This window comes from Microcaecilia unicolor, chromosome 14 (genome assembly GCF_901765095.1).
Source record: "Microcaecilia unicolor chromosome 14, aMicUni1.1, whole genome shotgun sequence".
Classification (NCBI taxonomy): Eukaryota; Metazoa; Chordata; class Amphibia; order Gymnophiona; family Siphonopidae; genus Microcaecilia; species Microcaecilia unicolor.
Genome location: NC_044044.1, coordinates 16,686,485 through 16,752,062, shown reverse-complemented (window position 1 = coordinate 16,752,062; position 65,578 = coordinate 16,686,485). Strand labels below are relative to the sequence as shown.

Genomic DNA, 65,578 nt, shown 5'->3' with positions numbered 1-65,578 from the left:
TGGACTTTACCCCCACTGCGTCCATACAGCTGTCATTTCAAAATAACATCTCCATGACAAATCAGGACTGGCCCAACCCATTCCAAGTGCCATGAAGGTCTCTGCTAATCTGTTCAGCAATTGGCTCTTATTTACATTTCTGTCTCACCTGCCCCAAAACAATGGCACTTCAGGCATCTTATAGAAAGCATAACACAATATATAAAATAGTAAATAACATTCAAAAACAAAACATATGACACACAAACAGTAAATATACAATACAGATACAGAGCAATTCTATAGAGAAGCATCAACATTCAGGTACCAGCTGTGAAAGAAATGCCGATATTATGCCTAAACGCCATTCTATAACCGCCAAAAAACTTGAGCGCTGTTCTATAAAGGGAGCGCACCATTTCTAGAATAGCATTCGGCGCAGATCACGAGTCTAACCTCTGACGCCATACTTCCTTCAGCTAAAAGCAGGGGTAAATGTCGGCGCCCAACTTTGACTCGCTTCAGGCGAATGCTGTACATCGATGTGCAACTTTTTCGAATGCCACAACTCGCCCCCCCCCTTTCAGATACGTGCGATTGAAGTTGGGTGCAGCGATTTACAGAATTGCGAACAGCGAGATGCACGGGCACATTTTTTAAGACTGCCAATTAACGTCAATACTTGGTTGGTAGCACCTAATCCTTGATGTTGCCAAGCTCATTAGTCAATTGATTTACGTGAGAATCTATGATGTGCATACAAAGTTGGGTGTGGAAAAGTGGGTGGGTGTGATAAATAGAATCTTGGGGATACTGCATAGTTTCAAGGTAGACATACACATAGGCAGGGCAGACGTACATATGTGCCCTATATAATACTGTAAGTTACATGCACATCTTCCAAATCTAGGTGCAAACATTACATCAACTCTATGTTCATGCATATGTGAAGGATAGTAGGTCCATAGAATAGACATATATATACATTTATTTTAGTTTATTTATTGGGATGTATTAACTGCCTTTATGAAGAGATTCACAGGTACAGTTTAACATAAAAGTTACAATTTTGTTAATAGTATAGCAATAGTAAAATAACAGAGGTGACCATGGCCGGTTCAAATCCCGCTGCTGCTCCTTGTCATCTTGGGCAAGTCACTTAACCCTCCATTCCCTCAGGTACAAACTTAGATTGTGAGCCCTCCTGGGACAGAGAAATATCCAGAGTACCTGAATGTAACTCACCTTGAACTACTACTGACAAAGGTATGAGCAAAATCTAAATAAGATTCTGGAATCTCAAAGAGTAGCGACATTCCATGTAGAACCCCAAAGAATAGCAAGATTCCGGAGTGGAGGAGTGGCCTAGTGGTTAGAGCACTGGACTTGCAATCCAGAGGTGGCCGGTTCAAATCCCACTGCTGCTCCTTGTGATCTTGGGCAAGTCATCTAACCCTCCATTGCCTCAGGTACAAACTTAGATTGTGAGCCCTCCTGGGACAGAGAAATATCCAGAGTCCCTGAATGTAACTCACCTTGAGCTACTACTGAAAAAGGTGTGAGCAAAATCCAAATAAATAAATAAGATTCTGGAATCTTAAAGAGTGACAAGATTCCATGCAGAATCTCAAAGAATAGCAAGATTCTGGAGTGGCCTAGTGGTTAGAGCACCGGTCTTGCAATCCAGAGGTGGCTGGTTCAAATCTCACCACTGCTCCTTGTGATCTTGGGCATGTCACTTAACCCTCTATCCCTTCAGGTACAAACTTAGATTGTGAGCCCTCCTGGGACAGAGAAATATCCAGAGTACCTGAATGTAACACCTTCAGCTACTACTGAAAATGGTGTGAACAAAATATAAATAAATACCTTAAAAATGGCCAAGTATAAACAAATGAATGAGGTAAACTTGAAAACAGAACTACCGTTCAACAGGATCAAAAATATAATTTAATAGCACTGAAATTCAAATAACAGACATGTAATGTGAGGTCACTTCAACTCTCGGCGGCCATTTTGAATCGGCGCCGAGATCAGCAACAGGAGTGATGCATGCAGGGCAGCGCTCCGGGCAGGAAAGAGGGGGCTCTTTCCTGCCCCGAAGGCGGAAGAGGTCACTAGATCACCAGGGCAGTAGTAAGTAAAAGGAGGGGAGGCTAGCAATCTGCCCGTTTGTCCAGATTTCTGGACAAATGGCCAGTTTGGCGGGCAGGCCGTCCTATAGGACGGCCTGCCCACCAGCCTGCTCGTTTGTCCTGAAATCTGGACAAACGGGCAGATTGCCAAAAGCCGCCCGGTTGCCCGGACATGTCCTCAAAAAGAGCACATGTCCGGGTAAATCCGGACATATCGTAAACCTAGGCAGGGCTAAAAGTATGTACAAATAAGGTGCAAATTATGTGCATGAGCCTTGTTAATTAGCAGGACCTAAGCTTGCAGGCTGGTTTTTAGGAACAGGTGTTTTGCTATTTGTAGTTAGGCCTCTGTCCTCCTATGGAAGGGAAATTGTGGTGTCATATTACACACCTGATGCATCCTCCTATTGACAACTAGATCTTGTCCTGTTCCTACTTATCCTACTGCCTACATGATCCAAACTTAGGACCAAACTCCAAACCCCTGAGAGAGGGAAGTTTATTTATTTATTTGTTACATTTGTATCCCACATTTTCCCACGTTGCCGGAGAACGTGGTGAAGGCAGTTAGCTTGGCTGAGTTTAAAAAGGAGTTAGACAGTTTCCTAAAGGACAAGTCCATAAACCACTACTAAATGGACTTGGGAAAAATTCACAATTCCAGGAATAACATGTATAGAATGTTTGTACGTTTGGGAAGCTTGCCAGGTGCCCTTGGCCTGGATTGGCCGCTGTCGTGGACAGGATGCTGGGCTCGATGGACCCTTGGTCTTTTCCCAGTGTGGCATTACTTATGTACCTATTTGAAGGCTCAATGTGGCTTACATAGTACCGTGAAGGCGTTCGCCAACTCCAGTAGAGAAACAAATACAGAGTGATGTTGTGGTCGAATAAGGTTCAATGTGGTACCGACACATTGGGGAATCGTACAGAGGAAGAGTTTTGTAATGTTATTATGAGCTTTGGTTTCGTTGTGTCGCAGGGTTCAGGCACTTAAGTTGGGTCGGTGGGGTATGCCTTTTTGAACAGGTTGGTCTTTAGTGATTTCTGGAAGTTTAGGTTGTCGTACGTTGTTTTTGTGGCTTTCGGTAGTGTGTTCCACAGTTGCGTGCTTATGTAGGAGAAGATGGATGCATAAGTTGATTTGATTTGAGACCTTTGCAGCTTGAGTAATGAAGATTTAAGTATGTTCTTGTTGATCCGATTGTGTTTCTGGTTGGTAGGTCGATGAGGTCTGTCATGTATCCCTGGGCTTCGCCGTAGATAATTTTATGGACCAGGGTGCAGATTTTGAAAGCAATACGTTCTTTGATTGGGAGCCAGTGCAGTTTTTCACAGAGGGGTTTGGCGCTTTTGAATCGCGTTTTTCCAAATATAAGCCTGGCTGCTGTATTTTGAGCGGTCTGGAGTTTCTTTATGAGTTGTTCTTTGCATCCCGCATAGATTCCATTGCAGTAGTCTGCATGGCTTAGTACCATTGATGGTATCAGGTTGCGAAATGATTCCCTTGAGAAGAATGGTTTCACGCGTTTGAGTTTCCACATTGAGCGGAACATTTTTTTTGGTTGTGGAGTTCACTTGGCTCAGTGTGAGGTTACGGTCGATTGTAATGCTGAGGATTTTCAGGCTAGGGTGTAGTCTGGGGTGTTTATATTTGTGGGTTTGTTCGTGTTGTGTTGGGATGATAGGATGAGACTGTATTGTTCAAAAAGCTTCTGGGATTCAGTTCTGTAATGACCTTCTTAACAAAGCTAACCAAATAATACCTCTTTGCCAGTGAATGGCCATGACAGACCTTAATCTTGGCTCTGTGTTTTTATAAAGCTAGGCTCTTCATTCCATGGAAAGACTATTCTACCTTACTCTCTGCTCAACCCATCACGGAGACTCATCCAGATGGCTCAGGGAAGAAAGAGATATGAGAGCTGAAGAGGTACATAAAAGTTGGTCAGGTTACAAGGTAAGGACAGATTAGCTACTGGCATGAAACTCTCCAGTCTGGAATACGGTGTCATCTCTCCCGTCCCTTTGATTCCTACTGGAAGGGACAGACGCCTGGTGAGCGGTTTTCTCCTCCATCAGTTGCGATGTCTGGTCCTCCGCTCCAGTTCACGTCTCTTTATCTCCACTAGGTGATCCTGGTAAAAACGAGAGACCCGGTCATTCTGCCAGCAACCCTAAAAACCTTTAAGCATCTTTACCAAATTACACAAATGTCTCAATGTGTGTCAAATGCCTTTAATGTGAACATATATTAGTACTTTTTTTTTTTTTTTAAATAAAGCTTGTGTTGAAATATAAATAAACTAATTAATGCACTAATTGCTTCTCTAAATTTATTTTATTAGGATTTATTTACCACCTTTTTGAAAAAAAATTCACCAAAGGTGGTATACATCATATATTGAATGTAGGCAACCAACAATTACAGGCACATCCATGGGTGACCGAGGGTCCTTAAGGGGCTGTTCATGCCACACCTCTGGTCATATCCCAGTCTCTGCTCCCTGTAATACAGGCACATGCATGGGTGACCGAGGGTCCTTAAGGGGCTGTTGATGCCACACCTCTGACCATACACAACCCGGCAGTGAATGTTTTTAATGTTATTTAGGAAACTGGCCTACTTGCAACACATTTTCTGCAATTTTTTTTCTTTGAAAAGCATGGACACACTCTCCAGTCCATTTTAACCAGGCTCTTAGTGGCATAAAGGAGGAAGGGAAGGAAGCATTTGGACATGGGCAAAGGTAAAGGGCACCATTCCACATTTCTTCAAATATACAGACTGCTCGGCCTTTCCATTTGGAACCACAAAATCGGATGCTTTCCCCAGTCATCTACATGTGTGAACTGTTCACGTCATCCATTTGAGGTTAGATTTGTTTTCCTTTGCAGGAGGGGGGGGAGGGGTCCCCAAACTTAGTCACTGAGGACCACGAACCGGTCAAGTTTTCAGGATTTCCACCATGAATATGCACAAGGTCTATTTACAGGCACTACCTTCACTGTATGCAAGATAGACATCGTGTTCATTCATGGTGGAAAGCTGGAAAACCCAATTGGTTTATGGCACTTGAAGATCCTTGCCTTATGGTAAGGCCCTCACCGGTCGCCTAAGCATGGGCAAAACCTGGTCAAAACCTGGTCAACTGGAGCATTCCATAACTCCAAGATCCTGACAAATGCCTGAACCTCTTAGTTCTGAGACCATCCCAACAATTACCTGAGCCTGGACAATGCATCACTTCTGAATGTGAACAATTCCATCCATCCCCATTACCCTGGACCAGGAGTTCTCAACCTTATCCTGGACTACCTACTACTCAAGACTGGTTTTCAGAACATTTATTTCTAGCACTTGATATACTGCAAAATGTCCATCCGTGGTGAACAATAAAGTGTCTAGAGTAAGAGGGGAAAGGAGAAAGGGAGAGGTCAAGGGTAAAGACAAGGGCAAGGACACGAGGGGAGAAATATCAGCCCTGGGGAAGGTTGAAGGCTTCATGGAAGAGGAAAGCTTTGATGAGCAATTGAAACTGAGGAAAGGCAGGTTCCTGGCGGAGATGGGAGGGGAGAGAATTTGTTTGGGGACAAACAGGTGCAAACTGTTTCACAGTAAATTGTGAGGTGGACAGCAGAGAGTGAGGGAATAGATAAGATTATTTATGGATGAACAGAGAGCGAGAGTGTGAGGAATAAATACATTATCGATATAGGCAGGGGTAGAGGGGAGGTGGCCTCTAAAGACCATAAGAAGGCTCTTGAACTTAATGGGAAAGGAGATTGGGAGTCAGTTCGGCAAGCAGAAAAAAAGGGGGGGGGGGGTGACATGATCAAAGCAACTTGCCCGATGAAGAAGTTTGAAGACCGTGGACTGAATGAGTTGTGAGCATTTGATGGAATTCAGAGTGAGTTACAATAATCAACACACGCATGATTATTCATCCACCCCATCCCACAAAGTGCACCAACCAAAATTACGGCCCACCCCATTAGTCATCCATTCATAGTAGTGCCCAAACTTGCAATTAATTGTAAGACATCCATATTTCCAGCTTTGTCCTAGGGAAAGGAACCAGCCCTCGTATGCTGCGCTTGGACTTTATACGTAGAAAGGTCAGACAAACAGGATAACGTTTGCTTACCAAGTAGAGAGTGGCTCCCAACAGCACTACTTTGATGTTAACCTCCAGGTCTAAAGGGAACTGGATCGAAAACTGATCATTATCCCTGATGATCTGCCCTATAGTTTGTGTTTCATCTCTGCTCTTCACCTGTTAATAGATAGTAACAGTTACTACCAGTGCATTTTGTTTCTAGCAAAAAAGGTGCCGGTACTCAAATGCCAGGCCACCCTTCAGGGGTGGGGTGATCACTGAGGGACCCACCCCCACAATAGCCAGGCCCCCTACAACCAGTCAGAATCTATGACAAGGCAGAATTGGTGTGTAGAGCCTGAGCTCTTTCTTTAAAACTTGGGGTCCATGGGTCAATTTTAGCAATGGAAAAGGTACTCAAATGCCAGGTCACCCTCTTCAGGGGTGGGGTGATCACTGAGGGACCCACCCCACAATAGCCAGCCCCCCTGCAACCAGTCACAGAATCTATAACAAGGCAGAATTGGTGTGTAGAGTCTGAGCTCTTTCATTAAAACTTGGGGACCATGGGTCAATTTTAGCAGACAATGGAAAAGGTGCCGGAACTCAAATACCAGGTCACCCTCTTCAGGGGTGGGGTGATCACTGAGGGACCCACCCCACACTAGCCAGGCCCCCTACAACCAGTCAGAATCTATGACAAGGCAGAATTGGTGTGTAGAGCCTGAGCTCTTTCATTAAAACTTGGGGACCATGGGTCAATTTTAGCAGACAATGGAAAAGGTGCCGGTACTCAAATGCCAGGCCACCTTTCAGGGGTGGGGTGATCACTGAAGGACCCACCCTACAATAGGCAGGCCCCCTGCAACCAGTCACAGAATCTATGACAAGACAGAATTGGTGTGTAGAGCCTGAGCTCTTTCATTAAAACTTGGGGACCATGGGTCAATTTTAGCAGACAATGGAAAAGGTGCTGGAACTCAAATGCCAGGTCACCCTCTTCAGGGGTGGGGTGATCACTAAGGGACCCACCCAACACTAGCCAGGCCCCCTACAACCAGTCAGAATCTATGACAAGGCAGAATTGGTGTGTTGAGCCTGAGCCCAACGTGTTCTAAAATTGTGCCTTTCCATGCAACTTGAAATAAATAATCAAATTCCAATTTTAGAACACATTGGGATGTGAAGGTATTTATGAACACTGACATAGGGTGAATAATATAATGAAAGAAGATCTACAAAGTCATGGTGCTGTGGAAAGTGGACTGTTATGATTGCTTATTGAAGAGACTTATATAAGCACCGAGAACTGCCAGGAAATAAGATATATATGAGGCACTTTGATCAGCTTTAAGTAATATTATCTGTGAACTTATTGTGCTATCACCTTGCATGTCTAATAACGCTGGAATGAATGGAAGTATGAATGAAACCATACTGTTGATTGAAGTTGTCATTTGAATAACAAAGATTGACTAAAGTAAATTGACATAGTAAAACATTTTAAGTGATTACTTGGGATAGGTAATGAATATGCATCAGAGATAGATGTGCATGCCCACTACATCCACTGTATGCAGATCTCTCTCATGCATATTCATCAGGGATATCCTGAAAAAACTGGTCTGCTTTGCAGCCCCTCAAGGATGGAACTTGGCCAAGCCTGAACTCTACGGTCAGTGTGCATAGTTCGCGATGTGCAGATTGCCCAAAAGCGATGATGGAGTTGGGAATCTTTTACACTGGCAGATAAATAGAAGTTAGTACCTTGCTGTCTGATCCAGCGATATAGCCCTTTTCCCAGCATCCCCATGTTATGACTTTGAGTCCATCAAACGTGCCGACTAATTTGGACAAACTCCATTTTAGAGAGCTTGTATGAGTTCAGAAATACATACTTTGAAAACCACTGGAAGTAAAATAAGACTGAACACTACAGAATCTCTCCATATTTTTCCTTCTTTACTTCCTCATCCCTCTCTTACTCTCTTCTCTCCCTCTGCTGCAAATGGCCTCGTTCTTGCTCTTCCTTCTGAAGTCTTTGCCTTCTCTCTGCCCCTCCCCCCCAACTGCTTCCATTTTTCAACACGTTGTACTCGGTGTCATCTCTGAACACATTACTGTTTTGGATTTTCAGTTTCAACCGACCATCATTCCGTATTCATAATGGTTGAAAGTCGAAGCAAGACTGCAATCCATGGTTTATAATTTGTTGACGAGTCTCTAAGCACTTCGCCACTCTAGATGTGAACAACCATAAATACATGGCCACAAAACCCCAAAATCATACCTCAAAGTTGGTATCGCCAAAGATGTTTGTTCGGAAGCTGGGGCCTATAATCAGCAGGACGGTTTCCTTTGACGCATTTGAAATGGAGAGGCTGGTCACGTGGGTATACCAGTTCAGAGTAGCATAGCCAATGATGGTTCCCGGGGGAGAATGGACTTCAATCTAATAAAATAAATGGCAAAAAAATTTTTTAAGGTATTTATAGATTTTTTTTTTTTTACTAAAGATGTTGGTGTGTTTTGGTCTAGGGAGCAGCAGAAACCTTAGCAGGAATATTTATCTCTTACAGAAAGGACTTATGATCGTTAGTGAGGATAGGTAGGTAGAAAAAACAATTTTGATTAAGCAACTTATTTGTACTAGTTAAGTCAGAGATAGCAGGCCTAACTTTTGTGTATAAACAATGGCGTTCGCACTGCATTTTTACACATAATCCATTGTGCCATTTAAATGGATAGCACCCCTGAACATAGGGATAAGATGAGTGTCAATGCTTAACTTTATCCACAGCTTAAATGGTCAACTGGATCTAGTTAACGGGGCTCCTATAGCATGATAAGTTACAAATCTAACGACTTGAAGGCACAATGAAGTAAGCACAACTGTTTTTTGGTAGGGCGTCCAATTATGGAGGAATGTGTGACTCATATTTAATTCAATTCAGGTCTTATATACCGCTAATATCCACTGTTTAGGGTTCAGTACAGTTTACATCATCAGTGGATCAGAGGTTGCTACAATATTATGAGTAGGACATTGGGTGAATGTGAACTTATAATTTTGTGTGTTTGCAGAAGGGCCATACCATGAAGCAGCTTTTCGGCAAAACATGGCCTATGTTGGCAGTGGGTCCTATGATCAAGATTAATACGTACTTATTCATTAAATGAAGTTTTACATTAGTTGGAACTTAAGTACTTTTGTGAGTATGGTAGTGAAATTCAGCATTTAGGACCGATGATGAGCGAGGTGAGTCAAGGGGAAACAGCCCTATGCGAAACGAACCACCACTGAGGTCCATTAATTTCACATTGATTGTAGTGACAACGTTTTAGCCATACTTGATAGTTGCATGTGAATTCGAGACGGCGCTGAGTTTGTAATTTAATTTTTATCCGCTGGCCAGCCTCGCTGAAAATCTGGTCCTATGGATTTATCTCCCAGAACATAGTTTTGGTTTAGAATACTTTTATTTTGTTGGAAACCCAGCTGTGTGTGAAGACTGATCACTTGAGTGACTGTATTTGGATCCTCAAGGGCCCTGAAGCTTTCACACAAAACCATTGGAGCTGCATCAAGGTAGGTCAGGCCTCAGCAGCTCCAACGTAACCCTCTCTCCACGTGTGAACACGGAAGGGGTGGGGTTGGATTGGTAATGGATGAAGCCCAAAAAAGAGTAGGAAAAAGATGACATCTTTCGGACCGTTTGATCTGAGTGATGGAGGAAACTATTCAGAGCCAAAAAGGGGGCCTGTATTTGTTACGGGAGAAAACCTAATGGAAGGAACTGGGGTTTACATCCATTCTGTCCTTCAGAATATGTTCACACGCTTTCATCCTGTGGAGTAATGACACAATTAAATACCAAACTAGATCAAAAGATGGATCAAGTCTGAGATTTTCAGCAATTTCATCCCCGGTATCATCAGATAAGAGAAAGCATGGGTATATTGGAAAGACCTGTTCTCCCCAGCGATTTGCTGAAGCTGCCCAGTGACCTGGTGAAACTGCATATGAAGAGGTGGTGAATTAAATGAGAGGTCTAGGGTGAGCAGGAGACCTAAAGAGTCAGAGGACATAGCAGAAGACAATGGCTCATAACAGACCGTGGGTATCTTGTATTAGGTGAGCCTCTGACAAGCTGTGGGTTACCAAATTAAGCCTCAAGTATGCATTTTCCTTGTACAACACCCACCTGATGGGTACAGGTACACTTGCAAATCTCCAGTAGATGGATGACATCCATGTTGGAGTTGTCCCTTATCATCACGTCATAGAGCGGCCCACAGCATTTCTGGTCAGAATGGGCGATAAATATTTGCTGGCCAATATTGTTCTTGATCTCGTAGGTTTTGCCAGATTGAGTAGTGAAATCTGAAAGAGAGGATGTCCTATGTACTGGATAGTATTACTAGCAGTATCCTAATAACTGACCCATGGGTGTCAAACTCATCTCAATGTTGGGCCACAATTGTTTTTTGGGGGGGGGAAGGGGAGGTATGTTAATGACCGGAACTGGGTAGGGAGGAGGAGAAAGGAATGAAATTTGCTTACATTTTGGATGAATTAAGATCTGGTTAATCTGAAAGCAAAAGAAGAAAGAAAACATTACAAACGAAATTTCTTTCTTTAAAAAAAACCCAAAAACAACCCCCCCCCCCCCCACATAATTTATACTTGGCACTTTGAATAATTCGTACAGAAACCTTGTTAGCATAATTAAAATCCTATTTACTTGGAGCTAGCACAACATTCTCGTGCCTGTGCCCCACCTCCAATCCCAAAATGGCTGCTGCAACCTGTAGTAGTAATCTCGAGATCTACCGTCCCACCACCACCTTCTACCCCTCCAACCCCAACAATAGGTGATTTCTACTACACCAAGGAATCCTAATTCACACTGTTAAAATGTCCAGGGGTATAAAATACAACCCGTTCTGTATGCCCTAGAGGGGGAAAATATGCCCTATGAAGCACTGTTACAATTTTTAAATCTCTGGATGAATAAGAAATCATCAACAATCTCAGGATTCAGTCTTGCTCTCCTGTCTTCCGTAGTCCTTCCTGGAATAGAAGTTGTCTTCTTAGAAGATGTGCTGGTAGCAGGATGTACAGGATCCCCCGTGCAAATTTTGCTAGTTGTGGCCAGTATGTTTGCTTGTTTTACACAAAAATCAGTGGAGGAGTGGCCTAGTGGTTAGGGTGGTGGTTGGTGCTGAGGAACTGAGTTCCATTCCCACTTCAGGCACAGGCAGCTCCTTGTGACTGTGGGCAAGTCACTTAACCCTCCATTGCCCCATGTAAGCCGCATTGAGCTTGCCATGAGTGGGAAAGCGCAGGGTACAAATGTAACAAAAAAACAAAACAAAAAAAAAATATCTTTGTAGGCATCACTTAAACATAAATAACAGTCCAGTTCATTAACAGGTTTTAAAGCAGAAAATCACAAAATGGCTGCCACGACCTCGAGCGGCACTCTCATGAGACTGCCACTGGAAGTCACGGGATACATGGAATGGGGAGGAGCAACAGAAGATCCTTCTTGCCCAACTCACCACTAGACCACCAGGGCAATAAGGAAGGCTTAGGAGCAGTGGCAGCGGCCTACAAGTGGGCTGCATCCTACGGTGGGGGGGGGGGGGGGGGGGGGGGGGGGGGGGGGGAGGCCCGGAGGGACTTGTTATATTTGAGGAAGAGGGCAGAAGTGGTAAAAGTGAGAGCTCCCGTGGTTTGTGGGGAGTGGCCGCAGTGGTAGCAAAGGAGTCGGGGAAGGAAAAAGTGAGGGCCGCTCCGAGTTGGAGGGCTGGGCTGGTTTCAGCTGAAACCGAGCGGCAAATTTCGGCTGCAGATCCGGTTTCATCTAGAACCGGAAAAAACCTGTTCTGGTCACCCTTTAATTCACTACCGGTACCTAGGACAGCTCTTTATGCGATCCTAGTTGCCCGGTTAGGAATTGGGGTATCGGCACTAAATACTGGTGGTAGTCCGAGAACTCCCAGGTCCCTTCAGATTCCATCCCGGAACTAACTGGGCAGTGTCATGACAGTCTGTCCAGATATTCAGCAGCACTCTCCTGGTTAAAACCATATCAACCCGAGGGATTTTTATTTTATATTTCATCCTGTATTCCCCCCCCCCCCCCCAATTCATTAAAGAAAAACTATTTGTCTAAACCATCAGATCAGATTAACAGGCAGATAAAATGTATTGACATGCTCCAAACCTGCGTGAGGTATTCCAGCCCAGGCGGTACCCCTGGGATTTTGTCCATATATGGCACTGCACCCTTGAGATCAGGACCAGAGGAGGTCTGGGGCTGCTGCTGCTCCAGGTTTGTAAGCGGACTGAATTCCACAGGTGGGTAACTGGGTGGCTGCTCGTCAAATGCCTTGGGACATGCGAGTGGATCATCTGGAATTTAAAAGAAACCCACAGTCCTGGTTAAAGGCGATGCTCAGGTTCTGATAAGGTTGGCCAAGAAGCGCGGTATCATAAGGTGCAGGCGGGTGTGTGTACAACAGGATTTTCGGAGAGCAACACTCAAATAGTTCACACGGATGCAAAGCAGAAAAGTGCTTTTAATGCACGCACAGCGTGCTATGAAAATATGTTCAAAGAGGGAAAGGGGGAAATGGGACTTGATATACCGGCTTTCTGAGGTTTTTGCAACTACATTCAAAGCGGTTTACATATATTCAGGTACTTATTTTGTACCAGGGGCAATGGAGGGTTAAGTGACTTGCCCAGAGTCACAAGGAACTGCAGTGGGAATCGAACTCAGTTCCCCAAGATTAAAGTCCACTGCAATAACCACTAGGCTACTCCTCCACTAGCAACATTCCATGTAGAAGCCTGCCCTTGCAGATCAGTAATGCGGCCACGCAGGCTTCTGTTTCTGTAATTCTGATATGTGCAGGACGTGAGACTTACAGAAACAGAAGCTTGCGTGGCCGCATTGCTGATCTGCAAGGGCAGGTTTCTACATGGAATGTTGCTAGTGGAATAGCAACATTCCATGTAGAATCCCAAATAGTAGCAACAGAATCTCCAATAGTAGCAACATTCCATGTAGAATCTCAACTAGGGAAAGGGAAATGGGACTTGATATACTGCCTTTCTGAGGTTTTTGCAACTACATTCAAAGCGGTTTACATATATTCAGGTACTTATTTTGTACCAGGGGCAATGGAGGGTTAAGTGACTTGCCCAGAGTCACAAGGAGCTGCAGTGGGAATCAAACCCAGTTCCCCAGGATCAAAGTCCACTACACTAACCACTAGGCTACTCCTCCACTCCGCTACTAAATTTAGTCAGGGGAAGTTACGCCAATTAAAACCTGGTGTGAATGATGACGCCTAGATTAGGCGAGAAGCGGCTGTATCTTTTTTTTTTTTTAATTTTTATTTATAGCTTTTGAAAATAATACATTCATATCACTATAAATGCAAGGTTTAAGATTAAATTAAACAATATTGTCATATCAATGAAAAAGGAAATTAAATCATATACATAATGACCACCATATTTGGGAGAGCAAGATATCAGAAAATTAGAAAGGAAATAAATCAATCAGCCAAGGTGGAGAGCTTTGTCCACACACAAGCAGGCATTAACAGTATCATTTCCTATGTTGTCATTCAGGGTTGAACCTTCCCCTCTTCCTTGGCTTTTATAAATACAGCCATTTTTTGAGGATCTAAGAAAACATAACTCACATTTTCAAGTGTAACCAGGCATCTGCAGGGAAACTTCAGCATATACAATCCGCCTAAGGCAGTAATCCTTGGCTTTAAAATTAAAAAATCACGACATCTTTTCTGAGTATCCCTGTTGAGGTCTGGATAAATCTGAATTTTATCCCCCCAAAATTTGGCTTGCATATGCTTAAAATACAAACGAAAAATATTATTTCTATCTACTTCAAAAGCAAAAGAAACTATAAGAGTCAATCTTTGTGTCACTATCTCTAGAGAGTTCTCCAAAAAAGCAGTTATATTTAAGTCAGGTGGAGGTTCTGGTGAACCGGATTTAACTCCAAAAATATACTGCGCCTTGGCAACTGGTGGTAAAGCTTCCTTAGGAATATTTAAGACTTCTTCCAAATATCTTTTAAACATGTCAACTGGCGGAATTAACGGTATTTTAGGAAAATTAAGAAGTCTAAGGTTATTCCTTCTTGCTTGGTTGTCAAGGTATTCAACTTTTTTAACCAGTATCTCCTTATCCTTAAGCATTGTAGTTGTTAAATTATGGAGAAATTTAATTTCACCGTTCATTGTCCCAATTTGTTCTTCGTTTTTCTGTGCTTGAGAAGCTGTAAGATTCTGAGAAATTTTAAGGGAATTTATATCGTCTTTCATAACATCAGTTACCTGGAGTAGGTTGTTGTTCATAGCCTGAATGGCGTCCCATAGGCTCTCAAGAGTAATCACTGCAGGTTTTACTGGTCCACGAATACCTCCGGAGGCACTTCCCGATTCGCTGGTGTAGAGAGGGTTTACTACCCCTTCTTTCCAGGTAGTAGTCACAACTGGGGTCACCATTGTAGAGGGCTCTCCTCTCACAGTCTGTCGGCCTGCCTCTTCGGACGGCTCAACAGGTTGGAATCCCGCTGCAAGCAAACTGCTTCCGGGTCGTGGAGGGGCAGAGAGTAATGGCGGGCTTAACGATGCCCCCTCGATACTGCAGTCCGGCGATCCAACGTCGGAGCTGGCCTTCGTGTGTGTCTGCAGCTCGATTCTCTGTACTCCGCAACTCTCAAGTGTCAGCTGCCGGGGAGTAGAGCTTATGGGAGCTGAGGAGGTTAGCGTCGCCGTCTTCCCTTTCCTCTTACCCATGATGTCCGTCGGGTAGGGAAATCTCAACCTAGAGCTTAACGAGAGTCAGGAGCTCAGAGACCAACATCCTCCTCGGACGCCATCTTGTTCTCCTCTCGAGAAGCGGCTGTATCTTATAACCATGTGCACAGATTTTAGAAAGGCTCGTGACCCACCCATTCCACTCCCATAGCCACTTAGGATTTACAAACATCGTGTTGTAGAATTTGCTTAGATAGTTCTGCGCGTAAATTCTAATCAATGCCAATAATTGCGTGTTTGTTAAGTGGCAATCATCGGCACTGATCAGCTTGTTAACTAATTAAGTTGCGAGCGCAAGTCCACAATACGACTGGATTTGCACGCATAACTTAAGTCTCCTACACCTTGGTCTGATCTTTCCTTATCATCCTTCCTACTCCTCACCCTTCCCTATCTCTTTTCCTTTGTTATCCCATCTTTGCTTGCATCTATATTCAACTCACATTTTCTCAAACCTCACAACTTCCACGTTTATGACAATTTGTAATATTCTCCTCTAGACTTTGTAATTGTATTTACTATGTAAGCCGCATTGAGCCTGCAATATGTGGGAAAGCGCGGGGTAAATAATAAAGTCACGCTATACAGAATCCCAGGGATAATTGTCAAAGTTAGGAGCACAAATCATTTGAGTATCAGGCCCTCTTTTTTTTTCCTACCTCAGGAATGACCGATCTGTTTTGGGGTGAGTGTGGTATCACAAGCCTGACAAATAGCTCTCTCCTCCCCACAGTACTCAGCAAAATGACACACCTCCGTAGAAATTAGAGCTGCTGTCACATGAGGGGCTCCTGGATGGAGCTTCTTGTTTTTGCGAGTTGTGGATGTGGGATTTTTTTTTTGTAATTTCCCATTCTGGTTTCTCTCCACCCATCTCTTTCTCCAAGATGATTTTGTCTTTGTGTGGTAGGGGAGAATTTTGCACCATTGGCGTAGCCAAGGGTGGGCCCAGGCCCACCCAGTAGCACCACACTTATGATGTGGCTGGCAGGGATCCCCAAGCCCCACCAGCCGAAAACTCCCAACAACTGTCCCTCCTGCGTACCATGTAAATAGCAGATCTTTGCCTGTAGCGAGCAGCGACTGATACACACTGCTCACACCAGCCTCACAGCCTTCCCTCTGATGTATTTCCACCTATGCGGAAACAGGAAGTTGCATCAGAGGGAAGGCTGTGGGGCCAACATGAGCACTGTGTATTAGTTGCTGCTCGTTGCTGGTGAAAATCTGCTATTTAAAAGGTAGGCGGGGGGAGGGAGGATGTTTCAGAGACCAGAGAGGAGAGACTAAACCACCAGTGGGATGGGGCGAGGTTCTTCTGCCCACCCATCTTGGGCCCAGGCCCACCCAAAATTGGGTGTCTGGCCACGCCCCTGTTTTGCACCTCCATAATGTACCCCCCCCCCCCCCCCCCCACATACACTTACACACTTCTACTCTCACCCCGGTCAACTCAGAGGCTGACTCAATCCTAACTTTTCCCACATCGAATGCAGGGAGAAATACTTCTGATTTCCAGGGGGCAAAATCAAAACTGGATCAAGGTCTTCAGGCTGATCCAGGCTGGTGGGCAACCCCAGGGACAATGCCAGGGTATAAGCAAGAGAGAGAACAAGGTTCACTGAACGTTATCACAAAGTGTTACGGTATATAACAGAGCTTTCCCTCTCTCTGATTCTACATTACCTGGTTCAGACATTTCCAGGCTTATCACACAGTCTCTGTCCGAGTCTCAGCTGTTCACACACACCGAGCCCTGAGATGGAAAATGGGCAAAATGTAAAGAAAACAAGACTGTTGTTACTTCAGACCAAGGCCCAGATGCATCAACCATACGTAAAAAAATCTAAAACGTTAAAGTCCTTAACGAATTTGAAAAAACGAAGCATGCAGCAAAAAAACAAGTCGCACATGTTCGGTGCGGTATTGAAAAGTACAATGTATCAAAGATTCGTAATCCCCGTCGGTAATCGGCCCCTAAAGCATGCGCAGAGCAGCCAAGCGTTATGCGCATGCCACAAACGTCAAAACCAAAAAACCCCAAAACAACACAAACACGTGGCTCCCCGCTTTCCCCTGCATAAAATATCTCAACAAACATCAAAAAAGGATCGGGAGGGGGCAAAGGCGCTCATCAGGAGTGTCCTGTATGGACGCCCTTGCCCCCCCCACCCCCGCCCCCCGCCCGAGGTCGCCGCTGCTCCCCGCTTCTCCCTGTATGAAATAAAAACTCATAAAAATCAAAACTTTTGCAGCGACGGGCCCCCCTCCCTTCCTGTCTCTCTCTTCTCCTTCTCCCACCACTGCTCCGCCTCCCGCCATCCTCCGCCTCCATGCCACGCCCCCTGAGTTTATCGCCGCACTCCCCCCCCTCCACCTTAATGGCCAGTGCAGCGCCTCTCACCTGCGTGTGAAGGCGCTGCACGGGATGGAACAGCCGATCGTCGATCGCTTCTGCCCTCACCGACGTCTCTCTTCTTCTTCCTGTGCCTGCCCTCCTCTGACGTAAGTTACCTACGTAGATAACCTACGTCAGAGGAGGGCGGGCACAGGAAGAAGGAGAGAGACGTAGGTGAAGGCAGAAGCGATCGACGATCGGCTGTTCCATCCCGTGCAGCGCCTTCACACACAGGTGAGAGGCGCTGCACCGGCCATTAAGGCGGAAGGGGGTGTCCGGTTGAGGGGGGGAGCTGCGGCGACAAACTCAGGGGGGCGTGGCACGGGGGCGGAGGATGGCGGGAGGCGGAGCAGTGGTGGGAGGAGGAGAAGAGAGAGACAGGAAGGGAGGGGGGCCCGGCGCTGCAAAAGTTTTGATTTTTATGAGTTTTTATTTCATACAGGGAGAAGTGGGGAGCAGCGGCGACCTCGGGCGGGGGTTGGGGAGGGCAAGGCCATACATACAGGATTTTTACGGTGCAGGGGGCAGCGGGGAGATGACAGCTCAGGCCTTAACGACAGGTCTGAGCTCACGTTAAATTTCTGACGGTAAATGATTCGTTGCAAGCGTCGGTATGGTTAGTGCATTCCGAATTGTCCACATTTCAATGGTAGTTTCTCGTTTGCATTCCGTTTTCATTACCTACATAGTAGATGACGGCAGAAAAAGACCTGCACGGTCCATCCAGTCTGCCCAACAAGACAAACATATGTGTAAACCTTACCTTGATTTGTACCTGCCTTGTTCAGGAGTCCCACCTCCCACCACTGACCCCTGCACAGACCGTACAAGTCTGCCCTCCACCATCCTCGCCTCCCAACCACCAACCCCTCTTCCCCCCACCTGCTCCGCCACCCAATTTTGGCTAAGCTACTAGCGTTGTCGGAAAATGGCCTTTGATGCATGCTCTGGTTGAAAATTTCTTCGTTAAGGGCCAGTAAAGGGTCGTTAAAAGGGTCGTTAAGGTTTAGTGCATCTGGGCCCTAGAGTTTAACCCCCCCCCCATCTATTTATCCCAACTGACTCTGTACCACCCATCTTGTCCCCATCTATATATCTGCACTTGGCCCCTCAGTTATATGGTAAGCTGTATTGCAGAAAAGCATTAGGTATCGTAGTAGTGTATTTGAATGTTTTCATCGTGTGCTTATTAGATATTTCATTAGTATTATGCTGACGTCGTATTATATCTGTGTTATTGGAATTCCGGCGCTGTTAAATGTGGAGAGGGTGGTGGATGCGTGGAATGCCCTCCCGCGGGAGGTGGTGGAGATGAAAACGGTAACGGAATTCAAACATGCGTGGGATAAACACAAAGGAATCCTGTTTAGAAGGAACGGTTCCGTGGAATCTTAGCGGACATTGGGTGGCGACGCCGGTATTTGGAGAATAAAACCGGTGCAGGGCGGACTTCTACGGTCTGTGCCCTGAGAAAGGCAGGGACAAATCAAACTCGGATATACCTATAAAGTATTACATAGCATGTAAAATGAGTTTATCTTGTTGGGCAGACTGGATGGGACCGTTCAGGTCTTTATCTGCCGTCATTTACTATGTTACTCTTTGGGGTTCTACATGGAATGTTGCTACTAATTGGGATTCCGGAATCTTGTAACTCTTTAGGATTCCAGAATCTTCAGAACTTTTAGTACAAAAAAAGTGCTGGGCAGACTTCTACGGTCTGTGCCCTGAGAATCAAACTCGAGTATAAAGTATCACATACCATGTAAAATGAGTTTATCTTGTTGGGCAGACTGGATGGACCGTTTAGGTCTTTATCTGTCGTCATTTACTATGTTACTAGGTTTCAATTTGCTGTTTTCAGGTTTACCTCTTTTTTTTTTTTTTGTTACATTTGTACCCCGCGCTTTCCCACTCATGGCAGGCTCAATGTACTTATGTTTATATTTGGTCAATTTTTACTATTGTTATGCTGTTAACAAAATCGTCTTATGTACACTGCCTTGGGTGAATCTCTTCATAAAGGTGGTTAAGAAATCCCAGTCATTAATTAATTAAGCAGGCAAGCATCCAGACTTTGCCTGCAGTGCAATACCGGAGCAACAAAAATATTTTTCCTCTGTACTGGCAAAACTCGAACACAGAAATGCACATTTCCAAAAGAGCAGAGTAAATTAACCCTCCCTGGATACAATGAAGAAGCTGCCTCACTGCACCCGCTCAGTTGGCACCTATGCCAAAGAGAGAGAAAAAAAATCAGAGACTTCCCACAAAAGGTGCATAAAAGGCCTCTTTCTAATCTGGGAAGGAAAGATAAGAGAGTGTAGCAAAAAATAAGTAATGCCACACTGGGAAAAGACCAAGGGTCCATCGAGCCCAGCATCCTGTCCACGACAGCAGCCAATCCAGGCCAAGGGCACCTGGCGAGCTTCCCAAACGTACAAACATTCTATACATGTTATTCCTGGAATTGTGGATTTTTCCCAAGTCCATTTAGTAGCGGTTTATGGACTTGTCCTTTAGGAAACCGTCCAACCCCTTTTTAAACTCTGCCAAGCTAACCGCCTTCACCACGTTCTCCGGCAACGAGTTCCAGAGTTTAATTATGCATTGGGTGAAGAAACATTTTCTCCGATTTGTTTTAAATTTACTACACTGTAGTTTCATCGCATGCCCCCTAGTCCTAGTATTTTTGGAAAGCGTCAACAGACGCTTCACATCCACCTGTTCCACTCTGCTCATTATTTTATATACCTCTATCATGTCTCCCCTGCCTCTTGCCAGAAAAAGGCACAAACCCGGAGAAAACCCGCAGCAGCATCCTTGCCAACTTTTCAAAATGACCCGAGTGCTAAACCCGATGGAAATCACCTCTCCCAGGACACAGTCAAGGGGTTTGTTCAATTCGGGAGGAGAGATATTCAAAACACCGGCTCCTTTGCACTGCAGAACCCAGGAATGGCTCTCTCTGTAGCCTAAACTGTTATTTTCCTATTGTTATCACGGTTACAAAATTATTTTTCTCTTCTGTTATTTTAAATGCTTTATATATTACTTTGGGCAACAGGTATGCAAACTGCTGGGCCAATAAGGTTTCCTTAATTAACTTGAGAGAGAAACAGGGAAAGGTGTGGACAGAAGGAGAGAACAAGAGAGCTGGGAATTTGATCAGGGAAAGTGAGATAGACAGGGAGGGAGAGCTATAAAGGGGGCCAGGTGAGACATGAGAGAGACAGACACAGACACTTGGATCTGATGGGGGGAAAGAGAGAGTGAGCGCTAATCAGGGGGGCTAATGGGGCATGAGAGAGACAGAGACCTGGATCTGATGAGGGGGGGGGGGGGGGGGGAGAGAGCAAGAGAGTGCTAATTAGGGGGGGTGGATGGGACATGAGAGAGACAGACACAGAGACCTGGATCTCCGAAAGAGAGAGCAAGAGTGCTAATTAGGGCGGCGGATGGTACATGAGAGAGACAGACACAGAGACTTGGATCTGATGGGGGGAAAGAGAGAGTGAGCGCTAATCAGGGGGGCTAATGGGGCATGAGAGAGACAGAGACCTGGATCTGATGAGGGGGGGGGGGGAGAGAGCAAGAGAGTGCTAATTAGGGGGGGTGGATGGGACATGAGAGAGACAGACACAGAGACCTGGATCTCCGAAAGAGAGAGCAAGAGTGCTAATTAGGGCGGCGGATGGTACATGAGAGAGACAGACACAGAGACTTGGATCTGATGGGGGGAAAGAGAGAGAGAGCGCTAATCAGGGGGGGCAGATGGGGCATGAGAGCGACAGAGACCTGGATCTGATGGGGGGGGGGGAGACAGAGAGCGAGAGAGTGCTTATTAGGGGGGGGGGGGTGGACCGTGGATGGGATATGAGAGAGACAGACACAGAGACCTGGATCTGATGGGGGAAAGAGAGAGCAAGAGAGTGCTAATTAGGGCGGCGGATGGTACATGAGAGAGACAGACACAGAGACCTGGATCTGATGGAGGGAGAGAGCGAGAGAGAGAGAGAGAGAGAGAGAGAGAGAGCTTTACAGGGTGGCAGGTGGGGCGTGACAGCATAGGAGCCAACTTTTCAAAATTATTGGGGGTGCTAAGCACAGTGGAAATAACCCCTCCCTGGACACATACAAGGAATTTTGTAAATATTGGGGGTGCACAAGCACCCACAGAGCCGGATCCTGTGCGTGAGAGAGAGAGACACAGACACAGAGACCTGGCTCTGATGGAGCTGGAGAGAGAGAGCCTGAATTCAATCAGGGGCAGGGCGACCGCACCCTTCTCTCTGTTTATCAGGGGCTTGTGTTTCATCTGTTGATTTCAGCCCAAGTTTTTTCCTCTGCACAGATGCAGAAATCGGAGCCAAGAAGAGACAGTAAATAGACCGCGTCCTACCTGGCAGTGAGATGCTGCTGTTACAGGCAGAGATGGCAGAGCGCAGTGGTGAATCACAACAGCTCGGGGCTCTGATTTCTTCTCACTTTTTGCTCCAGAAATGAAAAGGGAGGGGGAGGGGGGCTGGGAATGATGTGGGTCTGTTGTAGAAGGCGTGGCTTGATTAGCTGCTTATTTGTGGGAGCGTGAAGAAAGGCATTTCCCCCTTCTTTGTACTTTAAAGGCTACCGTCTGGATCCAGATTCTCCCCGAGGCGTGCTGGGACTTGTAGTCTTTGCTTTCCTTAGGGAATGCAATGGGGAAGACAGAACTACAAGTCCCTGCATGCAATGGGGGTAAACCCAGGACTGGATCAACTCTGTCTGCAAATCTGGACCCAGTTGGCAACCTTAACCTACTTCCAACTAAATAGAAGTCAAAACATAACCAGTGGTGAAGAGATCAGTCATGCTTCACGTGTTTTGTACACAGTAGAGGGTACATATCCCCCAAATTTGGCTTCCACCTTTCTTGTTGCCCCTCCCCCCACCAGCCTGCTACCTCTGAAAAGGCAGTCATAGATCAGACCATGTATTTCTCTGCTTATTTTGGAGGGGCAATGGGTAAGGAAGTCATTCAGTATTAGTACCTGCAACATTTTGGGAAGGGGCAGGTGATTGCCTGGGAGTGGCGCCCCCTATGTCCAACCTAAACTATGCCTAGGACCACAGCTGGCAGAATCTCTGAAAACGTATTTTTAAGTAAATTGACCAATCTAGCCAGAAAGGCCATAAGCAATGGTGATGTTTCCAAAATAAATGGGTTCAGTATTCTCTCTGTTTCTATCAGCTGTTGTGTGACCTGGTAGAAAACCTTCAGGGATCTCAGTCCTTTTACAACCCTTAGCTTTCCCGCTATCTCCCAAACCCAAAATCTGTACAAAATGGTCCCCCCCTCCCTCACCATTTTGGAGGAACATGCATAATTCTGCACAATGTAATCCATAACCAATCTGTAACCAATTGTACTTCCATCATTCATTTCGTATTGTAAGCCACACTGAACCCGCAAAAAGGTGGGAAAATGTGGGATACAAATGCAATAAATAAATAAATAAAGTAGACGCTATCATGGAGGAGTGGCCTAGTGGTTAGAGCACTGGTCTTGCAATCCAGAGGTGGCTGGTTCAAATCCCGCTGCTGCTCCTTGTGATCTTGGGCAAGTCACTTAACCCTCCATTGCCTCAGGTACAAACTTAGATTGTGAGCCCTCCTGGGACAGACAAATATCCAGAGTACCTGAATGTAACTCACCTTGAGCTACTACTGAAAAAGGTGTGAGCAAAATCTAAATAAAGAAATAAGATTCTGGAATCTTAAAGAGTGACAAGATTCCATGCAGAATCTCAAAGAGTAGCGACATTCCATGTAGAACCCCAACGAATAGCAAGATTCCAGAGTGGAGGAAGTGGAGGCGTGGCCTAGTGGTTAGAGCACCAGTCTTGATGTCCAGAGGTGGCCGGTTCAAATCCCACTGCTGCTCCTTGTGATCTTGGGCCTCCGTTGCCTCAGGTACAAACTTAGATTATGAGCCCTCCTGGGACAGAGAAATATCCAGAGTACCTGAATGTAATTCACCTTGAGCTACTACTGAAAAAGGTGTGAGCAAAATGTAAATAAATAAGATTCTGGAATCTTAAAGAGTGACAAGATTCCATGCAGAATCTCAAAGCGTAGCGACATTCCATGTAGAACCCCAAAGAATAGCAAGATTCTGGAGTGGAGGAGTGGCCTAGTGGTTAGAGCACCGGTCTTGTAATCCAGAGGTGGCCGGTTCAAATCCCACCGCTGCTTCTTGTGATCTTGGGCAAGTCACTTAACCCTCCATTGCCTCAGGTACAAACTTAGATTGTCAGCCCTCCTGGGACAGAGAAATATCCAGAGTACCTGAATGTAACTCACCTTGAGCTACTACTGAAAAAGGTGTGAGCAAGGGTCCACACATTTATTTATTTTATTTATTGAGATGTATTAACCACCGTTATGAAAAGATTCACCCAAAGGTAGTGTACAGCAGCTAGAGATCAACATAAAAATTTTGTTAACAGCATAACAACAGTTAAATGACACAGTACCATGTTTCGGCACATACGTGCCTACCTCAGGAGTCTATGGCATTTTACATGCTATTCATCATTTGTCTTTTTAAAGACCAGTTCATGTTTATTTTACAAGACACATTGCCGAGGACAAATGTGATCGTCAAGTAAATGTATCAAGACTCCTGAGGCAGCCACGTATGTGCCGAAACATGGTTCTGTGTCGAGTCGAGTCAACTTAAACAAACACCTATAATTTCACTTTAGCATCCTGAGTCTGTTTCTGAAGAGCCTGATCATAAGTACATAAGTTCATAAGCATCGCCATGCTGGGACAGACCAAGGGTCCATCGAGCCCAGCACCCTGTCACGAACAGCGGCCAAAAGAACAAGGAAGTTTACACTCCTTATTATGCATCATGTACAAGCTTGCAGGTGGGCAAAGCTTAGATTCTGGGTGGAACATGGAAAGGGCACAAAGTTACGCACATAACCCCGAATTCTATATATGGCGCCTTAAGTTGTGTGTACTAATTCGGCCACATGGCCAAATTGCGCGTACAACTTGACAAGTCAATCAGTGCCAATAATTGGTACTTAACCAATTAGTGGCACTAATTGGCTTTAATTAGAATGTACATGCACAACTTTTTAGGCATATTCTATAACATGGTGTCACGTTTTCAAAGCTGGAAACTGGGTTGTGAGCCCTTGGGCCACTGCCGAGGAGCGGCAGTGGCAGGCAAAACCACTCCACACCGGAGACTAGGCAGAACAGGACTGGAACTCCGGACTGGAGTTGCAGCAGAGGCAAATAGGCAGGACTAAGCAGAGCAGGTACCCTAAAACTTCACCTGCACTTGGCCACTTTTCACCCAGAGTTGAGCTCCAGACTGCAGGTGGCCGGCAGGACTTACTGGGCAAGGCAGGACTGGATACCCATGAGGCTGAACCAAGACTGAGGGTCAGAGGGGACAGGAACAAACAGGGGCAGCAGGGCAAGCAAAGGAAAGCTAAAGGGCAGAACTGAAAGCTGCAGAACAGCCACTAAACAGGGAACAAACACTGACTAACAAGACACAGAATTAAAAGCTGCAAGCAGCCACAAAGCCAGAACACAGACAAACAGAAACCAAACACAGAAAGGCAAACAAGAAACCAGGCAAGGAAAACAAGCAAAACCTAGACTAAACTAAACACAGACTAACTAGAAACAGGCAAGACTTCAGGCAAGAACTAGAGCAAGGAAACAAACTCAGGCTGAAGTGCAAAAGCACCAACATACCAGGGCCTTAGACGCAATGCAAAGGCAAGGGCAGAGCGGTTCCAAATGGCTAATAAGCCTAGCAGCAGCTGGGCTTCAAGCTGCAGCAATCACCCGGCAGCTACGGGTGCTGATCAGGGACAAACAAGAAGAGTAAGTCTGGCAGTCTGGAAGATCCGGACCGGACTGACCTGAAGTCTGGAACGGGTAGGACCAGCAAGACAGTCTATGGCAGTTCATAGCAGCCACCGGTTCTGGCCCCTAGAGGGCGAGGTGAGCACAGACGTAACACATGGTGTGTGTAAATTCTAATGCATGCAGTCGAAAAGGGGGGTGTGGTCATGGGTGTGGCATGGGTGGGTTGTTGGCGTTTCATAAAACTATGCGCACTGTTATGGAATGCACCTGATCTGTGCCTAACTTAGGCGCAAGCTATTTAGGCCTGATTTTAGGTGGCCGAAATGGGGGCACCTACATTTTAGTCACAAAAGTGGTGCATGCATATTCTATAAACTACGCCTAACTGTAGGCGTACTTTATTGAATCATGCTAACTGCGTGGTTTTACGGCGCCAATTTTTAAGGCGACATATATAGAATTTCCCCCATCATTTATAGATTATAAGTTACGTGCATTATCTTTGCACTCCAGGCAGGAGCATTTACACCTCCTATATGGCTGGTATAAGTGCTTGAGCCTAAGAACCTTAGATTAGAGACTGACTGAATTTTGGTTTTGATTTCGAGTTTGGGTTTCAGCTGAAACCGAAACTCTCCCCACCCGACCACCTGTAGGTCCTCCCTGGGCCTACCTTAGAAAGCTCTGGTGGTCTAGTGAACTCTTTGGGGGCAGGAATGAACACTACTTGCTCCTGCCCAGGGCTGCTGCTCCGATTGCCGCCAGAGGTCGTGGCAGCCATTTTGCGATTGGAACTAGCACAGGTAGGTTGAAAAATTATCCCTGTCGTCGACTTCTAAGTAGCTTGTACATGCAAGGAAAAAAACTTTATGCTAGAAGCCTAAAACATAAGATAGGAGAGTTAGAGTACATACCACTACATGATGAGGTAGATATAATAGGTATCTCAGAGATACATTGCCTCCTATCCCATGACTCTACTTTTTTCAAGAGTCTCTCATGAGGGACTTTGTCAAATGCTTTCTGAAAATCTAGATACACTACATCAACCGGCTCACCTTTATCCACATGTTCATTCGCGTCTTCAAAGAAATGAAGCAAATTGGTGAGGCAAGACTTCCCTTGGTTGAATCCATGTTGACTGTGTCCCATTAAACCATGTTTGTCTATGTGGTCCGTAAAAAGAGCTGAAGCGGGATCGGAACCCATGTCCCTTGGTTCTCAGGCCGTTGCATTAACCATTGGGCTGTTCCTCAGATGCAACATATGTACCCATTAATCTTTCCTGCTGTAAACTTTCCCTCCCTATGCCCATGAAGCCAGGTGTCCTATCTCTGGCAATGGCAAGTAGCCAGTGTAATATGTAATATGTACAAAACAAGTTGCCCATTTGCTTCCAGACCTCTCCTGCCTCTAGCAGCCCTGGAGTAGGAACCCAGGTTGAGACCCTAGATACAGTGCTCTGTAACCTAACATAGTAACATAGTAGATGATGGCAGAAAAAGACCTGCACGGTCCATCCAGTCTGCCCAACAAGACAACTCATATGTGCGACTTTTTGTGTATACCCTACTTTGATTTGTACCTGTGCTCTTCAGGGCACAGACCGTATAAGTCTGCCCAGCACTATCCCCGCCTCCCAACCACCAGCCCCGCCTCCCACCACCGGCTCTGGCACAGACCGTGTAAGTCTGCCTAGCACTATCCCTGCCTCCCACCACCGGCTCTGGCACAGACCGTATAAGCCTGCCCAGCACTATCCCTGCCTCCCAACCACCCGCCTCCCACCACCGGCTCTGGCACAGTCAGTATAAGTCTGCCCAGCACTATTCCCCGCCTCCCAACCACCAGCCCCGCCTCCCGATCTCGACTAAGCTCCTGAGGATCCATTCCTTCTGCACAGGATTCCTTTATTCTTATCCCACGCATGTTTGAATTCCGTTACCGTTTTCATTTCCACCACCTCCCGCGGGAGGGCATTCCAAGTATCCACCACCCTCTCCGTGAAAAAATACTTCCGGTGGCTAACCTATCTTTCCTCTATTTATCAAATCTCTTTTTGCCTCCATAGGATCCTGTGGCAGTGAGTCCACTCAAGGTCACATGAAGATGTGCTCACCTTTTTTTGTATACTTGCATCCCTAATGATGACACACAGTAAATAAGAGTCCCCTATTTAATGTTCTGCCACTTTCACGTCTAGCTTCTTTCCATCATCTCTGTTTTTTTTAGCTAAAGAGTCCTAATTGATGATAATCATATGGCCAGGAGCCAGACAGTTCATTAACTTGTCAACTGCGCAACAGCAGTGTCTGAACTCAAAGGAGATTGAAAGTCTTTGTACTGGTGCAAACCAGGGGCGGAAGATCTGTCTCTGCTGCGGCAGGCTGTGGCCTAGAAAGAGCTGCTCCCTCTGCCCCAAGGGAAGGGAAGAGAGAGCTGGCAGGGAGAGAAACAAGCAAACAAAATAAAGCGAGGAAAAGTACCCCTCTCCCCCCTCAAAAAAAGGGGTCAATATTCAAAGGCAATATTCTTTTTGACATACCCATTGTCCTGGTCCCATCCTTCCATTAGCTTGAGTTGGGGTCTGGTTTGATTCACTAAGCATATCTTGGAAGTCATTCGACTCGTTTTTTTTCTACTCTCTGCCCTGTCCAGTGGTGTAGCCAGACTGCCAATTTTGGGTGGGCCTGAAGCCAAAGTGGGTGGGCACAAAATTCTCTCTCTACCCCCCCCCCCCCCCCCCCCCCCCCCCCACAGCAAAATTTAGTCACACTCTGATGCATTTGACACACAAGGTAAAGTGCTGCTTTTCAGTGCATCCGATTTCAGACAATTTATTTAATAGCCTAATCCTTTTCAGTGAGCTTTCAGAGGCCAAAACCTCCTGCCTCAGGTCAGTATAATGCTGTTACAGTATCCTCTCCTGACCTAAGGAAGGAAGTATTGGTCTCTGAAACTTTATAAACACCATATTACTTTATCCTAAATTACAAATAAAATTATTTTCTTTACCTTTGTTGTATGGCCATTTACTTTTTCTCATTGTGTTGCTCCCAGTCTCTAGATTCTGCTTTCCTTCGTTTTCGCTTAACTCTTCTGCCAGGTTTCCTGGCCATTTGTCATTTTTCTCTCCTTTTTCTTTGCTTTCTTCAATATTTTTCTGCCTCTCTCTGTGTCCAGATTTAATTCATTCTATCTTTTGCTTCAGCAGTGATTCGGATGCTTCTGTGCATCCTGTGTTAGCTACACGTTAGCATCTAAGGCAGGTTAGTTAAAGGGCCCCAACGTTTGAAGCGTTAAATCCTTTGACTATCAGGCCCTATGGTTTTTCCTTTTCTCCTCTGGATTTGCCTCCCTTTTAAAGATGCTTTTTTTGTCTCTTAATAGCCTCCTTCACCTCCCCTTTTAACCCCATTAGCCACTGTTTGGCCTTCTAGATCTCACTCTGTCTCTTTCCTGGTCTCTGTCCTGAAATTTTCATTTATTGACCCAGGCCCAACTGCTAGGCCTGAACATCAAAAATAGTCCACGCATTTTAATTGTCTTGGTTTTCTTAAATTCGTAAATTATAGTGCATGTTTATTGTTGTTAACTGACATTATTTACAAGATAAAAAATATAACTAGTATAAAACATATGAAGTACACAAACAGTAAATTAGGGTTACCATATGTCCAGATTTACCCGGACATGTCCTCTTTTTGAGGTCATGTCCGGGCAACCGGGCGGGTTTTGCCAATCTGCCCGTTTGTCCAGAAATCCGGACAAACGGGCAGATTGCTAGCCTCCCCTCCCCTTACTTACTACTGCCCTGGTCGTCTAGTGACCTCTTCCGCCTTCGGGGCAGGAAAGAGCCCCCTCTTTCCTGCCCGGAGCGCTGCCCTGCATGCATCCTTTCTGTTGCTGATCTCGGCGCCGATTCAAAATGGCCACCGAGAGTTGAAGTGACCTCGCGAGACTTCAACTCGGCACAGAGATCACCAACAGGAAGGATGCATGCAGGGCAGCGCTCCGGGCAGGAAAGAGGGGGGCTCTTTCCTGCCCCAAAGAGGTCACTAGACCACCAGGGCAGTAGTAAGGGGAGGGGGATGACGGGGTGTGTGACAGGGGGGGAGGGGAAAATGTGACAAGGGCGGAGCGAGGGCATGAAAGGAGGCGGGGCATGGTGACAGGGGTAGGGTGGGATGTGTGGTGGGGGTGGGGCATGTGTCCTCCTTTTTGGGGGACAAAATATGGTAACCCTACAGTAAATCACCAAGCTAAGGAGGTCAACATCACAGGCCCAACTGCTAGGTCTGAACATCAAAAACAGTCCACACATTTTATGTGTCTTGGTTTTCTTAAATTTGTACATTACAGCTCACATTTATTGTTATGTTCATTGACATTATTTACAAGATAAAAAATAACGAAATAACTCTAGTATAAAATATGCAAAGTACACAAACAATAAATACAGTGCATCACCAAGCTAGGGAAGTCAACATCACTTCTAAATTCACTTGATTTCAGTAAGGACCATCAGTATTTCAAACGCTAAGATATTAATGCATATTTAATTCAACAAATACGGCTTTGCTTGCAGGTATGTAGGGTCCCTCCTGTGAAGTTCCCAACTCAGTCCTGGGGCCACATCAAGCCAGCTGAGTTTTCAGGAAATCTGCAGGCACCCTCCCTTTTCTGCAAATTAACTTCACTTTGATGTATTATATTTTTTTTATTCAGTCTTCAACAAAACAAAATAGTATCTTGGTAAATTACAGTAACTGGGCACCCACAATTAGGTGCCACTTATTCGTGTACATTTAATTTTAAAATTTATAACCCCCCACTAATCTAAAATTCTAGGTGGGATACAAAAAACGTAAAACTTACAGAATACCAACACCTTAGTGGTTAAGTGGTCTCTTTTCCTTCAGGCTAAGAGATCATTATTCCTTAATATTTCCATCTTTCAGGTCAGTGTGCTGCAAGAGAATTCTAGAACAATCTTTTCCCTATAAAGAGATTCAGATTTGGAATGATCTTCCTATACTGATTAAAGAGCAATCCTCTTAGCTTTTTGTAAACATTTGAAAACTTACATCAAAGTTTTTTGGCTGAGTCAATCATTGGCATTCAAATACTGTTTTTATTTTTAAATTTGTAAATCGCTCTGGGCTCATTTTTGGGAAAAAGTGGTCTATGAGTGCTGATATTAAATCAGATTAGAGGTTGTATTTTAACGATGTAATCCTTTCCAAGGGACGAGTCTCATTTTCTACAAATGCCCTTATGCCAATTCAATGTGTGTCAAGATCTGTGTCTAGGTGGACCCAGCCATTGCACAGAACTTAGGGGTCCTTTCACTAAGGTGCGCTGAAAAATGGCCTGCGCAAGCGCGCGTTTTGGACGCACGCAGATCCATTTTTCAGCGCACCTGTAAAAATGCCTTACATTTTGACCGAAAATGGACATACAGCTAAATGAAAACTGACGCGCATCTATTTTGGATCCGAGACCTTACCGCCAGCCATTGACTTAGCAGTAAAGTCTTGCGCGTTAACCAGGCAGTAATGACCTAAGCGCGTCAAATGCCGCTTGACGCGTGTAGCTGACACACGCCAGAAAATAAAAATTATTTTCTGAAATTACTGCAAAGGTCACGCGGTAGCTTCACAGTAAATCCAAATTGGAATGTGTGGGCACCTACGTGGCTTAGTAAAAGCACCCCAAAGTTAGAAGGGGGCTTGTGCCCTCCCCTAGCAATTGTCAAGAAAGGTTTATGGCAGGTGTGGGCAAACCTTTAGCCCTGAGGGGGCACACTGAGGGTCATAAATAGGAAAAAGGGGTCATGTGGAGGGGGCATAATCGAACGTGGATGACCATCTCTAAGGACGTCCCGGGAAAGGGGTGGGGAAACCCGTATTATCGAAATAAGATGGGCGTCCATCTTTCATTTCAATAATACGGTCGGGGACGCCCAAAATCTCAACATTTAGGTCGACCTTAGAGATGGTCGTCCCCGTTCGATTATGCCCCTCTTGGTCGTGAAAAGAAATGGACCAAGTCGAACAAATGCTCATCAGGTACGCCCTTCTTTTTTCCATTATCGGCCAAGGACACCCATCTCTTAAGCACGACCCAGTCCCGCCTTCCCTACGCCTCCAACACGCCCCCGTGAACTTTGGTCATCCCCGCGACGGACTGCAGTTGAGGACGCCCAAAATTGGCTTTCAATTATGCCGATTTGGGCAACCCTGAGAGAAGGATGCCCATCTCCCGATTTGTGTCGGAAGATGGGTGCCCTTCTCTTTCGAAAATGCCCCTGTAAGTGTCTGAGCACCTCTAGGGGAGTCTCAGGAGTGGCAGAAAGGGGAATCCAAGGTGTGCAGCATGGAGAGAACGAAATGCAAGTTGCCCACATTGGAAGATCAGCTCCCATGCAAGGTCAGGAAATTCCCAGCCAATGTTGGAGACTCAGGAGTTGGGTGGCAGCAGCTATGGGGCTGCACTGTTGGCAACACTGAACTTGTGGCTAGAGGTGTATCAGTTGTGGAGGTGAAGCGATGGGGCTTGGTACACAGCAGCCTCCCTCCCCCCCCCCAACCCCAGTTTCTTTTCTGCTTGCATCCCAACCATAAGCAACTTCAGACTCACAGCCAGCACTTCCTTCTGGTGACCTCACATAACCAACAGGAAGGAAGTGTGAGCCGCGGGGCTGAAGCTGCTTAAAGTTACAGTCACGGGCTGGTTTTGCGATGGGTTACCCGAGACCAGTGCAGGTGAGGAGTGAGAAAGGGATGGAGTTAGGGGTGTGGCGTTTGGTCAAAGTCAGCCACTTAAAAACTATTCTCCCTTCACAGCTCTGGAAAGGGGAGATATAACTCAAACATGCAACACATCTAGCAAGTATCAATGAAGTGCCAGAAGGAATCATTTTTCAAAGGAAAAAGAGTAATGGAACAAAGCTAAAGGAAGGGAAGATGAAAAGACATGTGAGAAAATACCATCTTCACAGGGAGAGGAACAGCAGGTGCTGGGGTTACCTTCCATCATTTTGTTTCTTTCTTTCTTTTGGCTTGGCACTTTCCTCCTACTCCTTGGAGTTAAAAGTTTGGCCAGAATGAGCCCCTGCTAGACTTTACCTGATAACTACCAAGAGATGTTTACCAGTTTTTACAACCCCATCCACTCCAGTCGTCTCAATAACAGCCTATGGCAGGGGGAAACAGACAGAAGCTCTTTCTGGAATACAATACTCCAGCACTCTTGAGTCTGGCCACAAGATGTCACTGTTGTGCAATAGACAAGCCTGCAAGGAAGGCTGCCTTCTGCCACATTTCCAGCCCCTACTGGCCTTGGGGAATAGAGTCATTGGGCCAGTCTTGGTGATACTGTTTAGTTCCAGTCTGTGGTGATTAACAGCAGAAACGCTTCCTGAAAAGTTGGCAAGGCACTAAAATCCACAATATACCAGTTCGGTCATCATTTGCAGACATGCAAAAATGAAACTTATTGGTTGTTGCGTCGTCTCTGATCATAATACAAATAATCCTGGAAAAGAAACAAAAACAAACATATTGGTTTTCCACTCAATACCATCACATTTCTTAAAACTTTGGAGCTGGGCCCCCCTTAGAGGCTGGGGAGGAACAGACACAGGGCTTCGGGGCATCTGGTTTGGCTGGTGGGAATCACCAAGCCCCGCCAGCAGAAGCCTTCCTCCGGTGCTGTTCTCCGCCGCATTGCGTGACGCGAGAGGAGAAGCAGCCACAGGGCAGGCAATGCGGCGGAGAGCAGCGCTAAAGGAATGCTTCTTCTGAAATTGCTTGGGGACCCCCGCCAGCCAAGGTATGTGGAGTTGCAGTGGGGGGCAGGGAGGTGGGGCAAAATGTGCCCCCCCCCCCCCCTTTGGGCTCCATCCCCAATTTTTGTGGTCTGGCTACACGGCGGTCTGGTGGGGTGGGTGGCAGCGGCGGTGATCCTGGGGGGAGGGCCTGGGAGCAGTGGCCCTGCCCCAGCTCAATCTCTCAGTGACCCTGTAAGGGACCAAGGTCATTCAGTTGGTGCCATTTCCTGCTACCTGATTTCTTTTGGCCATTCTTCTAAACCCATGGCTGCTGTCTTGCAACATGATGCACTCTGGCCACACCCCCCTCACAGTGAGCCAGTTTACCGTCACTCATTCTCTCACCCCGCGCTAGAATATAGGCAAAACCAAGACATTCAGTTTGGGGCTACCTACCCAGTCAACTGTGATGGCAAAGTCTGGCAATTATCCATAAGCTTAGAAACAGAAGAGTGGGGAACATAACCCCTGAAAAGAGAATGTTTGTCAATTTCCTTAATTTCTCTTTCATCACCCCCAAAACTCTCTATTTAAAATTTAGTGTGTGTGTGGTACAGAAAGCCGAGAGGCTGTGGAATTATTTACCTTTAGAGGGGAGGGCTTTGAAGAATTTGAATGGATTTTAAAAAAAGGTTCTAAAGACTTTGCTCTTCCAGCAAGCATTTAATATTTCCACAGGATAATTGTCGTAAATTTGGACCGTTATTCTTTGATAATATCTGTAGTGTTTTTATGTGTTTCTGTGGAAGGGAATTTTCAGTACAACATCTAAGTCAGACTGGACATTTTGCGCTATACGTCCCAAATCCGAATAGAATACATAGCCATCTTCGAAACCGTAAAACATCTAACTTTCTTTTTTCTGAAAATACCATTTGTAACAAGGTTTTGTGCTCTGTGCGTTTATCTTTTCAGGCCACTTTCGGAAAAAAAAAACGTAGACGTGAAAAAAGTACAAAATCAAGCCATTGGGATGTAGGAGAGACCAGCATTTGTAGCAGACTGGTCACCCAGACATCCCTGGAGAGTAATGGGCCACCCTAGGGAGATCTGCAGTGGACTTCATATAAATGCTCCCAGATACACATCTCACCATTGCTCCCTTATCTTGTCTGCTGAGCCCTCCAAAACCCACTACCCCCAACTGTACACCACAATAGCCCTTATGGGTGAAGGGGGCACCTATATGTGGGTACAATGAGTTTCTGGTGAGTTTTGGAGGGCTCCCAATTTCCACCACAAGTGTAACAGGTAGGGGGAGGAATGGGCCTGGGTCCACCTGTCTACAGTACACTGCACCCACCACTACATTGCTCTGGGGACCTGAATGCTGCTCTAATGGACCTGGCTACAGCATCTGAGGCTGTCAGAGAGGCTGGTGAGTACTATTTTTATTCACATTTTTGGGGGGGGGGGGGGGGGGAAGTCAGTGACCACTGTAAGGGGGGTCATCCCTGATTCCCTCCAGCGGTCATCTGGTCATTTAGGACATCTTTTTGTGCGTTATTCTAGACCGCGTTTAGATTTTCGCAATGGATTTTCATTTTGTTCCATTATAGCTGTAAAATGTGTTCGGCCCGCCCTAATCCCGCCTTTGAAATGCCCCCCGACACGTCACCTTGTTATTTGGACCCACTGCAGACGAACTGCACGGACAGATGTTTGCAAAACAGGTTTCAAAAATACGGATTTGGACGTTTTGAAAAGAAATTCGTCCAAATGGAGCTTTATGACACTTTTTGGCCGTTTTTTGAAAAATCAGCTCCTTTATTGTCTTTTGTTGTTCTATGTATATGATTATGTTGTGCTCTGTGTACTCTGCTCAGAATTGTACATGATGCAAACCAAGAATTTCATAAACAAATAAATATGATAGAGGACTGTGGAAAAGGTAAATGCAAATCAAAAAGTACAAAGACTAGGGCATACGCTATGAAGTTTCTAAGTAGTACATTTTAAACAACTCAGGAAAACATTGTTCACTTAACGCATAGTTAAGCTCTGGAGCTTTCTACCAGAGGGTGTGGTAAAAGCAGTTACAGTAGATGGTTTAAAAAAAGGTTTCAGCAAGAAGAGAGAGGGGGGGGGGGGAGTAGATCTACAGCTTGCTGATGGATGGTTAGGTTTTGAGATGGTGAGTTGCACAGGTTTTCCTCAATTTTCCTTTTTCTTTGCAATATATCTCTCACGGAGAAGGCTCAGTTTCTCCTTATGTCAATTTTGAATAGAATTGTGCTCTAGTTTATATAAAGAGGAACCCAAGAAGGGGGGGAGGGGGGAATGAAGGATATAAAAGGAATTCATTGACGATTACAAGGATGCGGGCACGATTTGATGACAGCTGTATTCTGCTTGGTGTTGATGTTTCACATAAGTTGTACTAAATTTGCGTCAATGAATATGATTAAATATAAAAAACAGTGTGGGGGGGGGGGGGGGTAAAAATGTTAAAAGTTTGATGACTGTAAGTAGAGGTGTTTATTGGTTGTGTTACTACCGTGCATGTTGCAATATTGTATTGAAATCGCTGTACTGAGGTGGATTTGTCTTTCTTGACTTGTCATCAATAAAAACCGTTGAAACATAAAAAAAGATTTGAGCAAATTCCTGGATGAAAATTCCATAAAACGTCTTGAAGATAAGTAGTATGGAATCTTGCTACTTTTCGGAAGCCTGACAGATACCTGTAACCTGGATTGGCCACTTAGAAACAGAATGGTCTGACCCAGTATGGCAAATATGTACGTTGTGTTGGTAGTGATGACAAAAGTAGGAAGATAAGGTAGAGGGAGGAACCATGAGCCAGGGGCAGACTAACCATTTGGGCAACTGGGCCAATGCCTGAGGGCCCAGAGGCTCTGCCCTGCTTGCCCCCCACTGCCACTGCACATTACAGCCCTCCCCAGTCCTATCTTGAAGGGCTCTGGTGGTCTAGTGGCATCTGAGGAGGCAGCAAAAAATCCCACTCTTGTCTGCCTGGCAGTGCCGGCGCTGCCAAGTTTTCAAAATGGCTGCCGAGACCCATGAAACTACCACGGTAAGTCTCGGCAGCCATTTTGAAAACATGGCGGCGCCAGGCATATTAGCAATAAAAAGAGTGGGGTTCTTTCCTGCCCCCCAAGAAGACACTAGATCATCAAGGGCCCTTCAAGGTAGGACTGGGGGGGGGGGGGGGGCCTTAATGACCTTTACTACCCGGGGGCCCCGACCACTGTTAGTCCGTCCCAGCCATGAGTAGTTTAGTTGGTTTTAACTACACCTCCTGCTCTATTTTGATCACTTGACTTAATAAAGATGACCATTCCGTCTGTCTCACTTAAACACCAGATAAACATAACCCAACTGCACCAGTAAGACTGCCATCCTAGGACTCGGAGCTGCTGTATCACGGAGAAGGTGTCCACAGGAGATGTATACTCACTATGAAGAGACAGGCCGCCATCAGCACTGCTTTGACCTTCACATCCAGGTCTAGGGGGAACTGGATTGAGAAATGGTCGTTGCTGCTGGTCATCTCCTTACATAGTCCTCTCCATGTCCTTGTGATCTGACCCACCAGCAAGGACTCATCCGCCGTCGTCACCTACAAACAGATGAACCGAGGGTTACATTTTTTTCCTTCCGTTCTCCTCAGCTATATCCTCTTCTACTATTACGCAGTCTATGTATTCCTTTATGCGTAGATCTCTTTGGACGCCACATAAGTTACATGTTATTTCTCCCTCTAATCCTAGTGTATGCTGGTCTTGCCACTCTCAAGTGGGTAGTATAAAGCATCTTATATCTGACTGTCTGTGCCTTCGCAAATACTGGCTAGAAATATGGTCACAACTGGTAGACATCCTCCACTTTCCTGGCTCAATCACTTATAAATTTGTGATTCTTCGGGATCAGTGCTATAGAAGTTTGCTGACTCCTAGTGAAGGGTCTCTTGTTAGCACCATGGTACCTTTAGCATTGAAGGTAATTTCCTCGCATTGGAAATCCCTGCACCAAGTCACCTACCAGGAATGGTGGAACTTAGTGCTTCAAATCTACAACTATGAATCACACCTTGCAGAGACATCTTCTCGCTTTGCTGCATATCGGGAGAAATGGCCATCACTTGTATCATATTTCGGCATTGTACAGCGATAAGCACTTACTTAGATGTATTTTATGGCCTATGCGTGTTTTATACTTTGATCTGTACTCTCCAGCCCCCCCCCCCCTACTTTCTCTCTTTTCTGCCTATCTCTTTTCTTCGCTTAATTTTCAGCCTAGATATGGATAGCTACTTCTTACATGTGAGCTCCGGTATTGCAATACTTTGTAAAATGTTACTTGTTGTTATGTTGTGAGCTCTTGATTGTACCTTTATCATCAAAGTCAATAAAAGAAATTAAACTTGAAAAAAAAAGAAAGGAAAGGGTGAATTTTGCTGATATTATAAAGAAAGAAATGACATCACATATCATATAAAATTTAAAGTATAGTTGTCAGATCTTTGATAAAAAGTAACATATACAAGCGTATTCAGTAGACTGGGTGAGTCTTGCCATGGTTACGCTATGCTCCATAAGCTGTGTGTTGCATGCATCGTACCTCAAACTTCACATCACTGAAACCCCTTATATTCCAACCAGGGCCCACGATCTTCAGAACAACTTCCTTTGCAGGATTCATTATATAGAAGGTTGATTTAAAGGCTTCCCAGTTCTTGGCTACATAACCGATTAGGGTGCCCAGTGGAGGAGAGTAGACTTCCAGCTGAAAAGGAAGAAAAGGCTTGACATTACAGTAATTGCTTTTTAGGAACTGGATGGTGCAAGGCTGAATTTCTTTAGGAATACTTCTTCATTGAAACAGGTGTAGTAACCTATTTGGCCAGGAGAGCGGGGCTCAAGGGGACAGCAGAAGTCAAAAGCCTTCTGGCAGAACAGGATGGGGAGGCCTTGAGGCAACAGGTCTCCAAAGCGGTGACATCTGAGGCTACAGTGCCTGAGGTATGTACCGAGAAGACAAGTAGCCAGAGCCCAGTAGCTTCCCACCTTAAATAATTCCCTTCACTGTTTCATTCTCAGCCTCCAGCTGTTGATTACACATGGATAGAACATTCACTGGGATTATATTATGAGAGAGAGAGAGAGACATGGAGGGGCATAATCGAATGCAAACGCCCATCTCCGTGGGCGGCCATACGAAAAGGCGGGACAAACCGTATTTTCGAAAAAAGATGGCCAGCCATCTTTTTTTCGATAATACGGGTTTTGCGGGGCAAATGCCTAGGATTTGGGCGTTTTTGAGCTGGGCGCTATCAGTTTTCAGCAATAACGGAAACCGAAAGCGCCTAGCTCAAAAATGAACAAATCCAAGGCATTGGGTCATGGGAGGGACCAGGATTTGTAGTGCACTGTTCCCTCTGATATGCCAGGTCACCAACCGGGCACCCTAGGCGGCACTTCTAAAAAGTAAAAAAAAAAAAAAAAAACTTTAAATAGCTCCCAGGTCTGAGCCCCCCCCCCCCCCCCAAAAAGAAAACCACTCCCCACAACTATACACCACTACCATATTCCTAAGGGGTGAAGGGGGTACCTACATGTGGGTACAGTGGGTTTTGGGGATTTTTGGAGGGCTTAACATTTACCACCACAAGTGTAACAGGTAGGGGAGTGATGGGCCTGGGTCTGCCTGCCTGAAGTCCACTGCACCCACTAAAACTGCTCCAGTGACCTGTATACTGCTGTCATGGACCTGAGTTTGACATTTGAGGCTGGCATAGAAGCTGGCAAAAAAAGTTTTTAAAGTTTTGTTTTTGGTGGGAGGGGGTTAGTGACCACTGGGGGAGTCAGGGGAGGTGATCCCCGATTCCCTCCGGTGGTCATCTGGTCAGCTGGGGCACTTTTTTGGGACTTGAGTCATGAAAAAAAAGGGTCCAGCAAAAGCGACCCAAATTCTCGCTTTTGCCGGCCTTTTTTTTCCGATTATCGGCCAAAGGCGCCCATCTCTGCTCAGCTGATAAACACGCCCCAGTTCCGCCTGCACCACGCCTCCGACACGCCCCCGTCAACTTTGCCCGTTTCCGCGGCTGAATGCAGTTGGAGGCGCCCAAAATCGGCTTTTGATTATACCAATTTGGGCGCCTTTGCGAGATGGACGCCCATCCCTCGATTTGGGTCAAAATATGGGCGCCCATCACTTTCAAAAATAAGGCCGCTAGACATAATACTGCTGGATTAAAATCTGTGAAGTAACAGGTGAGCAAATGCTGAATTAGAGCTATACAATATTTCGTTTTGCTTACTAATCCTGTGTGTACGACTGTATTTGTGACAGCTTCAAGCCACACTCTTGGTCACGTTACCACAGACCCCCATGCAGGTGAGTTGCCAAAATGTGGCCATGTTGTGTCTTATGCGCTTTGTATGTTTACTTAATAAGTTATTACTTTTTTGTTTTCATCATTTCATATTTATTTATCTATCACCTTTGTATTTTGTCTCTGCCGCATTCTGGCCCTTCGCTCTACTGATTCACCCTGGTGACTTACAATCTCCCTTTTATTGGTGTTAATTATGTATCACAGGAAGAGACCAGCTGGAATGACCCAAGACTCGTAATCCCTTACTCTAAGCAAGAGATTGTGGTATAATTCATCTGAAAACTCAGCCTCCTAACAGTTGGAAGAACAACGGTAATGTCGTATGGGTATTGAGAAGAGCAAGGTTGACCTTTCTTCCTTGACTTATCCAAGGACGTTAACTTGCTGTGCACAAGAAAATATTTGGTAACATATTTTCACTTCATTATCGCTACTATCATCCTTTACAATTTAATATTCAAGGAACAAAATGCAGCCAGGCTGCATGGTAACTTCTAAAGTGTCTCCCTAAGCTCAGACTTAATGCGCAAGAAGGTTAAGCCATTTCTTCAAAACTCAACATAAAAAAAAAAAAAGAGTGAGATTATGGAATGGGGCTTTGAACCTGAATCTCAGGAGTTCTCTAGATGTTGCCCTCACCTCTTCCCAAGAGTGGAGGAGTGGCCTAGTGGTTAGGGTGGTGGACTTTGGTCCTGGGGAACTGAGGAACTGAGTTTGATTCCCGGCACAGGCAGCTCCTTGTGACTTTGGGCAAGTCACTTAACCCTCCATTACCTGCCGCATTGAGCCTGCCATGAGTGGGAAAGCGCGGGGTACAAATGTAACAAAAAAAACCAAAAACATAAAGGCATTAAAAGGAGTGAGCCAGTTTGAAATATGTGGGTTTTGGAGTCTCTTCCCCAAGTTCTGGAAACAGAATGCATCTTCCATGAGCCACTTTGGAACGTCATGGCCTGATACAATAAGAACTGAAAAACAGCCAATCCCAATCCCAAAGCATTGTATCAAGTAGACATACAACAATAACAAGAGCTACCACCAAGGTCTGACCAACAGGACTCTGATATCTATATAAGATTTTTGTGTCCGTGGTCTGATCTATTTCATAGGGTAAAACTTTCCCACTTACTCACAACCGAAACTGCTCTTATCTCAGCAATAAGTTTCAAACATTACCGAGTACAAAAAGATTCCAAGTTACAGCTTAGCATAAATTGACTTAGCTTTTTCTTAGCTGACTTGGTAACCCCTCTCATTCCAACTGCTGATATTCATTCAACGGGGCCCAAACCGTTTCACCCACTTCTGGACTTCATCAGGAACCACCCAGTTTGAACATGAATTACAGGGGTATTGATTTGGCTGGCTAGACTTCTCGAGGAACCCTTTGGGATTGGCTATTTTTCAGTTCTTATTGTATTAGATTACGAATTCCAGATTAACAGCCCATACTGTTTTTTTGTACATTAGTCAACTTCATGGCCTACACTGAAATAAATTTTATAGGTCTTGCCCTTCAGGAACAAGCAAACATCCTTTGGCCTTCATCATTCTCGGCATTCCCAGCATGTTCAACCGCAGACCATCCTACCTGACCACATACGTTTCTCATGGCCTACTTCCTAAACCTAATCTAAAGTGGTTTTGCTTGATAATATCGTGCGACTTGGCTCATGAAATACTTTCTAAATAATATTGTGAATTAAGTATTTTTTTCTTCTTCTTTCAAACTTGACTTTTATGCCAATTATTTTAAAGATTTTAAAGAGATGAGATTTTTTAAGCGGGAAAATGCCTCTGTAGGTCAGTGGTCTGAATGTTTTGTCGTAACAGATCCGCTGAACCCACTCTTCATTGGCAAAAAAACCCGTTTGTTTATATATCTCTCTCTCTTTATAATTACTTTTTTTCCTATTACTTTCTGTGCTATTGAAAGCGAGTATAGCTGAATATAAATATTTCAACCTAAACCTTTCACTTATCTTTAGGTCCTTGCCTAACGGGTCCCGTTTCGCCCTTCTATTTATACAGGCTTCATCAAGGAGATCTTTGTTGTAATTCACAGTCGTTCAGACGTGTGTCGTTCAGGCTATACTTCCAATGCTATTTGTTCATAGGCACTTTTCCTCAGTCCGCTATTGCTTTTTTTTCTTTCTTCAGTCAACAGACTGAAAAGTATTTAGAAAGTATTTCATGAGCAGAGTCACACAATATTATCAAGCAAAACCACTTTAGGTTAGGATTAACGTTCATTTTGAAGTGGTAAAAGTTCTACTATTTTGGAAAGTAATCTACTTCCTAAACCTACAGATCTTCTGGAGGCCCCAAGAAGCACATGGAGCCTAGAACTGACCAATGAGTTTGTAGATAAATACTGACGGTCCCAGGTGGTTTGGGGCTATACAGCCTTCCTGATAGCCTACCTCCATGTCAAAGCTACAGCATTCAGTGGGTAGCAGAAGGTGGACAGCTTTCACTCCAGAGTTGTCTGTAATCCCAACATCCAGCCTCGGTCCGCACCATTCTCTTTGCTCTTCAGCAAAGTACACCATCTGGCCCATGGTGTTGACAATCTCATACTGACTGTTGTACTGGAGCCAACTGTAACCTGAAAAATCAAGATTTGTATTATCAGCCTTAAAATACATTAAAGTACCCCAACGACCTAATGTAACCTCTTCACCCAACACAGCATGATTATAATCGTACTGGAGAACACACAATCTTCATCCCTTCCGACCCTCCACTTATACCTCATACGATCACTATACAACTTTGTATTTGTTATCAACCGGCTGGGCAAACGCCTTTGACGGTACTATGTAAGCCACATTGAGCCTGCAAATGTGGGGTACAAATGCGACAAATAAATAAATAATAATGTCCAGCCTTGCTGTGGTGATTTAGACGCTGGTTGCAACGTTTAGAAAAATATATTTAATGCCACTCTCGAGGAAGACAACAGGGTTGAAATTATACGTGGAGAGCACATGTAAAAGGTCAGGTCTATAACCGGGAACTTAACACGCATAAATGGAGAGAAAACTCATGCGCAGAAAATTGATCACTGTTCTCTAAGGGTACATGTAAGTGGGTTAGGGAATAAATTCAAAGAGAGCAGTTCTCATGGGTGGGGCTGCCACTTGTATGCACACCTGGCAGAATACTGTCAGTTACGCGTACTTGGGCCTGCAGTTACAGCAGGTGTATGGCTGCTGTAACTCGACACTGTTCCCCGTCCGCACCCTGTCCCCATGGGTTCCGTCTCCGTCCGCACCCTGTCCCCATAGGTTCCAACTTCGTCCGCACCCTGTCCCCATGGGTTCCAACTCCGTCCGCACCCCATCCCCGTGGGTTCCATCTCCGTCCGCACCGTCCCCGTGGGTTCTGTCTCCGTACACACCCTGTCCCCGTGGGTTCTGTCTCCGTCCCCATGTGTTTTGTTCCCATCCCCGTCCTGTTCCCACAGGCTCCGTCTCCATCCTTGCCCCATCCCCGCAGATTCTGACCCCCGTCCCCACGGGTTCTGTCTCCGTCTCCATCCCCACGGGCTCTGTCCTCATCTGAGGAAGCCTCGAACACTTATGCTATATTTAAATCTTTTTATTAAAGTATAAAAAGGAATATGTTGTGTAACTGTTATTTATAAATCACAGATACAAAACAATAACAATGAGCAGCTATAAAACCCTCCCCCCCTCCCCACCACCCTAGACCCTTCCAACCCCAACAATAGCTGATTTCTACTACCTCACTCAAGAAATCCTAATCCACCCTGTTAAAATGTCCAGGTGTACAAAATACAACCCGTTCTGTATGCCCTAGTGGGGGAGAAATATGACCTATGAAGCACCGTTACAACTTTTTAATCTGTGGCTGAATAAGAAGTCATCAATAATCTCAGTTTAGCTCTCCTGTCTTTCACAGCAGTGTAGCCAGACTTTGGCGGGAGGGGGGTCCAAGCCCGAGGTGAGGGTGCACATTTTAGTCGTCCCCCTCCCCCACCAACTTTGACCCCCACCCCCACCCTGCCGACGACCCTCTAGACCCCCCTCCCGCCGCCAACCCTCCGCCGCCATCGCCTACCTTTGCTGGCGGGGACCCCAATCCCCACCAGCCGAGGTCCTCTTCTTCCCGCGCAAGGCTTCGTTCTGTTTCTGAGTCTGATGTCCTGCACGTACAACAGAACTGTGCCTAACTTGAAGCGTGGCTTATAGAATAGCGTTCGGGGCTTTTATTTGTGGGCCGTATATAGAAGTCACCCCCTATACTTGTAGCTGAGCGGTTTTACTTAGGTCAGTTTTTTTCTTCCCTAAGCAATACGGAGAGCAGCTGAAAATTGTCACTATTAGAGAATGACACAGGGCTGGGGACCCGCAGTAACCGCGGGGATGGGGACAGAACCCGTGAGGACGGGGACAAACTTTGTTTCCGTGTCACTTTCTACTTTGAAGCCCCTTAATGAACTGGACTGTTATTTACGTTTGATTGATGCTGGCCACAGCTAGCAAAATTTGCATGGGGGATCCTGTACATCCTGTTACCAGCACATCTTCTAAGAAGACATCTTCTATCGCAGGAGGGACTGTGGAAGACAGGAGAGCTACACTCAGTCCTGAGATTGTTGATGACTTATTCATCCACAGATTAAAAAATCATACCCTATGAAGCACTGTTAAATTTCTCCCTTCTAGGGCATACAGAACAGGTTGTATTTTCTACCCCTGGACATTTTAACAGTGTGGATTAGGATTCCTTGGGGTAGTAGAAATCACCTATTGTTGGGGTTGGAAGGGTAGAGGGTGGTGGTGGTGGGAGGGTTTATTATAGCTGCTCGTTGTTATTATTGTTTTCTATTTGTAATTTATACACAACAGTTGCACAGAGGAGACAGAACCCACAGAGATGGGGCGGGGGCGCGGACAAATTTTGTCCCCGTGTCATTCTCTAGTCAGTATCCCCCTGATTCTATAAAGGTCACCAAAACTTGCATGTGCAATTCTAGGCGTGGCCCCAATGTATACCTGCAATTTAATAGCAAAATGAGCCAGCTCCAATTGATTCAGAATGCTGCAGCAAGACTCATAGAAGGTTAGAAGTCACGTGACCACATCACACCATTTTTTTTCAAAAACTTCATTGGCTACCAGCACAATACAGGGCTAAATTTCTGTCTGATCTTCAAGGCCCTGAAAGGAAATGGCCCTGAGTATCTGAAGAACAGGATGATCCTCCACACACCGTCAAGGATAATAAGGTCCTCTTAAGGACTTTCACTAACTACACCCTCTCCAAAAGACATTACACGATGTGATACCCGCAAGCGAGCCTTCTCTGGAGTAGCTCCCACACTCTGGAATGATTTGCCTGAAAGGCTCCACTTAAACACAAGACTACCTCTACTTCAGGAAGAAGGTGAAAGCTTGGCTCTTCAACCAAGCCTTTAATGGAAGAAGTAACTAACTTGTTAGTCTCACTCACACAAGGATTGACTCGGGCTGCACATACTGCAGTGGGACATGTTTATCCACTCCTACCCTAGCTGAGATAATATTTAACCATCTCTCTGACCTCATATGCAAAGTCACCTTATTTTCTAACTCTTCTTACTCTGTTACCTATTATGCTCCTTCTTTGCTTATACCCTATGCTGTCTATTAAAATGTTCTATTACGTACTGTGTTGACATTGTAAGTAGTATACTATGCCAACACCTACAGATGGTGACCTCTCCACAAGAGAAACGAAAGCCAAACAAAATGAACAGTGGATCCAAAAAATTCTTCTCTCAGACGGTGTTTCCTGAACAAAGTCTTTATTCAAATGTGTAAAAATCGAGCCGACATGAGTCGTGTTTCGGCCTTAAAGGCCTGCATTAGGGGTCTATGGGTAAATATGGCATGATAAGCAAAATATATATATATATATCATAAATAAATATAAAAAATTATAAAAACAAAACATAATATAATCAACATAATGTCATATTCTTTTTTTCTTGTATTATAATTTTTTATATATGTTTTATATATTTCATGATCACCAGAGTACTTTTATTTCTCTTTGGGCATCAATATTGTTTATACATTATCATTGTTGTGTTTTATTTTTATATTCTAACGTATTTTGGCGTCAAAAAGATGATGTCATTTCCAGCTCCGCTACAATGCATCTGTTTGGGATATAGTCAAACGAGCATTACATCTTTCAACATGTTTCTATTTTTCACTTTTCCAATTATATTTTAAGCAATGAGGTATTACATCTTTTGGATTCATCGGGGGACTTTTAAATTGAAAGGACTTTACATTACATCTAACCTTTTTTTCTTGTATTATAATTGTTTATATATTTTTTTATATATTTCACGATCACCAGAGTACTTTTATTTCTCTTTGGGCATCAATATTGTTTATACATTTTCATTGTTGTGTTTTATTTTTATATTCTAACATTTTTTGTCGCCAAAAAGATGATGTCATTTCCAGCTCCGCTACAAAACTCTTCACGTCAGCGTCCTTCTTTTTTCAGTTAATCATTTGGCGAAACACGGTCGACAGGAAGGCTGTGAGTTGCAGCACATCGGATGCGGTATGTGTTTTTCGTTGCGTTACCGTTTTTCTTCCATAACCATTTACTAGTGCCTTTTTAAAGAAATATATATCTATATAGTATTGGCATATATACATTAATTGTCAGTTTTTAGTTTCCTAAGTTTTCACACCATGAGTCCATGTCATACAATCACTGTTTTCTCTACCCACATCGCATCGTTTTGCGACACAGCCCTTGTTTTATTATGAATTTCTGGTTTTAACATATTTGAATATCAAGATAATGTGTTGTGTAACCATTGTTGATACATTCCCCAACTGTACTCATTCAATGGGCGTTACCTTTCCAGTTTTATATTTATTACTATGTTTTATACACCTCTTTTTATATATACTTTTTATCATCATCCTCTTTTTACTATTATGGCATCTTCTGTTTTTTTATAAGTATAATGTTCTTTTGGTAGTATTTTTATAGTATTTTTATGATATACTGTTCTTTGGGCAGTTTATTTTCTTGTTCTGATCATTTTTTCTATTCACTTTCCATATTTGTTATTTTATAGTGTGGCATATAATTTTTCTTCTTTTTTCATATATATATATATACACATCATTTTTTTCAATTTTCTATTTTTTATATATTTTTTTTTATTTCTATTTTATTATTATTTTTTCTATATAACAGGCTCGGGCCCGGCAAGGAGCAGGCGATCGATGGCTATATGCCGACGGATTTCCCGAGGGTCCCCAAGAGCAACGGAACAGGCCACATGAGCAGGGACAGTGCGATCGGGCTGGCAGCCGGCCCACCGACACGCAGGAAGCGAGATACGCTGGCCAGAGTTCCCCCACAATTTCCTGCACCAAAACTAGTGAAAAGGGGCGAAATCAGGACGTCGCAGCAACAAGGAAAACCGGCGCAAACAAAATCGGGCCATCATATAGCCAACAGGTAACTGAACGACGGTTAGCTCCGAGATGGCATCAGGAGCTAGCGGTTCGTTAGCCCGTTAGTCAGCCGCCATATGTAATGAGTTTATGGATGGACTGTACAGGTCTTTATCTGCTGTCATCTACTATGTTACTATCAGTCATTTTTGACTTCTCTCTCCTTCTCTGCTCATATCCAGCAGATTGCCAAGACCTGTCGTTTCTTTCTTTACAACATCCGTAAAATCCGCCCCTTTCTTTCCGAGCACTCTACCAAAACCCTCATCCACACCCTTGTCACCTCTCGTTTAGACTACTGCAATCTGCTTCTTGCTGGCCTCCCACTTAGTCACCTCTCCCCTCTCCAGTCGGTTCAAAACTCTGCTGCCCGTCTCATCTTCCGCCAGGGTCGCTTTACTCATACTACCCCTCTCCTCAAGACCCTTCACTGGCTCCCTATCCGTTTTCGCATCCTGTTCAAACTTCTTCTACTAACCTATAAATGTACTCACTCTGCTGCTCCCCAGTATCTCTCCACACTCGTCCTTCCCTACACCCCTTCCCGTGCACTCCACTCCATGGATAAATCCTTCTTATCTGTTCCCTTCTCCACTACTGCCAACTCCAGACTTCGCGCCTTCTGTCTCGCTGCACCCTACGCCTGGAATAAACTTCCTGAGCCCCTACGTCTTGCCCCATCCTTGGCCACCTTTAAATCTAGACTGAAAGCCCACCTCTTTAACATTGCTTTTGACTCGTAACCAATCGCCTTCACCTACCCTCCTCTCTTCCTTCCCGTTCACATTAATTGATTTGATTTGCTTACTTTATTTATTTTTTGTCTATTAGATTGTAAGCTCTTTGAGCAGGGACTGTCTTTCTTCTATGTTTGTGCAGCGCTGCGTATGCCTTGTAGCACTATAGAAATGCTAAATAGTAGTAGTAGTAGGCTCATTCTCGAAAGAGAAGAACGTCCATCTTTCGACATAAATCAGAACATGGACGTCCATCTCCCACAAACGTCCAAATCGGTATAATCGAAACCCGATTTTGGACGTCTCCAACTGCAGTCCGTCGCAAGGACGTCCAAATTTCAAGGGGGCGTGTCGAAGGCGGGGCTTGGGCGGGCCTAACACTTGGACGTCTTTGAGCCATAATCGAAAAAAGTAGGGACGTAACTTGGACGTTTTCACCTGAACGTGTTTTTCTTACGACTAAGGCACAAAAAGGTGCCCGAAATGACCAGAGGACCACCGGAGGGAATCGGGGATGACCTCCCGTTATTCCCCCAATGGTCACTAACCCCCTCCCACCCTCAAAAAAACATCTTTAAAAATATTACGTGCCAGCCTCAGATGTCATACTCAGGTGAATGACAGCGCATGCAGGTCCCTGCAGCAGTTTCAGTGGGTGCAGTGCACCTCAGACAGGCGGACCCAGGCCCATACGCCCCCCCCCCTACCTGTTTGTGGAGGAAACAGCGAGCCCTCCAAAACCCACCACAAACCCACTGTACCCACATCTAGGTGCCCCCCTTCACCCGTAAGGGCTATGGTAGTGGTGTACAGTTGGGGGTAGTGGGTTTGGGGGGGGGGGGGGGTTCAGCGCACATGGTAAGGAAGCTATATACCCGGGAGCAATTTATGAAGTCCACTGCAGTGTCCCCTAAGGTGCCCGGTTGGTGTCCTGGCATGTCAGGGGGACCAGCGCACTACAAGTGCTGGCTCCTCCCACGTCCAAATGGCTTGCATTTGGACATTTTTGGTTTCGAAAATCGCCGCAAGTCAAAGACGTCCATCTCTAGGGACGTCCAAATCCAAAGGCGTCCTTGGTATTTTCGAAACAAAAGATGGACGTCCATCTTGTTTCGAAAATATGGTTTTCCCGCCCCCAGATTTGGACAGTTTACAAAAACGTCCAAATCGCAACTTGAACGTTTCTTTCGAAAATGTCCCTCCAAGTCACTAATTAGATTTAATTGGGACTAACGCACATAAATTTAGGCGTGGAATCTGCGCCTAAAATTTAACGTGGTTTAAAAAATGGGGCACGGAAATTAGGGTTATGGGTGGAGCGGGGGGTGTGGTTTCAAGTTCTGCGCATAATTACAGAATAATGGTGTTCCACGTATATATTTAGGCGCGGCCATTCACACCACGTTTTTGTTGGTGCAAATGGCCATGGCTAAATTTACGTGCTTCTGTCCATTTAAGCCTTAAATTCTATAAGCTGCACTGAACTTAGGCACAGCTTATACAATACCGCTTAAACGGGGTTTTTTGGCGCTATTTTATTTCTCTAGCTAGGTAAAAGGCCCCCAACTCAGCGCTATACACCAGTCAAGCTTACTTTACTTTCTAGAGTAGGCTCTGAATTGGCAAGCTCTTGGTACATACCTATAACCAGGCACATTGTTTTAGAATTACCTTCCACCTGTTTAGAAAAACGCACAAATTCAGGCAACTGGACCATATACTGCTTGCACCAAGCTCAGTTTTTCATAAGGCGTGTTTTGAAAATGTCACAAATAAATACATTTTTGTACAGCTGTGATACTTCTCTATGTTCACCCCCAGCTCATTTCTTATCATAGAGACAAATGCGGTTTGCTTACGTTTCTGATGAATTAAAATTTGGTCGACCTAGGGAGAGAAAAAAAAACAAAACCATAAGACTACAAAAATGTTAGAACAGTTCCTTTCATAAACCTGCTAAAAAGGTACAGATTTGACTGGAGGGGTCCACGAATGCGTTGGAAAATTGGGGATTAAAGACGGATCATAATTTCTGGGTGGACAAGAACTCTTGCGCTTCACTGGTGTTTTGCCCTAGCTCTTAGTTCTGACTCTAACCTATTCACAGTCCCCCTTGCTGCATCAATTCAGGATACGGGCATTAGAGGGAGTATTTGGGGGGGGTGAGGGGGGTTTGTTATGCAGTTGACCTACAGTTTGCTATTTCTACTGATAAGCAACAGCCTGAAATTATCATTAAAAAAGAACTTACAACTTTTATGTTTCGAGATGCATTTTTGTAATTTTCGTCTTTCTTTCCAGATGCGGTCACTTTTACCGCAGTACAGATTTTTCCCTCCCTCTCGTTTTTCCCTCTTCTCCCCCCATCTTTCCTATTAATATTGTAGTGGCCAAATGGTTAGTGCAGCAGACCTTGGCCCCAGCCTCCTGAGTTCAGTTCCCACTGCAGCTCCTTGTGACCCTGGGAAAGTCACTTAACAACCCTCTATTGCCTCAGGCATAAAAACCAAGATTGCAGAGGGACAGAGATAGTACTTGCTTATAATTGGATTGTAAGCCACATTGAACCTGAATTCTGTTTGGGATAAGATACAAAGAGGGGCATAATCGAACGGGGATGACCTTCTCTAAGGACATCCTGGCGAAAGGGCGGGGAAACCCATATTATCGAAAGAAGATGGACGTCCATCTTTCGTTTCGATAATACAGTCGGGGACGCCCAAATCTCAACATTTAGGTCGACCTTAGAGATGGTCGACCTTGCAGATGGTCATCCCCGGTTTTCGGCCATAATGGAAACCGAGGACGCCCATCTCAAAAGCGACCAAATTCAAGGCATTTGGTCATGGGAGGAGCCAGCATTCGTAGTGCACTGGTCCCCCTCACATGCCAGGACACCAACCGGGCACCCTAGGGGGCACTGCAGTGGACTTCACAAATTGCTCCCAGCTGCATAGCTCCCTTACCTTCGGTGCTGAGCCCCCTAAACCCCCCCCCCCCAAAACCCACTCCCCACAACTGTACACCACTACCATAGCCCTAAGGGGTGAAGGGGGGCACCTACATGTGGGTACAGTGGGTTTTGGAGGGCTCCCATTTACCACTACAAGTGTAACAGGTGGGGGGGTGGGCCTGGGTCCACCTGCCTGAAGTGCACTGCACCCACTAAAAACTGCTCCAGGGACCTGCATACTGCTGTGATGGAGCTGGGTATGACATTTGAGGCTGGCATAGAAGCTGGCAAAAAACTTAAAAAATATTTTTTTAGGGTGGGAGGGGGTTGATGACCACCTGGGGAGTAAGGGGAGGTGATCCCCGATTCCCTCCGGTGGTCATCTGGTCAGTTTTGGCACCTTTTTGAGGCTTGGTTGTGAAAAAAAAGTGGACCAAGTAAAGTCGACCAAATGCTCGTCAGGGACGCCCTTCTTTTTTCCATTATGGGCCGAGGACGCCCATCTCTTAAGCACGCCCCAGTCTCGCCTTCGCTACGTCTCCGATACGCCCCCGTGAACTTTGGTTGTCCCTGCGACAGACTGCAGCTGAGGGCGCCCAAAATCTGCTTTCGATTATGCCGATTTGGGCGACCCTGAGAGATGGACGCCCACCTCCCTATTTGTGTCAGAAGATGGGCACCCTTCTCTTTCGAAAATGTCCCTGAAATTGTCATAATAGTAATGTCATTGTGTATGTTGATTTCTCTCTTATTTTCCCTTCTCCTACGATTTGATCTTTTTGATTGTATGCCACCGCCTAGATGGTTTGTTCCGTTAGGAGGGATAGAAAGTTTTTAATAAACTTGAAACTGAAGTAATGGCTGGGATAAGGTTGCTCTTCGGTTTTCCATAGCCAAATCGGAACTCAATCCTGGTGAGTCTGAATCTACTTGGCTTCCTGGAAATTCAACTGCACATTTCCTTACCCTTTCAGTAGTGACAAATGGGTTCCAGTTAAAGAGGCAATGAAAGGTTTTTTTAGGAGTTTCATTTTGATTCCTCTCTAGGGTTTCAACAGCATATTTCATCATTAGTTAGAACCTCCTTCCATGCATTGTGAACGATACTCTCAGGTTGTGGTTTTGAGCGAACAGGATGTACATATTAGTTAAGCGCCATGTGGACTATTGCAACTCTTTATAATGGTTTGAGGTCATGAAAGGAGACAATTAATACAGAATACCACTGTGAAATTGATTTTTATGAGCTAGTAGAGCTGATTGTCTGGTTCAGCTTTTCTATAGGTAGCGTTGGCTACCTTTTAACAATAAATGCAAATTTTAAAATTTTAGTCTTAGCACATTGGGGAGCCCTTTTACAAAGCCACGGGAGGGCTAACGCATGGGTAGCATGCGCCAGATTGGCACTACCGCCAAGGTAGTGCATGTGCCCGGCAGTAATTCCAAGTTTGATGCGCACCAAGCCCCGCGGTAGAAAATATTTTCCCTATTTTCTACCACGGGAGACGTTCCCGGCGGTAAATCGGCAGCGTGGCCAAGTTGACAGCGTGTGAGCCCTGCCCGCTAAGTCAATGGCTGGCGGTAAGGGCTCAGGTCGTAAATAGGCGCTTGCTAGTTTTAATTTTTGCGCCCGCCCATTTAATGGACTTTTCCCCAGCCACGGTAAAAAGGGGCCCAGTGTGTGCCCAAAAGACACGCCCACACTACCACAGGCCACTTTTTACCGTGGCTTTGCAAAAGGACCCCCCCCCCCCCCCCCCCCGAGCGTATTCTACTGGTCTGCCTGTTTGACTTGTTGCTTCCTTACCCGCCAACCTGGATTTTGAAATCCTCAAACTGGAGATGATTATCATCTGTTCCACCACCAACAGTCTATTTGCTTTCTTTAGCACCAACTCTTTTGGAATTCTCTTCCTTTCGGTTTTAGGAATCCCGAGTCGTCATATTCTAGGTCTAAAGCAGACTTAAAGGCCTGCATATTCATTATGGACATCCCGAAAACCCATCTGTCCGAGTGTATCCCAGGGACTGGTTAAGGGATTGTATCATGACAGAAACCAACCTCTGACACATCAGGTGGCTTATACACTACACATGTTATCACAGTAACACTTCTGCCTACTGTCAAACTCTGGGGATTCCAGGACCACTGCCGCTCTGCTGAGGCCCAGTGGTCAACCAAACCGGTCTCATATTGGAAACTTCAGCCTAATAAAGGGGTTGCATTAGCTGTATGGTTGTTGTACTTTTGGACTGTGATCCCAAAGTTATGCAATAGTCTTTCCTGAAACGGAGAACATGAAGAAACTAAAGGGAATGGCCATAGCCTGTCTGTGAATTCACTTTGTAAACAGGGGAGTATACGTTCCATTTTTGCTTATATCCTACACTGTCTATTAAAGTGTTTTAATACGTATTGTGTTCACATTGTAAGTAGTATACTATTGGGCTCATTTTCAAAAGAGAAGGACGTCCATCTTTCGACATAAATCGGAAGATGGACGTCCTTCTCCCAGGGACGTCCAAATCGGTATAATCGAAACCCGATTTAGGACGTCCCCAACTGCACTCCGTCGCAAGGACAGCCAAGGTTCAAGGGGGCGTGTCGGAGGTGTAACGAAGGTGGGACTTGGGCGTGCCTAAAACTTGGACGTCCTTGACCCATAATCGAAAAAAACAAGGATGGCCCTGACGAACACTTGGACGTTTTCACCCGGACCTGTTTTCCTTACGACTAACGCACAAAAGGGCGCCCAAAATGACCAGATAACCACCAAAGGGAATTGGGGATGACCTCCCCTTACTCCCCCAGTAGTCACCAACCCCCTCCCACTCTCAAAAAACATCTTTAAAAATATTTTGTGCCAGCCTCAGATGTCATACTCAGATCCATGATAGCGCATGCAGGTCCCTGGAGCAGTTTTAGTGGGTACTGAAGTGCACTTCAGACAGACGGACCTAGGCCAATACCCCCCCTACCTGTTACATTTGTGGAGGAAACAGAGAGCTCTCCAAAACCCACCACAAACCTACTGTACCCATATATAGGTGCCCCCCTTCACCCATAAGGGATATGGTAGTTGTGTACAGCTGTGGGTAGTGGGTTTTGGGGTGGTTTTGGGGGGCTCAGCACACAAGGTAAGGGAGCTATGCACCTGGGAGCTATTTTTGAAGTCCACTGCAGTGCCCCCTAGGGTGCCCGGTTGGTGTCCTGGCATGTCAGGGGGATCAGTGCACTACAAACGCTGGCTCCTCCCACGACCAAATGGCTTGCAGTTGGTCGTTTTTGACATGGACATCTTTGGTTTCGAATATCACTGAAAATCAGAAACGTCCATGTCTAGTGACGGCAAAATTTAAGGATTTGGACGTCTCCGACGGTATTTTTGAAACGAAAGATGGGACGTCCATCTTGTTTCGAAAATATGGGTTTCCCCGCTCCTGGATTTGGACGTTTTGCAAGGACGTCCAAATCGCAACTTGGATGTCCCTTTCGAAAATGCCCCTCTTTGTCATACTTTGTATTGTTATTTGAATATTTTTACTGCTGTAATTGTCTATTGCTTATGTTTAACTTATTCTTGTTGTACATTGCCATTGAGTGAATTCCTTCAAAAAGGCGGTAAATAAATCCTAATCAATAAATAAACAAACAACAAGCAAGTTGCAAGAAAGCAAAACCAAGACCGGCAGTTCAGCCTGTATCTAATGATTCAGGGTTATCTGACTCCCTCTATTTCAGGAGGTGCCCCAGAAATTAGATGAAGGAAGGGTAATTTGAAAAACAGTTCCGTGTGGAAAGTGTACACAGGATAGACACATGAAGTTATGCACATCAAGCCTGTACCCATGTAAGCTTACAGGACTTGAGCAGAGCAGGGACCTGTTCATTTGAGAAGGGCTTTTGCACTTATGCACCCATTTTAAAAATACATGTAGATCTGTGTAAAATAATCCCAAAAATGTGTGAGTGGTAAACAGCAAGTAGAAATGTAAGTGTAGAGTATCCTGGGGTCATTTTCAAAATGCAAGTTATGTGCATAGTTTTGCTTCTAAATTTTGCTGGTATCACTACCAGCACAGGAAAAAAGTATGCGCTTACACTATTTTCATATTCGTTTAACTTCAATTACCCCCAGATTGTCTAACTTGCAGCTGATAAGAGGAACCAGTGCTAACCTTAACCCTGTGGATACCGAACCAGTACATTACCTGCATCAGGTACTCCAGGCCTGGAGGTACACCATGGACTGGAGGAATGGTTGGCACAATGCTGTCTGCAGCCAAGGCAGGGGGCTGCTGCTGAGACATCTGGGACTTGGATGGTGACACTCCAAAAGCTTCAGGTAGGGAAGGAAGGCGGAAGGGATGCAGAGTCTCGGAAACTAGAATTAAAGCAGTAGAAAGTGATGACCAGTCAGGGGTTTCCCCAGATTTATTTGTTATTTATTCATTCATACTTGTAACCCACAATTATCCAAAAATGAACTTCGGTTTAACGGAGCTTATATTGAACAGCTGTTAGAGATTACATTGATTCAGTTACATTTACAGCGATTGGCGAGGTAACTATTAGTGTGTACAGAATAGTCATCGGGTTTCTTGAGAAGATATGTCTTACTTCATTTCTTAAATGAAAAGATGCGTTACAGTTCGAGGTTGTGTTGTGTACTGTTGTTCCAGAATGATTAGTGCGTATTTCACTCAGAATTTCCTGAAGAGGTAGGTCTTTAGGTCTTTTCTGAACTAGAGGTAGTTCGTGATGCTTCTTATGACTATGGGAATTGAGTTCCAGCATTTCGAGCCCAGGCAGCTAAATCCCGCCGTGTAGGTGGACTTGTATAGTATGTTTTTGCAGTTGGGAACGTGAAGCAGTAGGTAACCTCAGATTCCTGGGTTTGCATTTCTTGGTGATAGTTTGATCAGGTCTAGCATGTAGTCCGGTGACATGCCGAACAGTATTCTGAAGACGATTGTGTTGGTTTTCAAAAATAGTCTGACCTTGATCGGGAGCCAATGTAGCATTTTAAGTAGTGGGGTGTGTCAGGATTGCGGGAGGTCAAAATTATTGCTGGACAGGTTGCTCTATCATATTTCGACTTTTTGAATATCAATCTCGCTGCTGTGTTTTGGACGGTCTGCAATGATCGTAGTAGGTTTTCTTTGCAGCCTACATCTGCTGCATTACAGCCTAGCCAACTGGCTTGTGTAGGTGGACATGTATACCATTTTATTGCTACAGGAAAGATACTCATTAGATCTGACTCACGCAATGCACAGGTTCAAAAAAAAGTCTAGAGACCCATCAATACCAACTTTTCCCCCCGACTGCCTAATAGCTCTCTTGCCAGCAAGACTTAAAATCTCTCTATGTGGGTGTAGCCAGTTCTACAGTCATGAAAGAAATTTCTTCTGGACCCCCAAAAGTTGATAATTGGCTGAGGACGATTGGCACATCACTCTCCCCTAGTATGTGGTTGTATTGTCAAACTCATCAGAATGTATAGATATTTTTCATCTAAAGATGTGCCAAATTACTTTTGAACTGAACTAGTGCTGTAGCTATAACCAGCAAAATGTTACAGATTTTCAACTCTCGAATGACAAACTTCCTACCAGAGGAAGGGGTGCATCTTAAAAGATCACACCCTTGTTTTATTTGATCTGTTGAGTGACCCTGGACTGCATGCTTTCCTTCAAGATCCACATAAAAATACAGAGAAGATCAGAGCTCGAAATCTTCTCATTATAAGCTTGATGACTCGATGGAAGCGCTCCCAGATATAATCAGGACCAATGTGCTAAGAGGACAATTAACCCAGGGCTGAAAGACACTTATTAAATTATCACAGGCTGCCTTTGACCAACTAATCTTAACAATTTGTATATGCCAGACACTCAAAGATCCAGGAAACCCTAGAGGCCACCAGCCAACCTGTGTACAAAAGTAAATTTGTACCATATTTGTGACCGCCTACAAAAAATGTTCACTCTAAGGTAAGGAGCCTACCGCCCATGGTCCTACCGTCAGGGTTGATGAAGTCTGCCACCCACATTCCTACTGTTAGTAAGATAGTAGATGATGGCAGACAAAGACCCGTATGATCCATCCAGTCTGCCCAACAAGATCAACTCATAGCATAAGGTATGATGTGATACGGTTCTTGCTATTTTCAGGGCACAGACCATAGAAGTCTGCTCGGCACTGGCCTGATTTCCCAACTACTCAAGCTGTCATTGAAACTCCACTCCAGTCCATCCAAATCTGTCCAGCCACAATCAGGGAACAGACCGTAGAAGTCTACCCAGCACCAGGGCCGTGCCAACCCTGTTGGCCATTTCCTGTTAGGGCGGGACCAGAGCTTGAGAGACAGAAGGCTGAAGGAGGTGCGCCGAGCCAGCAGCACGCTTTTTGCGGCTACTGCTGACGCCGCCTAACTCCGACAAGGGAAGACTTTTAAATTTCGTGCTCGGAGGGAGGGATGGAGGCCGGGTGGGTGGGACTGAGGACTGGAACTGGCCGAGGCGCCGGCCGGCGCGCCAACAGCGAGGGCTCTGCGTGCCTTCTCTGGCACGCGTGCCATAGGTTCGCCATCACTGTCCTAGACCATGAAAGGGAAAGAAAACTAAAAGGATTTTAAGACCCAGTAACCAGACAGATGGTAAGTTACTAGTTGTTTATTTAAACCCAATTTGGGGTATGGGAAAAATTATGTTCTTAACACATTTAGGTTCTTTTGTAACATAAAAATACATTTATACATAAAACTAATAACATAATTTTCTTCTTACAGGTGCAGCAGTAGAACAACAGTGAAACCAACAGACAAGTATTAATCAAAGTATTTTATTTATTCTCTCTCAATCTATAAATTCCCTTTATATTGTGTGTCTCAAGAATCAATTATTTTGAACGACTTTGTCTTTCAGGTGTGAACACCCAGATTCAGTCTCTACAACAGGTAAATCAGATTAAACTATGACCTTTCAGTGCCCTTTTGCAATGTCCTTTTGCATAGGAGTGAAGACTTATCTTTGGCCCTTCTTTGTTCTTCCCCCTTGTATGTTGGAGCTCAGGATCTTGAACCTACTGCCTCATGCTTTAAATGAAATCAACAAAAAAAAAAAAACCTTCCTTCCTAACAGCAGGAACAGCACTAGCTGGGATTCAGGGATAACTGTGGCTTGCTAACTAACAAAAATAAATAATAATTGTATAACCTTAAATAGTTTCTCTGTTCTTGTACTGAGTTCCCTAACTAAGGAAGGGCACTCTTCATTGGATCTTGCAGTCACACAGCTCTCAGCATCTTTGCCTCTCTCAAATTCATGCAATCCTCCACTCTAGTGCACCAGCATGTGAACACACATACTGCAAGCCCAACCTTAAGCTTGGAGACCAGTTTTCCTAGTGGCTTAACTGGGATACTTGCACAAATTTGTTTTACACAATCATGGTCTCTCTACCAGTCTTAACTGTAAAACTTTTAAATAGCACACAAACAAAAACAAAAAAAAAAACAGTTTAGTTCTTTCTTTCTCTTGTTCAAATCACCTTCAGCACTCTTCACCTGCATCCAGCCAGTGTTTCAGCACTAAACACTGGCATGGGCGTAGTTTGACTGTTTCATTTGGGGGGGGGGGGGGGGGGGGGGGGGCAAAGGATGGGGCAGAGCATATTAGCATATTCATTTGCATATATATATGCAAATGAATATGCTAATATGTTTCTTTCCATCCCCTTCCCCATTCTATCCAGCGTCTCCACCCCTCCCCCTTCCCAGCATCTGTCTCCCATAAAGAACACGTGGATGCAGCAGCTCACAGGTTTGAGTGAACGGCGACGGCTGCACGGGGGAGTGGATGCAGAGATTTACCAAATGGCTTCCTACCTTCCAGTGGACTAGACAGGAGCGAGGAGCCAGCATTTCTCAGTGGCGAATAGGCGGGTCGGCGAGCGAGCGGAGGTTGTAAAAGCAGCAAGCAGGCACGCTCGTCTCCGTCCGCTTCCCTGCCCTCTCTGAGTCTGTGTCCCGCCTTCCTCTGAGGTCATTTCCTTTCGGGCGGGATGCTGAGAGGGCAGGGAAGCGGACAGAGACGAGCGTGCCAGCTTGTTGCTTTTACTCAGTGGTGCCACGCCCGCCAGTTCGCCGAAGCGACGTTGGGTAAGTCGCTCGTCGTTTGGGGGGACACTGGGTCTCTGAATCACCAGCTGACCTCTGCTGGCCAATAAGGTGTCAGAACACAGGGTGTTTGCCTCATGGACAGTAATTAACATTTTTTTCACAATCTCCATTTTGGAAAATAACTTTCCATAGGAAATAATAGAAAAGCTGTACTTTCAGACAAAACCCCATAAAATTTATATACCATCAGATCAAAACATCCCACAATCATTGGTGCCATCAAACTATACATACAGTGTATTTTTAAACACACATTTAAATACATTTACAGACTTTTCTCAAACAGAGCATTGGGGCAAGCCGCAGACAGCGCAGCTCCATGCAGGAAGTCCAGAACTGCTTCTGGAGTCACAGCACTGACCACCAACAATCTCTGGGAGCCCAGGTAAAATAAATAAATAAATATAACCCACCGGGTTACATTTGTATACAAGGAGCAATATCTTATAGGTTATTCGATGGGTCAGTGGTGAGGTGACATTGGAAGCTATATGGTCAGCACTGGAATCCCTTTACTTGGTATGTGCTGGAACATCAACCAGGGCCGGTCCAACCCAGTAAGCGGGGTAAGCACCGGAGGGCGCCTGCCTTCAAGGGCGCCGGCTCCCGCGGCCTGCCCAGCTGTTCAACGGCCTTCCCACTTCCAGGTCCCGCCATAACGCTGCAAGCGGTGGTGCGCGTGCTTTACACCTCTGTGGCACTGCTTGTCTCCTTCCAGCCTGGCCAGCGGCTCCTCCGCTCCCGACATCACGAGACGACGCCTCCTCCCCCTGCGGCACCCTGCGTGCGCGCCAGTGCGCCTTGCGGTTGCGGCAAGTGAGTAGCCTAACTGCCTAACCATCTCGTGTCCTCCTCCTGCCAGCTCACTCCTCCATCCCAGGCGCTGAGGCTCCCAGCTGACTGCCTGGCTCACTGCTTAGGCTTCCGCCCCTGCCCTGGCCTTTCCTGCACTGGCTAGTGCACTCCTCATCCACCCCTGCCGTACACGGCCCACGCCACCAGTCGGGACTCACTTGGCAGAGCAGAAGAGAAGAATCTTCTCAATCAAGTTCTTTAAGCCAGGTAATGGCCCCGCGGGGGGGTGGGGGGGGGGGGGGTGGGCACCAGAGACCCTAGGACCGGCCCTGACATCAACCTTATTTAATGAACATTTACAAAGAACTGATAAATGTGAGGATGTCTTGAAAGTCTCAAGTTCAGCAGTCCCACAAGTTACTATGGCTCAGGAGAAAATGTTGGTTCATCAAAGACTGGAGAATTATGATAACTACGCGAGACATTTAAATTTGCGTTTACTTAACTTTCCTAGACTTATGACTGTATCCCCTAAAGATCTATTTTACAGGTCTTTGAAGGAGAAATTTAAATATTCTGAAACTGCTTGTCCACCTCCTCATGGGATTTATTACCTTCCCCAGATGTTAATTCTGTTGTGGATGTATCCTCCGATAGTTTAAAAGTTGCTCAAATTCTTGAAACCTCCATGGAAGAAGTGGTTTCTAGATCTACACTTCTGGTGACATTTGTTTTCCTACCGGATAAAGAGGCCATTTTGAAACCTCTTTTTAGGATTTCACACCCCATGTTTCTACAAGGTAAAATTTCTATATTTCCCCGATATATCTTAGTGGACTCAAGTACACAGGAAGAAGTCTCTAGCACTAAAGCCACATGTAATTTCCCTGGAAGCTAGGTTTCAATGAAGGTTTCCTTGTAGCTGTTTGTTTTTCCTAGATCAAGGATCTGGGGTTCCTAGCCCATTTTAAACCATAAAGCTGTATGTCTCTGTTGATCACCCCACCCCTCACCTATCCACACCCATCCTGTTAGAATATCAATAATATGCTTTGATGTCCCCATGCATACTTCCTACCCACCCCCATCCTCCCATCCTGTCAGACTGTCATAGTAATGCTTGAATGTTTTCACTTATATATACACTGTCAGCTAGCACATTTGCTTATTTCCGATCTGAGGAAGAAGGGCAACCTTCGAAAGCTAATCAAGAAATGTATTAAGTTATGTCCAATATAAAAGGTATCATCTTATTTTCTTTTCCATGTTTTATTTTGTTTGATTTCTATTGATAACCTTAAGAGTTGACTAACACGGCTACCACACTCCTCTACTCCTAGATCAACGTAAACCCTCTCAATTACAATTTTCCTTGGACGGTAGATGGGTTTCACTGTCAATCTCTCAGCCCTTATACTATGTTTCCATACAACAGACCTGCCAAGTCTCCCGCATTCAGCGGGAGTCTCCCGCCAAAGCGGGAAAGTCTCCCACTGAGATGTCATCGGTTTCTCTTACCCGGCGGAAAAACAAACACAAAAAAAAGCAAACGCGGAGCCGAAGCACTGCCTTCAGGCATGTGCAGACAGTTCCGGTCCTCTGCCCCCGGAACTCGAAGTTGACGTCAGCGGGGGCAGAGGACCAGCAGAGCCGACAGCGCATGCCTGAAGGCTGCTGCGGCCCCCGCGTGCGTTTGTTTTTTTTTTTCTTTGTCGTGGACGTGGTTGGCTGGTTGCTGCACAGAGCACAGGCTGCATCGTGGTGGAGGGAGACCGTAGGGATCGGATGAAAAGTTGAAGCCAACTGGTCTCCATTTCTCCTTCAACAAAGTAAGCAAAATTGTAACCTCCGAGCCTGCTGCATCCACGGTTGTCATTTTTATATTGTTGGTAGCATTTTTTTTATTTATCTCACTTATATTTTCAAAATTGCTGGCTTGTGCAGTATACATATGTACTCAAAGGATGTATAATAAGGGCATAACTTTTCATAGGTAGAGTAGTAATTTGTTAGAAAGTGTAATCAGTGTATCATTTGGAGGAGCTGGTTATAGGGACACCCTAGCACTGTCATATTGGTGCAGAGATTTTTTTTTTCCTCAAGGTAAACAGCCTCTAAAACAGACATCATGTTATGAGAATCAGGTGTTCAACATTCAGAGTTTCTAGTTATTTATATAATTTATATGCCATAATTAAACATGAATTGGGTTGAAACCTGGGAGCACTTAAAATCTTTTTTTTTCCTATGCCTACATCAAAAGAAATTCAAGATGACACAAGGTAGAGTGGGCGGGGCCAAGACAGAATGGGCGTGGCTGGGCATGTACTAAAATCTCCCCCTCAAAGATCGGGACCCCCTGGCAGCTCTGATACAGTTCATTTTTCACCATTTTTGAGCAGCTTCCTCTGGTATTTGTATTGGCTTTTCTCCTTCAAGTGTGTGGTCTACTTAGCTGATTACTTATTTATTAGGCTTTATTTACCGCCTTTTTGGTGGGAGGCGGGGCTGGTGGTTGGGAGGTGGGGATAGCACTGGGCAGACTTATACAGTCTGTGCCAGAGCCGGTGGTTGGGAGGCGGGGATAGTGCTGGGCAGACTTATACGGTCTGTGCCAGAACCGGTGGTGGGAGGCAGGGATAGTGCTGGGCAGACATACGGTCTGTGCCAGAGCCGGTGGTGGGAGGTGGGACTGGTAGGTTGGGAGGCGGGGATAGTGCTGGGCAGACTTATACGGTCTGTGCCCTGAAAAGGACAGGTACAAATCAAAGTAGGGTATACACAAAAAGTAGCACATGTGAGTTTATCTTGTTGGGCAGACTGTGGACCGTGCAGGTCTTTTTCTGCCGTCATCTGCTATGTTACTATATGTAAATCAAACATGATCAACAGGCAATTACAGTAGTAAAAATATTCAAATAACAATACAAAGTATGGCATTGTAGATTATATTAATTATACATTATATTGTGTTTAATTTTTCTTTCTGTATATTCATGCCTGATGTGCTTCAAGGATTTTCTTGATGTATATATTAAAATTTAAATAATAATTAACAAAAAAAAACATAAAAATTCTACTGCTTTATCACCCTTTTATCAGTCATCCATCTGGTCCAGTCTCTCTGCCACTCAGCTCTCCCTGTTTCTCACCTAACCCACCCCACCCTCTTCCTGCGAGACTGTCATGGGAATGTTTTGGTGTTTCACTTATATATTCTGATATTTGTCAACATTTGCTTATTTCTGAAGAAGAAAGGTTGCCTTGGAAAGCTAAAAGGCGGTAAATAAATCCTAATAAACAAATAATCAAAAAATGTATTGTTAGTCCAATAAAAAAGATAGGCGTCATCTTATTTTCTTTTCTCTGTTCTGTTTTATTTCTGTTTATATTTAAAATATAAAATCCTGTGGGTAGACCCATAGGAGCCGACTCTGTGGGTGCTTGCGCACCCCCAATATTGAGCAAATTCCTTGTATGTGTCCAGGGAGGAGTTATTTCCATTGGGCTTAGCACCCCCAATAATTTTGAAAAGTTAGCTCTTATGGGTAGACCTAAGTGCAAATGGTTCTTTCAGCTTACGAGGCTCCCAGGATCAAATTATTTTGCTTTGCAAGTTGCAGCCGTAGCCACCAAGTCTGCCTAATGGCTAAGCTAGGCCTGCTTCTTATTTCTCCCCCGAGTTTAGTAAAGATCAGCCAGAGAGCACAACATGAATGCATCTGTGCTGCATCTGGATACCGTAGCCCCCATGCAACCCTTGGATCAGCGGGATCCACTTTTTACCCGAACCCCTTTGGGAGCCAGCCTAAAAAAAAAAGTGTGCAAAAGTATTTTGAAAGCAAAATTATTTTCCGTTATGTTGTCACTGTAAAGCGTGGGAGGGTGTGTGTGTGTGTGTGTGTGGGGGGGGGGGGGGGGGGGTATTAACCCTCTTTTCCATTATGCACAACCCCCCCCCCCCCCCCAGCCTCGGAAGACAAAATATTTCAATTATGTGGTGCTTTTCCTAGGTCACAATAATTGTGATATCCTAAAACAGTGTGGCTTAGTAAAGTTACAATCCACTAAGTAGGGCTTAAGGCTTTTCTTACCTTGACTCAGTCCTGAGGCAAAAGGTCCTTTATCCTGGCTACCTGTAGTTTCTGAAAGCTGGTCCAGTGAGTCTCTTCCTGGCTTTTAACGCTGTCTCACACCCTTCTGAGAACTAGGTCCTTCTGCTCTCTCTCTTGCTTTCTGTTGCAATTCATGGAGGCGGGGCAGTAAATGGGTGGACTGGACTCTAGTACAGGGGGCAGGGAAAGCTTTCCTTGTTTATGGAAAATGTCTCTGGTCCTGGCTCGGTGCCACCAGCTTGCCGAGCAGCGTTTGACGTTGAACGGAAGCGGCCCCCTGACGAGGAAGTTCAGGGCAGCTGAGAGCAAGAAATTACAGTCATAAACGTTGCAACCGGAGGTACTAAAAGCTGAAGCATCTGTGGCGTATCAGTAAATGGGGCAGAGAGGCGTAGCCAGACTCAGGGGAGTGGAGGAGTAGCCTAATGGTTAGTGCAGTGGACTTTGATCCTGGGGAACTGAGTTTGAGTCCCACTGCAGCTCCTTATCACTCTGGGCAAGTCACTTAACCCTCCATTGCCCCTGGTACAAAATAAGTACCTGAATATATGTAAACCGCTTTGAATGTAGTTGCAAAAAACCTCAGAAAGGCGGTATATCAAGTCCCATTTCCCTTCCCCCTTTAGTAAGCCATGCACCAAAATCAGTATTGCATATGGGAAAAAATGAAAACCATGTGAATGACATCATTATCATTATTACAGCCACAGAAAACCAGCAGGCAAAAAAAACCCCACAACCCACACACAGTGTGAAAAAGCCACAGCAGGTCACAGGAAGTAGCCCAATTGGGCTGGAAACCCACAGCCCTGGCAACATTGACCAAAATGAAGTTACCACCCAACCATCATGTGGCTGTTGCAGTAATTTCACTTTTGGCACACGGCCCAAAAAAAAATAAGTTTTATTTTTGGACACACGTATTGGCCACGCGCCAAGAGGCATTTGACGTGCATAGGTCATTACCGCCTGGTTACCACGTGAGACTTTACTGCTAGATCAATGGCTGGCTTTAAGGTCACAGACCCGAAATGGACATGCAGCAATTTTGATTTTGCCGCATGTCCATTTTCGGCAAAAATTTTTAAAAGCCTTTTTTTTTTTACAGGCACGGTGAAAAATGGATCAGCGCGCGCCCAAAACCCACATCTCCATTACCACAAGCCATTTTTCAGCGCACCTTAGTAAAAGGATGCCTCAGTATTTTGGATGGGCCCAGAGGTAACTTGGTTGGGCCCTTTCACCCCCACCCACACAATATCTTCTGGAGATATTTTTAAAAATACAGATTTTTTGTCACCTGCCCCACATCTCCCCTCCTCTTCTTGACATCCAAGTATCTGTGGTTCTGTCTCCGAACTCCATCCTTTCCCGGTGTACCATACAGGCATCCTTGGCGCCGACAGCGATTCATTCTCACCCTGCAGGCTTCCATCTGCTGCGTGCCAGAGTCCCGCCCTCACTGATGTCATTGCCTGTTTCCTGTCTGACAGGACATGGCCGATGGAAGCCTGCGGGGGCTGGTGCAAGCAGCAAGAATGAATCACTGCAGGTGCCAAAGATGCCTGTATGGTACCCCGGGGAAGGATGGGGTTCAGAGACAGAAGCGCAGTTGCCGGGATGCCGCTGAGAAAAGAGGGGGGAGAGCAGTGTGGTGCTGCCGCTGGGTGGGCCTGTGCCCACCCAGGCCCACCTGTAGCTACGCCACTGCAATGGGGGTGCTAAAGAGAG

The 65,578-nt window shown here is 45.3% G+C and overlaps 2 protein-coding genes across 2 annotated transcripts; both read right to left on the bottom strand.

The window, feature by feature from the left end:
* Positions 1–3,736: 3,736 nt before the first annotated feature.
* On the bottom strand, positions 3,737–21,970 carry LOC115457925 (phospholipid scramblase 3-like). The gene is made up of 8 exons (XM_030187632.1): positions 21,883–21,970; positions 16,769–16,838; positions 12,448–12,635; positions 10,779–10,806; positions 10,420–10,598; positions 8,505–8,666; positions 6,263–6,391; positions 3,737–4,252 (listed from the first exon to the last, which is right to left on the bottom strand). Exons 2-8 carry the CDS (start codon positions 16,779–16,781, stop codon positions 4,193–4,195), a joined length of 759 nt encoding a protein of 252 aa, XP_030043492.1. The 5' UTR covers positions 16,782–16,838; positions 21,883–21,970; the 3' UTR covers positions 3,737–4,192.
* A 9,631-nt stretch (positions 21,971–31,601) lies between these two features.
* Positions 31,602–64,179, bottom strand: LOC115457652 (phospholipid scramblase 2-like). Its single transcript, XM_030187178.1, has 7 exons — positions 63,827–64,179; positions 54,964–55,136; positions 49,658–49,685; positions 41,980–42,164; positions 37,780–37,944; positions 36,617–36,778; positions 31,602–32,900 (listed from the first exon to the last, which is right to left on the bottom strand). The coding sequence occupies exons 2-7, from the start codon at positions 55,060–55,062 to the stop codon at positions 32,859–32,861; spliced, it is 681 nt and encodes a 226-aa protein (XP_030043038.1). The 5' UTR covers positions 55,063–55,136; positions 63,827–64,179; the 3' UTR covers positions 31,602–32,858.
* Between the last annotated feature and the right edge of the window lie 1,399 nt (positions 64,180–65,578).

Excerpts from the sequence above, each read along its gene's own strand:
- LOC115457652 (XM_030187178.1), bottom strand. The coding sequence starts at position 55,062 with ATGTCTCAGCAGCAGCCCCCTGCCTTGGCTGCAGACAGCATTGTGCCA. Across the intron at positions 49,686-54,963 it reads GCCTGGAGTACCTGATGCAG|GTCGACCAAATTTTAATTCA; the intron begins GTAATGTACTGG and ends TTCTCTCCCTAG. Across the intron at positions 37,945-41,979 it reads GCTGTAGCTTTGACATGGAG|CTGGAAGTCTACTCTCCTCC; the intron begins GTAGGCTATCAG and ends CTTCCTTTTCAG.
- LOC115457925 (XM_030187632.1), bottom strand. Across the intron at positions 10,807-12,447 it reads GGCTGGAATACCTCACGCAG|ATTAACCAGATCTTAATTCA; the intron begins GTTTGGAGCATG and ends TTTTGCTTTCAG. Across the intron at positions 8,667-10,419 it reads AGTGTACCTGTACCCATCAG|ATTGAAGTCCATTCTCCCCC; the intron begins GTGGGTGTTGTA and ends TTATTTTATTAG.